This window comes from Lycium barbarum, chromosome 6 (assembly GCF_019175385.1).
Source record: "Lycium barbarum isolate Lr01 chromosome 6, ASM1917538v2, whole genome shotgun sequence".
Lineage (NCBI taxonomy): Eukaryota > Viridiplantae > Streptophyta > Magnoliopsida > Solanales > Solanaceae > Lycium > Lycium barbarum.
In genome coordinates, this window is record NC_083342.1 from 128,310,851 (window position 1) to 128,371,798 (window position 60,948).

Genomic DNA, 60,948 nt, shown 5'->3' on the forward strand with positions numbered 1-60,948 from the left:
CGGCTCACCACTTGGAGCGAAGACTTCTTAGTATGCGGAAGACTTGCGGCTGAGAGCTTCTCTATGTATTTTTCTTCTTCTTTTGGCTTTATGAAGACCCCTATTTATAGTTGTAGGGGAGAGCTAGGGTTTGTAGATGATTGGTTGAACCATGTCATTTGAACACTTGGCGACATTTGATTGGTTCTTCTATTGACTTGACATGCTGTGTCACTTATGCACGTGGCATGATTTTATTGGTCCTTGATTTGACTTGGCGCTCCACGTCATTTGACACGTGGCATGGACCTTGGGCTAATAAAATGGGCTCATCATGTGAAGTCCGACAAGATAGACTAGCCTAATTGAATTGGTGTTTCAACTAAGTCCATACATGTTGGATTTAAACAATAAATCCGATTATGTTAGCCCATAATATTTGTTTGGACCAATACATTTAGAATTTAGAATATGATCCAAATTAATTTGTGGATTTAAGTTCGATTAAATTTCAGTGTCTACAAATGCCCCCTGCTTCAAGGCTTGTCGAGCTTCATAACTTGTCGAACCTTTAAAGACGAGGCTTGAAGTATTCACGAAGCTAACGTTTTTTTTATTATTATTATTTGCCTCCATATAGTTGATTTCCCGCAAAATATTTGAAATCTGACGGGAAATAATTGTGCTCAAGCTCTTCAATCGTGTCGCGAGAGGATTTTTACCACCACCATAAGTAAGCCTAATCTTACTAGGAGAGAACAGTGACTTTACATCCATAAGCACTCTCCATATTAGTAAAAAAATAGTGGCTTTCCATACATAAGTATTTTCCATATGCAAACACTTTCATATTAGGAGAAATCAGTAGCTTTCCATACGTAAGTATTTTCCATGTGCAAACACTTTCATATTAGGAGAAATCAGTAGCTTTCCATACGTTAAGTATTTTCCATGTACCAACGCTTTCCAGACGTACAGACTATGTACTTAGGAAATATACAGCCCTTTGAGAATGATACTATTAAATTTTGTAAGGAGGTGCTAGTACTGCACGAGTTAGCCTCATATTTCATGTTGCAAAGTAGTCACTTTCCAATATATAAGCTTAACCGCCACATATATCCCAAAGTTTCCGTAATTTGCATGGTATTCCTTTCCATATTTTAGGAGAGACTTTCCATAAGCTTAAATTTGCCATATATAAGCCCTTTCCCATATTAGGAGAGAATAGTGACTTTCCATAAGCCTAGATTTTCCATATATAAAGCCTAAACTTTCCATAAGCTTAAGCTTTCCATGATTAGATTCCAACTGGAACAAGGATTTCTTTGTGTAGTCCATGTAGGAACCAGATTTTGACATCTATAAATACACCCCTTCTCTTGGTGTTTGGGTATCAATTTATAGCATTGTCGAGTTGGTTCGAACCCATCGCTCTATCAGGTAATTTTCTTTCAATATGAATTTTCGTCACTTTCTTCACAGCTTACATGTCTGTGGTAGAAAATTCATATCTCAATGTAGGAACGTCGAGATCATGATCCGCTTGATGTTTCGGAAACTGGTCTCGTAGAGCTACGTCATACGCGAAAACCATGACCAAATTGCTTATATATTTTCTCAGATATTGATCGAGAATCAGACCTTCAGTTCTGGTTCACTGGTTCATTAGTTTTGTGCGTCCTGACGAAAAATCTTATATCTTGACTTAGGAACATCGCAATCACGAACGGTTTGCGGCGTCGGAAAGAAGACACATAGAGCTACGTCATATACGAAAACCACAATCAAATTGCTTCTATATTGGCTCAGGTATATTTCTTTTAATCAGCCACAGAATCTGATTTTGCATATGTATTTTCGTCGCTTTCTTCACTGCTCTGCATGTCTATGGTAGAAAATTCATATCTCAATGTAGGAACGTCGAAATAATGATCCGCTTGATGTTTCAAAAACTAGACTCATAGATCTACGTCATACGCGGAAACCATGACCAAATTGCTTATATATTTACTCAGATATTGATCGAGAATCAGACCTTCAGTTCTGGTTCACTGGTTCATTAGTTTTGTGCGTCCTGACGAAAAATCTTATATCTTGACTCAGGAACATCGCAATCATGAACGGTTTGTGGCGTCGGAAAGAAGATTCATAGAGCTACGTCATATACGAAAATCACAATCAAATTGCTTCTATATTGGCTCAGGTATAATGTTTTAATCAGCCACAGAATCTGATTTTGCTTTCTTGGCTTTGGACATGCTCTACGAAACTTACCTGTCCCCTTTTTTTTTATTTCTTTTACAGGTCTTTGGGCGCATCTGTACGGATTTGAATTTAAACAATGATGATGCACTTTCGTGATCGCGATACGCCGCGTCCTCATCCAGAGATAGTGAGCGACAAACGAAATCCGAACGCCAAAGTCCTTGCCTTGGAGGTTCAACCTCCAGTGATCGGTGCCTTCTCACTTGACGGAGAGCTTTCTACGCTTCATCTTGCTGAATGGTCTAAAAAGGAGACCAAAGACGTCATGAGCAACTTCTCAGGCAAGGCCACTGTTATGGACGTCCCTCTGTTGAAGTCCGCAATTCATCGAGAAGTCGCGCCCACCGAATCTTCTCATCCCAATGGATGTTTCAACAACTGGAGTGTCCCGCCTTCTGGTTTCGGAAAATTTTGCTACACACCCGGCTACTGGGAGTGGGTGGAAGATGTGCTTCCTCGCTATAAGGAAGTCTTGGAGCGTGTCAAAGTTTACGATGCCATCTACGCTTCTTTGTTTACATATGATTATGATGACAACGTACTGCATGCTTTTTGTGAGCTTTGGCGTCTGTCTACCAATACGCTTTCCACTTTCGTCGGGGAGATGTCTATCTCGCTTTGGGACTTACGAACAATTGCAGGACTTCCCATTCATGGATCTTTTTATGATGAAGTTGTTCCTTCGGCGAAAGAATTGACGCAAATGGTCAATCAGGGGAAACCATGGCTCCCCAAGAGCTGTCTATACTTGTTTTCAGCCTTTTACAAACTTGTCGAAGGTGGCCGTCATGAGGTGTCCATCCATGATTGGGTGAAATTTTGGTTTAGAGGACCAAACAGGTACGCGGAACCTCCGCAAAAGGCGTCGAAGGGTCGTGCAACGAAGCCAAGATTGAATCACAATCCTTCCGGGCATATTGACATGAATTACTTACCACGAACCGATGAGGAGCGTGCCCCCTTCATCGAGCTAGGAGTGGAAGATTCACTTAGAGATGAGACGAATTTGTCGGCTTTCCTAACATGTTGGCTCTGCAAGTTTGTTCTCCCCCATAAGAAAATTGATTATGTGCGTGCTAGCGTTTTTAAAGTGGCGAGCTTGATGGCTCATGGAGAGAAATTCTCTCTGGCAGTCCTAGTCCTTGCGAGCATATATCGTGGCTTGAGAGAGATCTCTACTTCTCCAGACTTGAAGCAGGGGAATATAATTTTCCCCATACACTATGTATATGGCTGGCTAGGAGAATATTTTAAGACCCATCATCGTGCCAATCACTCACATCGGAGTATACCTTTATGCAAGATTTCTGGCGAGAAGATGGCCAAATACTTCAATTTGTCTGACGCCCGAAAGTTATTTGAACAAGATGACGCCCGCCACCTCCATCATTTAGCATTTCTACAAGGTAGGGAATTGTACTTCACCGATACTGACGATCTCTCAGATTCATGGAACGATACTATCATAAGCCTTCGCTCGAGTTATGTTACACTTAGGCATGATGCGGATCTCATCGTGGAGTCCTATAGTCCTTATAGGTTTAGCAGACAATTTGGTTTTTGTCAAGACATCCCTGGAGACCTCATGGAGCGACCATACGATGGCACATTGCTAACACTAGCACAACTTTGGAATTCTTCAATTCGCCTTGGAACCTCTTCAAAAGTCATAATTCCGGTGCGCCCATCAGAAGGTAGTTCGCCTTTAATGACTCGTGAGTACATGGAATGGTGGCTAGCCAATCGGACAAATCCATCAGAAATGAGTCCTCGAATTATTTCACAAAAATCAAAGCAAGATCATACACCTATGTTGTCTAAAAGAGGTCCGGCTCGAATGAAAGAAAAATCGCATCCTTCTTCCAAGTCCGAGGTGCAACTTAATGATACTCCACAAGCTCATGAAACTTCTTCTAAATCCAAAACCTTGAAGGATGTTGAAATCCCTATGGACCAAGGAGTTAAACGCGTCCGACTAGTCTCCAAGACAAGTGCTACGGCTCCTAAGGTGACCAACAATACTTCCAAAAGAAGGGAGCCTTCGAGTCCATTGGACAAGGGCGCCAAAGAAACATCAAGTCTCGCACCACCTTGCAACAAAAAGTCTCGCCCTTCCTCTCTTCCTATCGATGTTGGAAATACCATCGCATCCTCTAGTTCGACGGAGAGTAACACAAGTGGAGATCGACATTGGAATCGTTTAGAAAGGAAATCGAAGGAGTCCGACGATCACCATAATGAATTCGCTGATTTGGACGCTATTAGCATTGGATCTGATATCCATCTGGATGGGGATCCAAACTCAATGATGGGCTTGGAAGAAGTAGCAGAACAAGTAATATTTCTTCTCTCCATATTTTCTGCATTTACACTTTTTTTTTAAATCTGATTTTTTTGTTTTTTGTTTTGTAGTTGGGTTTCCAGAAACTAGACGCGCTGAATGCGGCTGAAGTTGTCGTTGATCAGATTACACATCCGAAGACCTTCAGACCTTCCTCACAGCCATTGCAATCTAGCGTGTTGAGCTTTGATCCACAAGGGACTATTTTCCGCTTCAAATCAACCTTCGTCTCTGAGATATGGGGTGCATTGTGCGGATGGATTACACAATTTTCTTTAGGTTCCTTAGACAACTTTATGGTGTTGGAGGCAAGTATTGCTTCGACTCTTGAGGAACTTAGGAAAATCAATATTATCGATGTTTCTGCTTTGGAGGGTCTTGTCGAGAACTTCTTCAAGGCGTATGCAGAGTATGACTCTTTGAAATCGTCGAAGATGACTAAATAATTACACCAAGAATCACTTTCAGATGCACAACGACGCCTCGATGATGCTAAACAAGAACATGGAAAGCTAGATGGGTCCATGAAGGAGCTTCAAGCAAATCTTGCGAATGTGGAGAAAGACTTAGCAGCCTTGAACTCTAGGAAGGAGAAAATTATCGCATTCCTTGACAAACACCAAGAGGAGCTGTCCAAAAATCAAGAGAAAATCACCATTACAGAGGGCGAGATTCATACTATTAAAGCTAATCATGTGTTGTCTGATGAAGAAGCAGAGAGACTATCTAAACTTGAAGAGGCGGTTGAGAAGAGTCGTCAACAAATCCTATGCTTCAAGCCTTTTCCGTGACTTAGATTCTTGCTTAGGATTTTTACTTTTTAATTGCTTATTATGATGTAGTGACATTTCCTTCTTGAAGCAATAAAAGTAGTCGTCTTTATTTCAACATGAATCATTTCATCTTGTGATTTGGATCAATTTTCTCTCCCCCTTTTTTTTGAAGATAACTGAAGAATCTTTTTTTTTCTCTCTCGAAATTTAGCTCGAATTCTGCCTTGCTCAACCCTTCAGATTTGTGCTTTGATAGTAGAAAATTCATAACTCGGAGTACGAGCGTTGGAATCACAAGATTCCAATTTCTATGGAAAGAGGACTCATTGATCTGCAATATATATAAAAATCACGGCCAAATTCCTTCTAGATTTGTACAGATAATTCTCCAAATTTAGCTTAGATTCTGCCTTGTTCGACTTTTGCAGCTTCGTGCTTCGGTGGGGGAAAATTCATAACTCGGAGTACGAGCGTTGGAATCACAAGATTAAAATTTCTATGGAACGAGAACTCATTGATATACAATATATATAAAAATCACGGCCAAATTCCTTTTAGATTTGTACAGATAATTCTCCAAATTTCAACTCCGATGCTGCCTTGTTCTATTTTTCAGCTTTGCGCTTCGGTGGGAGAAAATTCATAACTCGGGGTACGAGTGCCGAAATGACGAGATTCCAATTTTGTTGGAAAGACGACTCATCGAACTACAATATTTTTAAAAATGACGCTCAAATGCCTTCTACATATGTACAGATAATTCTCCAAGTTCAGCTTAGAATATCTTGTTCGACTCTTCAGCTTTGCGCATTTGTGGTGAAAAAAATCTCAACTCATCATAGGAGCGACATTCTAGCTTTGGCAAACGACTACTTGAAGCATCCATCAGATTTTTTAGTGGCATCATTATTTGAAGAAGTAATGCCGACTTGATAGAAGCGTTTAAAACAAACTGCAATCATCTTCGGCTTCAACTGCTGTGAATTGTCTTCTTCTTTCCAGTCATGTTTGTCTCCTCACTGAAAGAGGTGAAGCGTCGATCCCATATCGCCGTGCTATATATGTGTACATATATGTTTTTTTTTTCTTTAATTTTTTTTTTTGTTTTTTTTTTTTACTCATGCGACTGAACTTAGAATATGGTAGTTCAGAAAAGAGAAAAAAAAGATTTTTTTTATGCGACTGAACTTAGAATGAAACTCTAAGCGCCTACGTATCTCGGTGAAGAGGATCAAGTCATTTCGTAGTTCCGAACAAAAAGAAGGATTTTTTTATGCGACTGAACTTAGAATGAAACTCTAAGCGCCTACGTATCTCGGTGAAGAGGATCAAGTCATTTCGTAGTTCCGAACAAGAAAGAAGGATTGTTTTTATGCGACTGAACTTAGGATGAAACTCTAAGCGCCTACGTACCTCGGTGAAGAGGATCAAGTCATTTCGTAGTTCCGAAAAAGCAGTGTTTTTTTTTTTTTGTCCTAACTTTTTCCTAGGCCGCCCCTTTCGAGGTTTTCAACCTAGAGGACTTTTTTTGTTTGTCCTAAATTTTGCCTAGGCCGCCTCTTTCGAGGTTTTCAACCTAGCGGACTTTTGTGGGGCCGTACACAGTTTAAACTCATGCGGGCCAGGAGTATCATCTTGCTTCAAGGATAGTACATCTTCAAGAATTTCCCGTTGATGGGACCGATCCGCAAGCCATCTGCATCTATAAGCTTGTAAGCACCACTTGTATAGGCTTCTTGGACAACATATGGCCCATCCCACTTTGAAGTGAACTTGCTTCCAGATTTATGAGATATGATAATAGGTCTTCTTACCGCCAGGACTTGATCACCAACTTGGAAGGACCTCAGGTGAACCTTTTTTTGAAAGCACGGGAAAGACGAGCTTGATAACATTCAAGGCTTTGCTGAGCTTCCAGCCTTTTCTCATCAAGGGCCTCTAACTCTTCAAGGCGTAGACAAGCATTTTCTTCTTCAGTGAGTCCTTCTTGGATAGCGAGCCGCAATGAAGGTATTTGGCGTTCAAGTGGAAGGACCGCTTCAGCTCCATAAACAAGAGAATAAGGAGTTGCTTGAGTCGGTGTGCGATGAGTCGTTCGGCATGCCCAAAGAGCTTCTTCCATTCTATCATGCCAATCTCTTTTAGAATTGGAGACGACCTTCTTTAACAAGTTGCACAAGGTCTTGTTAAATGCTTCAGCTAGTCCATTTGCAGCAGCATAATACATAGACGAGTTTCGTTGCTTGAAGCCAAAAAGCTCGCAAATCTTAGTCATCAATTTGTTGGAGAACGGCTTGCCATTATCTGTTATGATATAACTAGGAATTCCAAAACGATAGATGATGTTTACTCGAATGAAGTTTTCCACATTCTCCTTTTTTACTTCTTTGAGGGCGACAGCCTCAACCCATTTTGAGAAGTAATCCGTTGCAGCTAAGATGTACAAGTGGCCACCAGAAGATTTCGGTAGCGGTCCAACCACGTCTAGCCCCCAAGCATCAAATGGCCAAGATGCAACAGTTGGATGTAACACCTCAGGAGGTTGGTGTATAAAATTTGCATGAAATTGGCATGCTTTGCAACTTCGAGCATAGTCCAAACAATCTTTTACCATTGTTGGCCAATAGTACCCCATCCTTTTTATATGAAAGTGCAGTTTTGGCCCAGATTGATGTGATCCACAAACTCCAGAGTGGGCTTCTTGCATAGCTTGAGTCGCTTCTTCTTCCCCCAGACAACGCAAGAGAACTCCCTCGAACGATCTACGGTACAAAGTATCTTTGTAGTAGAGGAAGCGAGGGGCACGACGACGAATTTCGGTCTTTCTTTTTGGATCTTCTGGAAGAATGCTATAACACAAGTAATCGATCATGGTTTGCCGCCAATCGACTTTCTCAGCTTCAGTAACGGCCACAAGAAGCTCGAGTTTGCTTTCTTCATCCTCATCGTCCTCCGGCGGTACTATCCATTTCTGGCAGATAGTGATTTGCGCTTGGTCAGGCAAAGTCAATGTTGAAGCCAAAGTAGCCAAAGCATCAGCCTTCTTATTTTCCTTTCTTGGCACGTGCTGGAGAGTTACGTTGCCGAGCCACCCAATTAATTTTTGTGCATAGTGATGATAGGGACGCAATTCTGGCTTTTTGACCTCGTAGGTACCCAACAATTGATTGATTACCAATTCAGAATCTCCAAAGACTTGTAAGTGTAACTGCTTCATATCAACAGCCATTTCAAGCCCAAGTATGAGTGCCTGATATTCCGCAACATTGTTGGAGCAACATTGTGCTAAAGTGAAGGAATACGGTAAGACCTCCTCCTGAGAAGTGACAAATATCACACCAGCGCCAGCTCCTTCGCGATGTGCAGCACCATCAAAATACATCTTCCAAGACTGTTGAATCTCAATGACCATCGCATCCTCATCGGGTAGTTCATCAGTTAATTCCCAGTCATCGGGTATCGGATGGTCTGCTAGAAAATCTGCCAATGCTTGCCCTTTCACAGCTTTTTGAGGAACATACACAATCTCAAATTGTTGAAATTGGAGATACCACCTTGCTAGTCGGTCGCTAAGGATAGGTTTCGACATCACAAATTTTATGGGGTTTGCTTTGGAAATAAGACGAACTACATGAGCTTGAAAGTAGTGTTTCATCTTCTGAATCGAGAAGACTAAGGCCAGACACAACTTTTCAATCGGCGAATACTTCAACTCATTTGGCGTCATCATCCTACTCAAGTAGTAAAGGGCATTTTCTTTCCCTTTGCTATTCTCTTGGGCTAAGAGTGCTCCAACTGAACTTTCTTGTGCCGATATGTATAGTATCAATGGCTTTCCAGGCACAGGAGCCGCTAGAACTGGAGGTTTGGTCAAGTAAGTTTTGATGCTCTCAAAGGCGTTGGCACAAGCTTGGTCCCATTCGAAAGGAGCACCTTTCTTCATGAGATGACTGAATGGATGACACTTCCCTGCTAGATTCGAGATGAATCTCCTAAGATACGCCAGCTTCCCTTACAGACTTTTCAACTCATGGATGTTTCTTGGCTCGGCCATCTTCACGATTGAATCTACTTTGGCTTGATCAATTTCTATCCCCCGATGTCGAACGACAAAGCCAAGGAATTTTCCGGAGGTAACCCCAAATACACACTTCAAAGGATTCATTTTGAGTTGGTGCCTTCGTAGTAGGTCAAACACCATTCTCAGGTCTTGCAAGTGATCACTCTTTTTTCTTGATTTTACCACCAGATCGTCAACATAACATTCGACGTTTTTGTGAAGCATGTTGTCGAAGATATTTTGCATAGCTCTTTGGTATGTTGCTCCAGCATTCTTCAAGCTAAAAGGCATTACTTTGTAGCAATAAATACCTTTAGGAGTGCGGAATGCGGTGAGCTCTTCATCCTTAGGTGACATGCGGATATGGTTATAGCCGGATGACCCGTCCATGAAGGACATCGCCTCGTATCCAGTAGTGGCATCAATCATAAGCTTAGCAATGGGAAGTGGAAATTCATCCTTAGGGCATGCATTGTTGAGATCCCTAAAGTCAACACATACTCGAATTTGTCCATTCTTCTTTCTCACAGGGACAATGCTCGAAATCCATGTGGGGAACTTAACTTCGCGAATGAAACCAGCCTCAATAAGCTTGTTAACTTCATTTTCGATCGAGGGAACCAATTCTGGCCTGAAACGTCGCTGTGCTTGTTTGATAGGACGTGTGCCGTTATTGACAGCTAGATGATGGACCGCAACTTTAGGGTCTAAGCCAGGCATCTCTTTGTAACTCCAGGCAAATACATCCTTATACTCTTTAAGTAATTCAACATAAGCACTCTCTTCATAGACTGCAAGTGAAGAATTTACATAAGTGGGCCTTGGATCTTCATCAGTGCCAAGGTTGACTTCTTTCAATGCGTCGACTGTCGTTTTTACCCCTTCTTCAAATTCGGGCGGAGCATCCTTAGCGTCTTCATCTTCTTGAGGTTCGCCATCATCGACAGATATATGGTAACACCAAGAAAAATCCTCCAACTCTTCATCAACCCTTATTGGAGATAAAGTTTCCCTTTCATCTTGTACAGTAACGTGATATGAAGAGCCAACACTTTCTTCATCTTCATCCCGCTCCTTGGTGTAGACCACAACATGCGACTTTGATTTTAGCACTTCTCCACATGAGACCACAAGATCCGTTTGCCGCCTCATCCTAGAAGGGATCAGACTTCGGAAGTCTTTGGAGATATTTTGAGATTTGGGAAAAACTGATGATTTCATACGCTTGTGGTTTCTCCGAATCTTGCTTCCATTCTTCATTGGTCCTAACCTCTCAAATACAGAGACTCTCGTGGTCGACTTTCCCAGTCGGTCAAAGACAGGCGGCCTTTTGTTAGAAGCAAGAGGTTCCTCTTCCGCAGTGATGTAGTTGTTACTTGCCCTTCTTATGGAGATGCGAACTGGTGGGGGTTGTTTATACCCCAAACCTTCACCTTTTTGCCTCGCCGCAGGTTCCATCGGAAGCTTCCCTAATTTTGATGGTTCGCTAGGATTGTATCCAGCCTTTACGAGTAGTTTGTAAGCATTTGGATCGAAACCTTCACCTGTACGCTTCGTAGGGAGTGCTTCATTTTGTGGCGAGCTGCTAGCTACAAATCTTCCAAGTAATTTTGTGGATGACATTATTGTGTCAATCTTCTTGATAGGAAGGGTTAGTCCTCCCAACATGTTTCCCTCGTCCCTTTTGGCCTTTGGAACATAACGAAGAACAGAAGTCACTTTCTTACTCGAAGAAGCGCCATTTGTGTTGGGCAACTTACTGACATCGAAGGACCTTTGATCTTCCTTAACTGCTGCCTTCTCCTTACAAGCAACCACCTTTGCATTTTTGTTCATAAACTCAGCATTATCCTTTATCGCAACTTCATCCACTTTTGCGGCACATTTCTTTAAGTAGAACTTAGCATCGGCGCAGTGCGCTTCAGCTTCAGTGAAGGGATTATCATCGGCCATAATCTTCTTTTCAACTCCATCTTCATGATACTTCAAACACTGGTGGTAGGTAGAGGGGATCACCTTGTTCTCATGTACCCAAGGCCTACCGAGCAAGATGTTATACAAAGTCCTTGCATCGATCACATGTAACCACACGCTAGATTGCAGTTCGCCGATGGTGAGGTCTACTTTGACAGCTCCTATGGCTCTTTGTCCCCCTTGGTTGAATCCTTGAATCATTAAACGACTTGTGGAAAGATCCTCCATTGCGATTCCAAGCTCCTTCATTGTATGAATAGGAAGGATGTTAACTCCAGATCCACCATCGATTAGGATTCTGTTCACCTTTTGCTCACGTGCAAACCCAATCATTAATAAAGGGCGATTATGAGGTGTGTCGCCGAGTAGAAGGTCATCATCGGTGAATGTGATTTTGGCCATGCACGCATCTATGACTTCAGTAGATGACTTCGCAGAGTCTTCTGATGATGGACACGATGAGGTCACATTTTTCGCTTCCTTCTCATCAACAGTACAACATGAAGCTTATACATCATCAATGACGGATTTGGTATGAAACCAACCCGACAAGTATTCTCCTAATGTTATTGGCCGACGTGCTTCTTGGTAGTAGCGCCCCTCTATTTTCTCCTTCTTTGGGTGCTTAACTGGATTTTTTGTTTCGGGTTTACTCACCTTCTTTCCCTTAGTTTGTCGTTTCACTGAATCCTTTCGCGAACCTGTTTTGCGGCACTTGCGACGAGTTACGAGAGTCCAACCCCCATCGTCAAGATGAGCAATTTGGTCTTCGTCTTCTTCAGACGGTCCTCCTTCTTCTGACATAACATCACTCGGTGTAAGAAGAGAAAACATTTCATTCACATTTACTAGTTCGAAGTCTCCAAACTTAATCATTCCTGCCAGACATATGTTTGGGATGTCTTTCTCTCCATATCCTTCAACAAAGTTGCAGGTCATGACTGGATCGAGCGAGCTAATTGTGACACTAACTTGGTTTGCACTTTCTTTCTCATCTTCAAGTGAAATCTTTCCTTCGCGGGCTAGCTCCATAACTTTATCCTTGAAGACAAAGCATTTCTCGATAGGGTGGCCGATCAACCGGTGGTACTTGCAATAATTCGGTTCACCAGTTCTCCCTGCTTCATTCGACCACTTCATCTCGGGTAGCTCAAAAAGTTTCAACCCAAGAAGTTCATCAAAGATTGCAGAAACGTCTAAATCAAGGAATGGATAATCCTTCTCTTGCATCTCCTTCAAAGTTGGTTTTCTGTTCGCTCTATCCTCCAAAGAAGTTGTCTTCAAGCTCTGCTTCTTGCTTAATTTAGTGGTGAACTTCATAGGCGCAACATTAACGTTCATGGATTCTTTGTTTTCGGTCTTGGAAAAATATTTCCCCACTTTCTTTACTTCTTGCTTATCTTTACCTTTGCGGGATTCGTAGACCGGCGACGCTTCACTTCCGACTGACGCCATGCTTAACTCCATGTCATGAGCACGAGTGGCTAATTCTTCGAAAGTCTTAGGTTTTATGCCTTGCAAGATATAGGTGAGACCCCAGTGCATACCTTGAATGCACATCTCTATTCCCGAAGCTTCGTTAAGTCTATCTTTTGCAGTTTAGACTTGCATGCCTCCATCGGTTGATGAAGTCAATAACTGGTTCTTCCTTTCGCTGGCGAGTGTTTGTAAGTTCTACCATGCTTACGGTGCGTCTTGTGCTATAGAAGCGGTTGAGAAACTCCTGCTCCATTTGCTCCCAACTATCAATGGAGCCAGACTCAAGGTCTGTGTACCAATCAAAAGCATAACCTTTAAGGGAACGAACAAACTGTTTGGCAAGGTAATCACAATATGTTCCAGCGTTGTTGCATGTTTCAATGAAGTGTGCCACATGTTGCTTCGGATTTCCCTTGCCATCAAACTGCTGAAATTTTGGGGGTTGATAACCGGCAGGCATCTTCAAGCTGTCAATCCTTGCAGTGTACGGCTTCGCATATGTAAGGGATGATTTTGCGGAAACATCATATTTATCCTTGATGGTCCCCATGATGAACTCCTTTATTTGATTGATTGGAATCATCCCTTCAGAGGAAACTTGGATTTCTGAAGCATGTTCCACTTGTTTTGCGGGAGATTCAATCCTTTCTTGTGCTTGCGGACGTTTTCCAGGGGCATGACTCGAATCCCCCTCCATCACACTATCAAACCTGTCTGTCAACTTGACAATTCGATTATCTTGATCTTGCACATATTTGGTCAAGTCTCCAATTGCCTTTGTCAAGCTCGCGAGTTGTTCTTCAACAGTTGAAGCATTGGTCATCATCGCGTGCATCACCATCATAGATGAAGAAGAATAATACAGATTTTCGCGAACATAGGATGCGGACATGTTTTGCGGAGTAGATCTAGTGCTCAAGACGTCATCGTCAGCTTGCCTGATGGATTTCTTGGGCTTAGATAAACTAAGTTGGGCAAGAACCCTCTCCACCATTTTGGCGACATTCTCCCCTTCTTCTGTGGTGTTTGCGGAAGACGAACCAAAGATGACAGCAGATTCAAGCTGTGCTTCCGAAACTCGTTGCCCTAGCAATTTGGCTTGGTTCCTCGTGACAGGTCCGATGTTCCCCTCAGTAACATCTAGGATGTTTTCAACAGCAACGGAAAATTTGGATCCGGTAGTTTTTGCGGATGCGGATTTCGAGTTAACCTTCTTGGAAGCCATCTTAGTGTTTTTGAAGTTCGACTATTGGAGAGAAGAGATGACAGGTAAAGATGGTCCCACTGGGCGTGCCAAATTTGTAACGACTAATCTTTCGTTCCTGAAAATAATAATCAAGACAAGAAAAATATAGCGACAAAGAATAATATTTGATTTCAAGAATTTGTGCGGGGGTTACAATCTTTATGAAATCTTAAATAAAAAGATGTAATCCTCTGATTCTTCTCCTCACGATACGGCCGTCAATCAAGGGCTTTGCTTGTTCTTGAATGGACGAATCACTTGTTGTTGATATTTCACTACGAATGCAGAGCCGAGCTTTAATCACAAACGTAGAGATATGGAAACTTGCGGCTCACCACTTGGAGCGAAGACTTCTTAGTATGCGGAAGACTTGCGGCTGAGAGCTTCTCTATGTATTTTTCTTCTTCTTTTGGCTTTATGAAGACCCCTATTTATAGTTGTAGGGGAGAGCTAGGGTTTGTAGATGATTGGTTGAACCATGTCATTTGAACACTTGGCGACATTTGATTGGTTCTTCTATTGACTTGACATGCTGTGTCACTTATGCACGTGGCATGATTTTATTGGTCCTTGATTTGACTTGGCGCGCCACGTCATTTGACACATGGCATGGACCTTGGGCTAATAAAGTGGGCTCATCATGTGAAGTCCGACAAGATAGACTAGCCCAATTGAATTGGTGTTTCAACTAAGTCCATACATGTTGGATTTAAACAATAAATCCGATTATGTTAGCCCATAATATTTGTTTGGACCAATACATTTAGAATTTAGAATATGATCCAAATTAATTTGTGGATTTAAGTTCGATTAAATTTCAGTGTCTACAATATGAAACAGATAAGAAAAAAATAATAGATGAAAGATATGAGATGATAAAAGAAAATTTAAAGACGAAGGATATACCATAGGTAAGGATAGGACAATATTTATAAACGGAGAAAAGTAAAAAATTTCGCAAATTAAGTCACGAAATGTAAAATATATTATTTTGACAATCATTCAATGCTCGTCTGAAACTGATTGAACCAACAGAAATGAATAAAAAAATAAAATTAAAACCATAGCAATATGGAGAGCAGAAAAACGGTAAAAAAAGGGGGGGGGGGGGTTCGTTATATACCTGCGAAATGGAACAAAACATTTCGTTGGTATATAAACGAAACAAAAAAAATATTTTCCTATTTCGTTTTTATATAAATGAAATACAATTTTTTTTTATCCTATTTCATTGGTATATATATATATATATATATTTTCCTACTTCGTTTTTATATAAACGAAAAAAAAATATTTTCTTATTTCGTTTTTATATAAACGAAATACAAAAAAAAATTATCTTATTTCGTTCATATACCAACGAAATACAAAAAAAAAAAATTATATTTTCCTATTTCGTTTTTATATAAACGAAATAAAAAAAAATATTTTCATATTTTGTTTTTTTATAAACGAAATACAAAAAAAAAAAAACAATTATCCTATTTCGTTCATTAATAATCGAAACACAAAAAAAATATATATATATTTTCCTATTTCGTTTTTTAATAAACGAAATACAAAAAAAAAATATTTTCATATTTCATTTTTTAATAAACGAAATACAAAAAAAAAATCCTATTTCGTTCATATACCAACGAAATGCAAAAAAAAAAAAAAAAAAAAAAAAATTGTTACATTTCGCTACACTTGTAGCGAATTGCAACAAATAATCCGGATCGGAACAGTGTTTCTCGTGGGTATTTCATTGGATAACCAACGAAATACCCATTTTGGTATAAAAAAAAAAAGGCATCCTATTTTGGGGTATTAGCTTCAAAAACATGCCATTTTGGCTCCGGACTCTGCAACAACACGTCGTCAAACAGAAATTACGAGGGTCTTTTTTTGTTTTTTTTTTAGTTTGCTATGAAAGTTTGCTAGATATTACGAGTGTCAAACAGAAAAACTATACATTTAATTTTTCTTATATCTAGCTAGAGAATTTATCTTGGATTACTTGTTAAAATTGGGCAAAAGAGAGTCAACTCACATCTGGTAAAACATGAATTGAACTTTAACAGGATATAATATGATTGTCGGGTTGCTGGTTCTTTCCTACTCTGCATAGAATTATGGATTTTATATGAAATGTACGAAACTTTTTTTTTTCTTTCAAATGAAATGAACTAATCTACTATAGGAATTTTTAGCCATTCATGGCTAGAGTGATCAATTTTAAAAAAAAAAACTGAGGAAAATAAAATTATATTTGTGTATCTAATTTTTAGCGGTTGTGACCTTTGTTATAAATTAAGATTAAGATTATCGTTGTAAATTCATAACATACATGTCCCTGGTTGCTTATAAATTACATTCCTCAAAATGCTTTTTAAGAAACAATAATAGATTGATAATTTTAGTTTTGATAAAATTAACTGCAATATCTTGATCGGATAAGTGATAACTACCAGACATGCAGTTCCACTAATTCAGAAGTTATGTTCTCTTACATAACTGAAAAATTGGCCGTTAAAAATGAAAGCTTATTCAGAAAAGGTCGATTAATTCTTTAGTTAGCTAGGAGTAATATACACCAAATAAAACGTGTCAAGTGTATTTTCAGAGCAGTCAATGCCACTGGCGCTTAAATTTTCTAGTATGTATATATTTAAGAGACTTAAAAAATGGTAACATTTCGCTGAAACGGAGGTAAAGAATAAACTAATAACATCGACTGAGCAAAATCTGAAACGGCTAATGACAAAACTTATATATATCAAAGTATCTCCCGAATGTCACATTGCTTATAGCTTTAATACACCATATAAGAAATACATAAAAGTAAGACTTAATAACTTGTTAAACAAGGAACATTCGAGACCAAATACTACAAATGAATTATTCTGCCAACAAGTACGTGTGTCAAAGCACACGAAAGACACCGTAGTTACTCAAGGAGTAGCGGGTTTGTGTGGTGGAGAAAGCGTAGGTTTTGGCCAACTTGGAAGCTCGGGCTTTGACGCAGCTGGGACCTCAGGCTTCGGCCAAGATGGAAGCTCGGGCTTTGGCATACTTGGGATTTCAGGCTTTGGCCAACTTGGAAACTCTGGCTTTGGAGCAGCAGGTGTCTTAGGCTTTGGCCAAGATGGAAGCTCAGGCTTTGTAGGCTTCGCCGCAGCTGGTACCTCAGGCTTTGGCCAATATGGAAGCTCAGGCTTTGGCCAACTTGGAAACTCGGGCTTTGGAGTAGCAGGTTTCGCGGGCTTTGGCCAAGATGGAAGCTCAGGCTTTGGCCAACTTGGAAACTCGGGCTTTGGAGCAGCAGGTTTCTCGGGCTTTGGCCAAGATGAAAGCTCAGGCTTCGGTGCACTTAGGACCTCAGGCTTTGGCCAAGATGGAAGCTCGGGCTTCGGCGTAGCTGGGACTTCAGGCTTTGGCCAAGATGGAAGCTGGGGCATCGGTGCAGCTGGGACCTCAGGCTTTGGCCAACTTGGGAACTCCGGCTTTGGAGCAGCAGGTTTCTCGGGCTTTGGTACACTTGGAATTTCAGGCTTCGGCACAGCTGGGTCCTCAGGCTTTGGCCAAGATGGAAGCTCGGGCTTCGGCCAACTTGGAAACTCAGGCTTTGGAGTAGCAGGTTTCTCAGGCTTTGGCCATGATGGAAGCTCTGGCTTTGGCATACTTGGGATTTCAGGCTTCGGCGCAGCTGGGACCTTAGGCTTTGGCCAAGATGGAAGCTTGGGCTTTGGCCAACTTGGAAACTCGGGCTTTGAAGCTGTCGGGCCATCAGGCTTTGGGCCAGCGGGGATCTCCGACTTTGTCCAATTTGGAATTTCGGGCTTTGACACATGCTTTTGCAAGGTTGGAGCTTTCGAGAATTCTGGTTTAGGAATTTCAAGAAGAGGCGTCTCTAGAAGGCGACGTGCAGTTGCAGTAGTTATCATGTGGTCTTGCATAAAGTAGATAAATGTGAGCAGGAAGAGAGAGGTTAGGTTGTAATGCTGAGCCATTTTTTCTCAGATCGAAGAAGCTTAGAGAAAAATGTGTTAAAAGCAAATGAAATTTTGATATTCCATTGGTTTTCCATATGGCTTTATATAAGTTTTACATGCATGCAACAAGGAGGATTTGAAGGGATATGGTTAGTTGAACTTTTCACCTATTTGCCTGCAAATATTTTAGTATCTTGAATTTGTCTTATGGTAGCTATATTGCTCAAATATAGATATTAAAAATATATTTTTGATAAGGTAATAGTCAAAACACGTCTTACTCACATCTCTTCAGCTGGCACTTGGCAGAAAATGCTTGTGACAGTTATACGAAAATAATGGTGGAATTGCATTTTACTTAAAGCAGCTTAATTTTGTTGCGGAGCTTTATTCATAATATGCTAAAAGTAGGAAACGCTAAAGTTGAATTACTACAATATCCATAAAAAATGAACGACCATTTACCCTCTTTTGAATTCAACTTCTGAATTATTTTTATGCCAAAAAGTAAAATTTATCTTCTAATAAATGATAGTAAATTTATAATTGTATACTGCAATTATCCTGGTGAATGGAAAAGCAATTACTGAAAGATACTATAACGAACGAATAAATGATAAAATTAAATCCAATTACAAAGAGAAAAAAAAAAGGGTCAAATGCTCTCTTTACCGCATTGAATATGACCATTCATTTGGATGATGCTAAAGATACCTATATATAATATAAATTTCATAGATTGTGATTGTAAACCAAATGAAAAATATTGCAGGGCTAAATATTGAATTGATTTGTTTCAATTTTCAAGTTGTTAAAGAACTTAAAATTGGCAGAAAATGCTTATATCAAAAATGGAATCTTATCAACGCATATTCTATCGGCCTTGAAGAATGAAAAGAGCTTGGAAGGCTAATAGTGCTAATTAATTATTACGTGTTGCCAAGAAGTGAGATTCAAATTTGGTTCTTGCAAATTCATATGCATTACCTGGTAGGAACATCTATCGTTGGAAAAAAATTTCTTTAGTTGATCTTTAAATGTTCATTTTCTAAAATATTAGAAGATAGGATTCATTTTTTTATTTTAAATAAGATCTTAACATTCTAAATTTAATCTTTAGTGCATATATGTGTTATCAACATCATTTAAGAATGTCGTTAATGATTTAAATATATGATGTCAATGTCTTTTTCCATTTTTCTAAAACATAACATCTCTAAGAAATAGTAGATTTAACTTTGATTTTAATAGCAGATTTATACCTTTCAGAAATGGGAAACAACTTGTGAGGCTTCTTACCAATATGATTATTGCACTATTTGGGGTTCTTCCCAACATCAACCTTGTTTTTCGCAAAGAATACTAGAGGTGAATAGTCAACCAAAAAAATGCATGTCTCCTCCTAGAGCTATCAAATCTCCAATTACACAGCTACACCTTACTTTTAGTGGATGCTAAAACTTTTTTTATGCTCTTTTGGCCTTCTCAACATGCACTTGTACTTTTTTTAAAACATGCTAATTCTTATTCAAGGATATTTCCAAGGGAAAAAGATGCAAGTTTGAAGTTCTTAAAAATATAAATGTATGCTCAAAGTCAAAATTATTTGTTGCTTAGGCTATCCACTAACGAATATTATTGTTTGTTCAAAGTTTGTTGACACGAAACAAAAATTGAAAAGATACTTGCTTTCTGGTACTATTAATTGATTTTGCGTTTTTTATCCTCTTATGGGAATTTGTATCCCAAGGGAAAATGTTGCTCTCTTGAGCAGCTCAAATATAAGAACATTCTATGAAAGATTCCGTGCTTCATATAAGTTAAATCATCAGTTTGGTTCTACAATAAAATGTGAGGTCCACTCTATTCTATGCCACTTAAATATGCTAATTCATCCTTTATTCCATATTCTTGAAATTTGATGGAAGAAATTGGTTATTATAAATTAGGAAAGAAAAGCGGAGAGGGGAAGAGTGGACAAACAACGATTGAGCAAAGACACAGATGGCCAATGATAGGAACTAAACGAAAGTAACACAGATCATAGATGTATAACAGTGTATAGAAAGTACATAAAAACACTTGTATATAAAAAATCAAACATGGTACATCCAATTCAAATACTATAAAAGAATTACAATTTCTACTCCTAGCAGAAAGTAACCAATATGTGTGCCAAACTATCTCCATGTCATGACGGCCCATGCCGGAAACTTCATAGACTTAGATGGTAATCTCAAAGCATCAGTTGGGTACTTTCTAATAGAGTTACAATCGCATATAATTTACTCAAGGAGTAGCAGGTTTGTACGGTGGAGGGAGTGAAGGAAGAGTTGGCTTAGGCAGTTCTGGAATTTCAGGCTTCGGCATAGCTGGGACTTTTATCTTTGGAAGCTCTGGGACTTTTGGCTTTGGTAGTTCCGGGATTTCAGGCTTTGACGTAGCTGGAACTTCTGGCTTTGGAAGCTCTGGCACTTTTGGCTTTGGTAGTTCTGGGATTTCAGGCTTTGGCATAGCTGGGAGCTCAGGCTTTGGCATAGCTGGTACTTTAGGCTTTGGCATAGCTGGAACTTCAGGCTTTGGCATAGCAGGGATCTCAGGCTTTGGCACACCTGGTAGCTCGGGCTTTTTCATAGCGGGAGGAACCTCTGTCTTTGGCACTGCTGGGATTTCTGGCTTTTTCAAGGGAGGAAACTCGAGTTTTGGCATTACTGGAATCTCAGGCTTTGGCATAGCAGGAATCTCGGGTTTTGGCATAGCCGGGATCTCAGGCTTTGGCAAAGTTGGTAATTCAGGCTTTGGCATAGTTGAGATGTCAGGCTTTTTCATAGCTGGAGAAACCTCAGTCTTTGACACTGTTGGGACTTCTGGCTTTTTCAAGGAAGGAAGCTCGGGTTTTGGCATAGCAGGAAGCTCGAGTTTTGGCAATGTCGGTAATTCAGGCTTTGGGGCAACTGGTAGCTCAGGCTTTGGCATTGTTGGCATCTTAGGCTTTGGCAAATTTGGTAAATCAGGCTTCGGGACAATTGGTAGCTCGGGCTTTGGCACAAGTGGTACTTCAGGTTTTGGAATAATAGGAATCTCGGGCTTTGGAATGGCAGGGATCTCAGGCTTTGGTATTGTTGGATTCTCAGGCTTCGGCATAGTTGGGGTTTCAGGCTTTGGCAAGGCTGGGACTTTCGGGAGTTCTAGTTTAGGTGTCTCAGGGAGGGGTGTCTCTAGAAGGTGGCGTGCGGTTGCGCCAGTTATGTTGCCATTAATGAAGAATAAAATGAGAAATGCAAGTAGTAAGAGGGAGGATAGGTGGTAATTCTTAGCCATTTTTCTGTAGATCGCAGAAGCTTGAAGAAGAATGTGTATAGACTTAATGTGATTTGGATGTGGCATTGGCTTTAATTAAGTCATTTGCTTTATATAGATTTTAAAAAGTGCATGCAACAAGGACTTCAGGATTTTGTTTGTTACGGAAGGACCTGTGTAGGCAGGGGCGGACCTATGTGCTTTTTCGTGGTGCTCCAGCACCCGTTAAATCCAACGTAGACTGGGTATAGTTATATAAGAAATATATGAAATTTGGGTATAAATGTTAAAAAAGCACCCTGGAAACGAATAAGACAGTTGGGTGCTTGGATTTCCAAGTGGAACTTAAAGGCTTGGGTGGAAAGGGACCTGTGTTCGAACCTGTTGGTCAACATTTCATTTTTGGTAATAACAATATTAAATGTAGTTATCTTTTAGTTGCACCCACGACCCTTAAATTCTGGGTCCGCCACTGTGTGTAGGTGAACCTCTTATCCACTTAGCTTCTAGTTGGTACCTCAAAAGTCAATCTGGATTACCTAATTTGTTTAAACCTGTCACTTACATATGCTACATATCCGTTTTGCTGGCAACCTTTTATAATGATCCTCTGTTAAGCTGTTTTCATTTCTTTATAAAGAGAAAAGTCCTGGATTTACATTTTACTGCAAATCTTCATTTTGGTCTCCACCTAATGGCTTTATGACTCGAGAATATTGACTGGAATTACAACTATTAAAAAGAGAGGTGATTATAATAAGCTGACACTTAGGGTGTGTTCAGTATGGAGGAAAATGTTTTCCTAGAAAATACGTGAATTTCCACTTATTTTCTCATATTCGTTTGGGTAGTGAAAAATAAGTCAATTTCTTACTTATTTTCTCATGTTCGTTTGGTTGATAGAAAACGTTTTCCGGAAAATACTCATCCAAGCCTCACCAACTCCAACTCCAACCCCATACCCCCACACCCCACTCCTACCCACCCACGTACGCCCTTACCCCCCTCCCCCACCAAAAAAAAATTCTTTTGATTTTTTTTTTTGTTTTTTGCACCCCACCCCCACGCCTCACCAACTCCAATCCAACCCCATACTCCAATCTAACGAAAAATAAATGACAAGTTGCATCATGGAGTCAATGCACAAAAAATAAAAAGCTAAACGAGCTAACCTAAATTTAAAAAAAAAAAAAAAAAAAAAAAAACTGAGTTTGACCCAGAACCTAACTTGAATTTTGGGAAATCCCAGTTTAAAGGCATCACTGTCAGTAATCATGCATAAAACTTCCACTTTGTACAGTTTACATTTAGGTTAAATCTGCACATTCAACTTTATGCATTCTTGAATGAGTATTACCCAATTGAGTTTTCAAGAAAGATGAGACTCTTGATTGATCATAGCACTTGTCAAGTTTAAGTTCCAAAAATAATAAAAAACACTATTGAAAAATCACGTTAGGTGTAATCCTCATTATCAAAGTTCATTTAATTATAAAGGTGCTCCTGATTATGAGAGCAACGTCTGATTATAAATCAATTTGGTTCCGATTTAATTTTGAGGATTATGATATGATAAAGAAACCGAAGAAAGGCTGTGGCCACAGGGAACGAGTCTTTAATTTTGCGAATGCCCCTATTTTGGGTTGGTATTTAATTTTTGTCCCTCGAATGGATGGTCTTTAATTTTTGTCCTTCGACATTTTAAGTAACAAAAACGTGACCGAGAATACCCTTGACATAAAAAAAAACAAGTAAAAATCGGTCTACCCTTATCTAATGACCTAATTTTGCAAGGCATAAGTTTAAAGAAATTTTTGTCTTATCCAGCATAAGTTCTGTAGGAATTAAGGTATCCGGCATAAGTTGTGTAATGTCACGCCCCGAACCTGGGCCTGGACGTAACACGGCACCCGGTGCCTGATTGCATGTGACCGAGCGAACCGACTGGCTGACTGAATCAACATGTGATATCAAAACATAATTGAATGTGGAAACAACTAAACACATGCTGATATACTAAAGGTTTGACTGAAATCATAATGCGGAAATACATAGACAATCTGAAATATATCTAAAAGTAGCCAACATGGCTAAACCAAAACGACTGAACAACTGCTATCAAGGCTAACATAATAAATATCTGACTGTCTGAACTGTGTCTATGAAGCCTCTAAGAGCACTGAATAATAAAGCTATCTATAAACTGAAATGACTGGATAGCTGACAACGCCCCGAAGGAAATTGGGGCTCACCAGTAGCTGATACGTGCTCCTAAATAGCTGAGTCGTCAACCTGTGTATCGTTGCCTGCATCGCGAGATGCATGCCCCCAAGCAATAAAAAGGGACATCAGCACATTTGAATTGTACTGGTATGTAAAGCAACTGAAGCAATAAAATACTGAAACTGAAACTGAAACTGAACTAAATAGGAAAGCAAGAAGCTGAAGTACTCCCTGTTCTGGATGAAGAATCACCTGTAAAACTGTAAATATAACTGTGGCCTAGGGCCCAAATAATGTGCACAAAAACTGTGGCCTCAAGCTCAAGCAATACGTATGCATAAACTGTGGCCTAGGGCCCAAAAATACAGATACAGGTGTTCAACATTAACAATTTACAAGATTGAGACTGGCTATAGCTGATAGCATGATAACTGTTTCTGATTATGGGACTCATGCAAATAACGGGTTATACACTGACTGAGACTCATGTGATAACTGTTGACACCCAATTTTGTCCCTCTTTTATTTAATTTACTCGGGTTTCTAAATTTATTGACGAGCTAAATACTTTATTTTCACTACTATTATTTTCGCTACTTTTATTTTTAACATTACAAGTATTACTTTACCACAAATTTTTAATGATTCGTCATCATTTCATTTTCGGGTTTGGACTCGTTAAATTAATTACAAGACAACGCTTCGCAAAATATTTACTTTTACATTATTAATTATTTATCATCTTTACCAGTTATTAAATTAGAAGCCCAAGAATTATTAAATAGCGGAGGAAGGATCAACAATTTTCAGCCAAATTAATAGCCCAAAATACCAATACAACATTATTTTCCTACTCAAATAAATAACCCACATTTAAATACCCAATCCACATTTTAACCCAACTAAAATACTAAACGGACCAGCCCATTACCCCTAAATAAACGGACCAGCCCACTACCATTTCAGTCCAGCCCAGCACCCGACCCGCTCCACTTCTTTTCCTCTTCTCCTTTACCCTAAACCTAATCCCATTTTCCGCCTCTTTTTTTTCCTCTTCTTTTCTTTCCCCCTTTTCTCTCCTCTCACCATCGCCGCCGCCTCCTCTCCTCTCCTCTCCTCTCTCTTCTTCCACGCTCTCTCCCACTCACCCCTGTCCCCCGCGTTCTCTGTCACCCACTCACCCCTGTTCCCCGCTTCCTCTCTCTCATACGCCCCCTCTAAAACCCTATAAATGGGTGGCAAATTGATTCGGAAAAGGGGGGGGGATTTTTGGCTCTTGAATGGTTTATTTGTTTTAGGAACAAGAAACCCGAATCAATGGAGAAGATTTAGAACCGAAATCCCTACCAAAGCATCAATCTTAATCAACAAAGACGGCGAACGATTACTCTATTAGCCTTTCATTTTCTGTTTAAAACTTTAATTTCTTCAGTTGATTTTGAGTTCGTCTTGTTCGAAACATAGATTCGACGACCTCGACACCCCAGTTCATTGCGCACAAAACAGGTAAACCTCGATACATTTATTACTCCTAGTCTTTAGTCCTTGCTTTAGTTAAATTTTTAGCTGATTCTGCTATTTTAGTTATGTAGTTTCGTTGTCGTCATATCATTTTTTGATGTTTGGGAGCTGTTAGGATAGGTTGATTAATTGCTAATTGAATTTAAAATGTAAACTGTAGTTTGGGTGATTAGGCTGAATTTCCCAGAACTCAGAACCCATTTAGAACTAAATATACATATGGTATACAATGAACTATTAAGATAAGGCGAAGGTATATATTCGCTATACGTCCGATATACACACTGGGTTGTGTATATCTTAAGTATATCATGTATATAATTAAAGCAGTTCAATACTGTCCCTCTTTTGCTCTATTTGTCCTGAGTGATGTATTGTGATATATAATTAGTTTACTCGAATTTGGATATAATGAAATGATTATGTCCTATGTCGATGTGGTTTGTTGATTTGATCTGATCTTTATCTTGTTTTCTGCGTTCAGCTCTGTTCTGGGTAAATTTATGTAGTTAGATTAGTTTAGTTTAGTTTATTTCTAATCTGGTACGTTTAAATCGCTCGTTTATATCCCTTAGCGTAATATCCCTTCTCTCACGTGAAAAACTGAACCTGTGTGTTTGAATCTATACAAGAAATTGCGATCGATGATAAATTTTCCTCAATAACTGAAAATGATCCTAATGCTTTGATGAGTTGTCCTACTTGAACTCTGTTTATGCTGCGAAAGTCTTATATGCTTGTCTTGAATATATATCATCTTGTCATCTCTAAAAGTGATTTTCTTCAAGTAGATAACAGGCACGATATCATGTCTCACTTAGTTAGCTTAAGAACAACCTCTAGTTTGTTTTATGTTTTGAATCAATGAACCTTCATTCCTTAGGGAACACTGCATTCTTTTTCTCTTGACCTGCTGTTGAACCTGAGTTCTGAACTTTCAATTTTTATCTTCAACTAAGAAATCCTTTTCTTGTAAACTGAGTTTTGAATCCAAAATGTCCTTAAGGTGTTTTTTTTGTAGACTGTTATTGCATTAGAAGGATTGTAGCCAAAATTCAGTTAAGGCATCAGAATCTTTTTTTTTGTGTTTTCCGTGTTGTGAAATGAACTACTGTGGTTTGTTATAACAGATAATCTAACACAAGTTCAATACAATTTACTACATACGATGATCCGGTTAGCTCGTATGGATTCAGGTAGTAGAAAATGTCTAGATGCAGTATATGATTGGTTCTGAGTTTTGTTTTAAGTGTATGATAGTTCAGCTCTGTTTGTTTGTGCTTAAATGCCCGAGTGCTGTTTATCAGTTTAAGCATGTCAAAAAAATGTAATGTTTCACTCTTTAGTGAATGTTTTGATCCCATCCTGTCATTTTCAGTTTTGTTCCTGTATTTTTTGATGTCTTAAGTCTTTGGCTTTTGTTCTGTTTCGGTTAAAATGCAGTTCATGTTAGTTGATTGAATTTTTTGAGTGTTTCGCTTTACATGGGTATGAAAATGATTCATTTCCTTTTCAGTTTCCTCTCAATCTGCCCTGTTATCTTTCTTTTTTTCATTCCCCATATCATGTTGTCAAGATAAGGTAAACTTATACTTTGGATAAGGACGTTGTTATGTATTTAGAAAGTAAGTTCTATGTTTATGTGTGAATGGAACTTTGGTAAAAATGCTTTCTATTGATTTTTCAAACGAAGGAATTAGTTTCGGGAAAGATAAAAGGAATAAGTAGGAGCCCAGTATTGTTGAAAGGAAAATGAAGGACAAGGATGTCAGTTGGTGTTTTACAAGATTAGTTGATCACTTGTTTTCAACTCGATAAATCTGTATAGTTTGTCTTTTCCTGCCCTATACTGTTTTTTTTTTTTTTGTGTTAAATCAAATAAACTTATGATAGCTGAAACCTAAATCAAATAGTTTGGGATATGATCGATGCCTGTTTGATGAATACTTTGTGGAAGGTGTGGCAAATCTTCAAATACTTTAAGATGCACCTAGCTGCAGCCTTGTGATGCAATGAACGGCTGTGCATTTTGGTCTTTCTATTGCCATTTATTGCTGTTACTTTGCTGCTGCATTAAAGTTGTCACTACGTTGTATCTTTCTTTATATAGTAACAGTGTGTATCTCTATTTTGCCTACTGTTTGCATACACCTAAATTTGTCTATTTATTAGTATCACATTAGCATCTGTTTAATGTTCTAATCTTTCTTTATTTCTTTGTTTGCATGAACACCGGAGCCGAAGAGTTTCACTTTGAGACTCCACGACATCGCTGCCACCCGAAGTCATACATCATTCTTCTTTCGGTCCCGCTGTTAAATAACGACATTGAAAGGATTTCCTCCTTTCGCAGAAGTCGGACCCGAGTCGATTACCTTATTCCGTCTCCGTCTTGTCTTCTATATGACTTGTTGCTTGTTGTTCGACTGCATAGTGTTCGGTAAAATGGACATAACTTCTTGTACAGAGGTCTATTTGGGCTCCACAATATACCGTTGGAAATATATTTCAAGGGGCTAAAACTTTCATGTTTTAAGTTTCCTCAAATTCCCAAGGGATTTTCACCAAATTTTACTGGAAGGCAGACGTATCGAAAACTTAGCCGATTCTATAGAATTTTAAGTGCCTTACTATTAGCCATATTGTGACGATCATATCTCCTTGCTCCGATCTCTGATTGTCCTGGTCCTTATATCGTTAGAAAGGTATTTCTACATACTACAACTTTCCTTAAGGGTACTTTCCCAAATTCCCAACTAATCAAGGAGTTATTGCTGCCCGAAGTAGGCCTATCAACCATTTTCGCAAAACGTTCAAACCTTCAGTTTTTCCACTAAAGCTCTAATGATATGAGTCTAAACTTAGTTCGAAGATACGGGGTGTTACATGTAATGACTAATTTGCCAGTATAAGTTTATATTTTGCATCATAATACAACACAGGTTACGCCTTACAAGGCATAATTTAGTTCCTACAGAAAAGTTCTCTAAACTTATGCCGAGTTGATTATTACACAACTTATGCCGCATAACTTCATTTCTAAACTTATGCCTTGCGATTTTTTTGGTAAGAAAATAACGAACTCATCGACTCTACTAGGACTCGAACCCAGAATCTCTTGTTTCGTAGACCAGTGCCTTATCATGGATTAGGGTACTTTGTCCACAATTTTTCATTAAATGAGAAGCAGGGCCAAAAATTAAAGACCAGCAATTTGAAGGGAAGTGCGCCTGAAGGGCAATCCGCACAAAAAATGACAGGAACCAGTGATTTTTCTGGCTCGATGTTGTCAAGAAAAAATGTGCGGGTTGAACTGGTCAAAATAGGTTGGGCTGAAATTGATTAGGCTAAAATAGGTTAAAAGCAGGTCATAAACCCAACACGCTCAATTCTTACACAAGTTTAGTTTCTTAGTTTGTTCTTCTATAATCCTTAAAAGTATCTAATAAAACTATTTTTTCCCTTTATTATGACTATTATATGACTTATTAAATACTTAACAATAATGTCTTTTGAAAATCTTTTGACAAGGTTGTTATAAGTTAATTTGGGATGCATATCAGCTTAATTTTTAGATGGGCTGAAATGGGATGAGCTAATTAATGAGTGGGTCAATTACCCGTCCAAAATTGAACGGATTGAGCGGGTTATGTTTTCATGGGCTAATTTTGTCACTCCTAATTACCCTGATCATTGTTTCAACAAAATTTTGATTTTAGTTTAGTAATAATATCAAATAAGTAAGAATTTAGTTTTTTTAAAGGAAATGGAGAGTAAATTACAAGGTGAGAGATGGAACATTCACCAAGCAGGTGAAAATTCACATAATCAATCAATTGGACTGATAAATAGTGTAAATATGTAGTAAAAGAATATTTTGTAAATCTTCTATTTTAGGTTAGTATAGTTTGTATCCTAATAGGACATTGTAACTATGGTATATTTACCAACTCAATTAATGAGAATGATCACGGAATTAATCTCTTTCATGGTATCAGATACTAGGGTTTCTTTTCCTTCTCTTCCGCTGCCCTAATTCTCCGACGTCCTATACCCACTTTTCCGACGTCTTCTTCTTCTTCTTCGATTTCCGTCCATTTTTCTTGCCTTCCATCAATGGCAGACACCAAGTTCCATCCTGCTTTGGTTGTCTCCAACATCAAGAATCACATCCCAATCATTCTTGAGATGGAAACGGATCATTATTCGGCTTGGGCCGAATTATTCAAACTTCATGCCCGGTCTCACCGTGTCCTTTCCCACATTCTGCCAACTGGAAAGGAGAAGGCTCCTACCACCGACGACGAAAAGGAGTTGTGGTCCACTTTGGATGCCACGGTACTTCAATGGGTATATGCAACCATCTCCATGGACTTATTGCATACAATCATTGAAGAAGACCTATCGGCAAAGGAGGCCTGGGATCGCCTCCGTAATCTTTTTCAAGACAACAAAAACTCCCGTGCCGTTGCTTTGGAACATGATTTCTCTCATGTCAAGATGCGGGATTTTCCAAACGCTTCGGCGTATTGCTAACGTCTCAAGACCTTGGGCGATCAACTTAAGAGTGTGGGGGCTCCGGTGACCGACAACCGCCTCGTTCTCCAACTGGTGGCTGGACTCCCAGAGGCATACAAGAATTTGGGTACCTACATCTGCCAAAGTAAGCCTCTTCCACCATTCTCCGAAGCTCGGTCAAGTTTGTGCCTTGAGGAAAAGGCGTTGGCTGAAATGCACGATGACTCGCCCGCGGCTATGGTGGCTAATTCCAAACGTGATTTTGATGACTCTTCTCATCTGGAAAATTCTGGTCGTTTTCACCATCATCGGGGCAAAAATAACAACAAAAACCGTGGCTCTAGCGGCGGGAATAATAACGGCGGTGGCCGTGGTTCGGGCGGCGGCAGTGGCAGCCGACGCCGTGGAGGACGCCCCTCAGGTGACCAGCAGCAGTGGCAACAGCCCTCCTCACCGTGGCAGTGGGGTTGAATGCCTCAGTGGGCTCCCCCTTGCCCGTATCCTACCATGCAGTGGGCTCGGCCACAGCAGCAGTGGCAGCCGCCATCTTCTTCGTCTGGCCCGAGGTCGCTGGCCTAGCCTGGAATTTTGGGCTCGTGACCACAGCAACAGGCATATGCAGCCGCGGGCCCCCCGACGCAATGGACTCCGACGGATATTGAATCGGCCATGCACACGATGACGTTGAACCAACCCGATTCGAATTGGTATATGGATACCGGCGCCACGTCCCATATGACATCCACAAAAGGTACTCTCTCGTCTTATTTTAATTTGAGCAATCATAATACTGGCATTGTTGTTGGTAATGGTAATTCAATTCCAATTCGAGGTTGTGGTTATGCTAAATTGCCTCCCCCCAACCCTCCTTTATTGTTAAACAATGTTCTTCATGCGCCAAAACTCATAAAGAATTTGATATCGGTTCGTAAATTTACTACTGATAACTATGTGAGTGTTGAATTTGATCCTTATGGGTTTTCTGTGAAGGATTTCCGGACGGGGATGGCTCTCATGAGATGCAATAGTAGGGGTGCTCTCTATCCATTGTCCACCTTCAAATTTTCCACCAATTCACCGTCGACTTTTGCTGCCTTGTCTTTTACCCGTTGGCATGATCGTTTGGGCCACCCGGGAGCTTCTATTTTGGATTTTCTTAGGCGTAATAAAAGCATTGAATGTAATAGTTCTAGTTCATCTAGTATTTGTCATTCTTGTGTTCTTGGTAAACATGTTAAGTTGCCATTTGCTAGTTCTATTTCCGAAACTTTGTTTCCATTTGACATTATTCATAGTGATTTATGGACTTCTCCAATTTTGAGTTCTATGGGCCATCGTTATTATGTTCTGTTTTTGGATGATTTACCAACTATTTGTGGACTTTCCCTTTGGCTAGAAAATCTGATGTTTACTCAAAATTCATGGATTTTAAGACCCATATTCTTACTCAATTTGAACGTCCTATCAAGAATGTCCAATGTGATAATGGGAGGGAATATACTAATAGCCAATTCGGAAAGTTTTGTGCGTCCAATGGGATGTCTTTCCGTCTTTCGTGTCCTTATACATCCTCTCAAAATGTGAAAGCAGAAAGAAAAATTCGTTCACTAAATAATGTCATCCGGACTCTTCTTGCTCATGCTTCCATTCCTCCGTCTTTTTGGCATCATGCATTGCAAATGGCGACGTATCTCCTTAATATTTTACCAAGTAAGCTATTGGGTCACAAATCACCTTTAGAGGTCCTTTACCAACGGAAACCATCTTACTCTCATCTCCGAGTCTTTGGGTGTTTATGTTATCCCCTTTTTCGGTCTACTACTATTCACAAGTTGCACCCTCGGTCAACTCCATGTGTTTTTTTGGGATATCCACCAAACCATCGTGGCTACAAATGTTTTGATTTATCTTCAAATAAAATCATTATCTGTCGTCACGTTTTATTTGATGAGACTCAATTTTCGTTTTCCAAATTCCATACTCCGGCTCCCACCACTTATGACTTCTTTGATGATGGCCTCTCTCCTTACTTGATCCATCATATAGCCGCCAGGCCTCCATCGCTGCCCTGTCCCACTCCGTCGCTGCCCGCGACACAGCACCACGCCGTCCCCTCCCAACTTGGGCAGCAGCCTCCATCGTCCTCTACGCAGACCACTCCGCCCCTCTCCCCCACCAGCTTGCCACCAGCCCGCCAAATTCGACCATTCCTACACCTGTCCAGCCCAATACCCGCACTCACATGGTCACTCGTAGTCAGCGCGGGATTTTCAAACCCAAGCACCCATTTAATCTACATGCGACTGTTACCAAGTCCCCCATACCTCGTAAACCGTTGGATGCACTACGTGACCCGAATTGGAAATTGGCCATGGATGGTGAATATGATGCTCTTATTAAAAATAAGACGTGGGATTTGGTACCCCGTCCACCTAAGGTGAATGTTATTCGGTCTATGTGGATTTTCACTCATAAAGAAAAGTCTAATGGTGATTTTGAGAGGCATAAAGCCCGTCTTGTAGGTGATGGCAAAACACAGCAGGTTGGCATTGATTGTGGTGAGACTTTCAGTCCGGTCGTAAAGCCAGCAACGATCCGCATTGTCTTAAGCCTAGCTCTATCTAAGCATTGTCCCATTCATCAGTTGGATGTCAAAAATGCATTTCTTCATGGCGAGCTCAAGGAGACGGTTTATATGCATCAGCCTATGGGTTTTAGAGACCCATCTCGTCCCGATTATGTGTGTTTGTTGCGCAAGTCCTTATATGGGCTTAAACAGGTACCGAGAGCTTGGTATAAAAGATTTGCTGACTTTGTTTCTTCCATTGGTTTTGCTAATAGCAGGTCTGACCACTCCTTGTTCATCTATCGCAAAGGCCACCACTTGGCTTACATTTTACTATATGTGGATGATATTATTCTTACTGCTTCGTCAGATGCTCTCCGATGTTCTATTATGGACCTTCTTGGCTCAGAATTTGCTATGAAGGACTTAGGTCCTTTGAACTATTTTCTTGGCATTGCGGTGACCCGTCACAAGGGGGGTATGTTTCTATCACAACGAAGTTATGCGGCGGACATTATTGAACGTGCAGGAATGTCCTCGTGTAAGCCTTCTTCCACTCCAGTTGACACTAAACCGAAGGTCAGTGCCTCTTCTGGCGATCTGTGTGAAGATCCCACTCATTTCCGGAGCCTTGCAGGTGCTCTTCAGTATCTTACCTTCACCAGACCGGATATTTCTTATGCTGTCCAGCAGATTTGTCTTCATATGCATGCTCCACGAGATACGCATATGGTTGCTCTTAAGCGGATTATTCGGTATATTCAGGGTACACTTGATCATGGTTTGCATCTCTCCTCATCGTCAGTTACTGATTTGGTTTCATACACTGATGCTGATTGGGGGGGGGGGGGGGGATGTCTAGACACCAGACGCTCGACCTCGGGTTATTGCGTGTTTTTGGGAGATAATTTGATATCCTGGTCATCTAAGCGCCAACTTACTCTTTCCCGCTCTAGTGCGGAAGCAGAATATAGGGGGGTCGCTAATGTTGTTTCTGAATCATGCTGGATACGTAATCTTCTCTTGGAACTACATTGTCCGATCCCTAAGGCTACTTTAGTTTATTGTGATAACGTCAGTGCCATTTACCTGTCAGGAAATCCAGTCCAACATCAGCGCACCAAGCACATTGAGATGGATATACATTTTGTTCGTGAAAAGGTGGCGCGCGGCCACGTCCGTGTCCTTCATGTTCCGTCCCGATATCAGCTCGCCGATATTTTCACTAAGGGACTGCCACAGGTCTTATTTGAGGATTTTCGGGACAGTCTCAGCGTTCGTAAACCTCCCGTTTCGACTGCGGGGGTGTGATAAATAGTGTAAATATGTAGTAAAAGAATATTTTGTAAATCTTCTATTTTAGGTTAGTATAGTTTGTATCCTAATAGGACATTGTAACTATGGTATATTTACCAACTCAATCAATGAGAATGATCACGGAATTAATCTCTTTCATGGACGACTAAAGTTCTTTAAATTGTTTAGTTTTATTTAATTTGTTTAGTATAGATTAGATTTTCTTCAATTGCCAACTACTAATCTTAAGACGTAATGTGACTGGCTAAATTGCATTTGTTAACTTTCTCACCATGTGTGGTGCGAGTAAAGGGAAAAAAAGAAAAGAAAAAGAAATCCTGTTCCTTTATCGAATTCAAATTTTATACATTGGCAAATGAAAGTTTGTTTAGAGTATTGGTTGTATAGTTTAACATATTATCTATGAATTGACGTGTGTTGACACTTCAATACGAGACCAAATTTATCTTAGTTGACAAAGACAATTGCAGTTAGTGGGATCAAGTAATATGCTTACATCCATTTTTAATCTGTACGACTTTCCCAAGTGGACGATGACTATACATTAGTAATATCATACGTAATATTCTTACAGCTAGTGTCAGCACTGGTGCAATAACACGTCGTCAAACAAAAATTACGAGTGTCTTTTTTTTTTTTTTTTTTAGTTTGCTATGAAAGTTTGCTAGATATTACGAGTGTCAAACAAAAAAACCATACGTTTAATTTTCTTATATCTAGCTAGAGAATTTATCTTGGATTACTTGTTAATAAAACTATAAAGAAGCAGAGTGATTTAAAGAAATACCCACCTTATACATCAGATAATTCTCCTACAAGTCTTGTACACCTCTAGTAAAACATGAATTGAACTTTAACAGGATATATATATCACAATATTAATATGATCGTCGGGTTGTTGGTTCTTTCCTACTCTACATAGAATTATGGATTTTATATGAAATGTACAAAACATTTTTTTTTTCAAATGAAATGTACTAATCTACTATGGCAATTTTTAGCCATTCGTGGCTAGAGTGATCAAAAAAAAAAAAAAAAGCTGAGGTAAATAAAATTATATTTGTGTATCTAATTTTTCACCGTTGTGGCCTTTGTTATAAATTAAGATTATGGTTGTAAATTCATAATAGACATGTCCCTGGTTGCTTATAAATTACATGCCTCAAAATTCTTTTTAAGAAACAATAATAGATTGATAATTTTAATTTTGATAAAATTAACTACAATATCTTGATCTGATAAGTGATAACTACCAGACATGCAGTTCCACTAATTAAGAAGTTATTTTCTATTACATAACTGAAAAATTGGCTGTTGAAATTGAAAGCTTATTCAGAAAAAGTCGACTAATTCTTTAGTTAGCTAGGAGTAATATACACCAAATTAAAACGCGTGAAGTGCATTTTCAGAGCAATCAATCCCACTGGCGCTTAAATTTTATAGTATGTCTATATTTATGAGACTTAAAAAATGGTAACATATCGCTGAAAGAAGAGGTAAAGAATCAACAAATAAAATTGACTGAGCAAAATCTGAAACAGCTAACGACAAAACTTATATATATATCAAAGTAACTCCCGAATGTCACATTGCTTATAGCTTTAATACACCATATAAGAAATACATACAAGTAAGACTTAATAACTCGTTAACCAAGGTACATTCGAGACCAAATACTACAAATTAATTATTCTGCCAACAAAGCACACGAACGACAACGTAGTTACTCAAGGAGTAGCGGGTTGGTGTGTTGGAGAAAGCGTAGGTTTTGGCCAACTTGGAAGCTTGAGATTTGACACAGCTGGGACCTCAGGCTTCGGCCAAGATGGAAGCTTGGGCTTTGACACAGCTGGGACCTCAGGCTTCGGCCAAGATGGAAGCTCGGGCTTTGGCACACTTGGGATTTCAGGCTTTGGCCAACTTGGAAACTCTAGCTTTGGAGCAGCAGGTGTCTCAGGCTTTGGCCAAGATGGAAGCTCAGGCTTTGCACGCTTCGGCGCAGCTGGTACCTCAGGCTTTGTCCAAGATGGAAGCTCGGGCTTTGGCCAACTTGAAAACTCGGGCTTTGGAGCAGCAGGTTTCTCGGGCTTTGGCCAAGATGGAAGCTCGGGCTTCGGCCAACTTGGAAACTCAGGCTTTGGAGCAGCAGGTTTCTCGGGCTTTGGCCAAGATGGAAGCTCGGGCTTCGGCGCAGCTGGGACCTCAGGCTTTGGCCAAGATGGAAGATGGGGCTTTGGTGCAGCTGGGACCTCAGGCTTTGGCCAACTTGGGAATTCTGGCTTTGGAGCAGCAGGTTTCTCAGGCTTTGGCCAAGATGGAAGATCGGGCTTTGGCAGACTTGGAATTTCAGGCTTTGGCGCAGCTGGGACCTCAGGTTTTGGCCAAGATGGAAGCTCGGGCTTTGGCCAACTTGGAAATTCGGGCTTTGGAAAAGCAGGTTTCTCGGGCTTTGTCCATAATGGAAGCTCGAGCTTTGACACAGTTGGGATTTCAGGCTTTGGCGCAGCTGGAACCTCAGGCTTTGGCCAAGATGGAAGTTTGGACTTTGGCCAACTTGAAAACTCGGGCTTCGAAGCTGATGGGCCCTCAGGCTTTGGACCAGCGGGTATCTCTGGCTTTGTCCAAGTTAGAATTTCGGGCTTTGACACATGTTTTTGCAAGGTTGAATCTTTCAAAAATTCCGATTTAAGAATTTTAGGGAGAGGCGTCTCTAGAAGGCGGCGTGCAGTTGCAGTAGTTATCATGTGGTCTTGCATAAAATAGATAAATGTGAGCAGGAAGAGGGAGGTTAGGTTGTAATGCTGAGCCATTTTTTTTCTCAGATCCAAGAAGCTTAGAGAAAAATGTGTTAAAAGCAAATGAAAATTTGATATTCCGTTGTTTTTCCATATGGCCTTATATAAGTTTTACATGCATGCAACAAGGAGGATTTGAAGGGATATGTTAGTTGAACTTTTCACCTATTTGCCTGCCAATATTATGGTATCTTGAATTTGTCTTATGGTACCTATATTGCTCAAATATAGATATTAAAAATATATCTAATAAGGTAATAGTCAAAACTCGTCTTACTGATCACATCTATTCAGTTGGCACTGGGTAGAAAATGCTTGTGACAGTTATACGAAAATAATGGTGGCATTGCATTTTACTTAGAGCAGCTTAATAAGTCAAAGAAAATAGCATTTTTTTTTATAAAATCCTATACGATTGTAAAATAAACTCCTCTATAATTGTAAAATAAAATATTGTTAATTTAGCCTTCTACTCTATATTCTAGGTTTTCGATGGTAAGGAAATAAAATATAATTATAGAGGACATATACATGGTCTTATGCTTTTTTGAGAAGCAATGCCAGCAGCGCTTTATTCATAAGATACTAAAAGTAGGAACTATCTAAAGCTAAATTGAATTACAAAATATTCATAAAAAAATGAACGACCATTTACCCTTTTTCTGAATTCTACTTCTGAATTATTGTTATGCCAAAAAGTAAATTCATCTCCTAATAAATGATAGTAAATTTATAATTTCATACTGTAATTATCCTGGTGAATGAAAAGGCCATTACTGAAAGATACTGTAACGAACTAAGTAAATGATAAAATTAAATCCAATTACACAGAAAAAAATGGTGTCAAATGCTCTCTTTACCGCATTGAATACGACCATTCATTTGGATGATGCTAAAGATACCTATATATAACATAAATTTCAAAAATATTGCAGGGCTTTAATTAAATACGGAAATATTGAATTGATTTGTTTCAATTTTCATGTTGTTAAAGAACTTAAAATTGGCAGAAAATGCTTATATCAAAAATGGAATCTTATCAACGCATATTCTATCGGCCTTGAAGAATGAAAAGAGCTCGGAAGGCTAATGGTGCTAATTATTATTACGTGCTGCCAGGAAGTGAGATTCAAATTTGATTCTTTCAAATTCATATGCATTAGTTGGTACGTATATCTATTGTTGGAAGAAATTTTCTTTAAATGTTCATTTTCTAAAATATTAGAAGATAGGATTCATTTTATTATTTTAAATAAGATCTTAACATTCTAAAGTTTAATCTTTAGTGCATATATGTGTTATCAATATCAATGTCGTAAATGATTTAACTATCTGATGCCAATGTCTTTTTGCATTTTTCTAAAACATGACATCTCTAAGAAATAGTAGATTTTACTTTGACTTTAATAGCAGATTTATGCCTTTCAAAAATGGGAAACAGCTTGTGAGGCTTCTTACCAAATATGATTATCGCACTATTTGGGGTTCTTCCAAACATCAAACTTGTTTTTTGCAAAGAATACTAGAGGTGAATAGTCAATCAAAAATGCATGTCACCTCCTAAAGCTATCAAATCTCCAATTACAGCTACACCTTACTTTTAGTGGATGCTAAAACTTTTTCTTTGCTCTTTTGGCCTTCTCAACATGTACTTGTACTTTTAAAACATGCTAATGCTTATTCAAGGATATTTCTAAGGAAAAAAAAATATGCAAGTTTGAAGTTCTTAAAAATATAAATGTATGCTCAAAGTCAAATTATTTGTTGCTTAGGCTATCCACTAACGAATATTATTGTTTGTTCAAACTTTGTTGACACTAAACAAAAGTTGAATAGATACTTGCTTTCTAGTACTATTTGTTATACCCATTTTAACCGGGTTAAAGCACAGTATAACATATTGGAGATTCCTAAATTGCTTTATTTTAAGGAGTCGCCACCTAATTGATTTTAAGGTGAATTAGGGCACCTAATTATTAACTAAGGTAAAGCTAACTAAACCTCTGTTAATAGTCTGCTTAATCAGTGTGATTCTAGGTAAGGGTTCTATATTATCCTAAAGGGAAGGGATTAGGCATCCTTTAGTATCCGTTAACTACGGTTATCCGGCCAAACTTAGGTTAATTAATTAAGATTAAATATAATGCTTAAATCTTAAGAAAATAGGTTGTAAATGTTATTAAGGTTTTAAAGGAAAATATAATGCTATTTAAAATAAGATTTAAAAGTATGCTAAGGCTTTTAAAAAAAATACTATTTTAGAAACAAGACTTGTAGGATAATTTGCACAAAAGAAACTTCAAATGCTATCTAAAATAAGCTATAAATACTTTTAAGGCTTTAAATAATGATGTTATTTAAAAAATGAAACTTGCAAAATATGATGATTTTCACATAATTAGAAGCTTTTAAAAGAGGACTAACCAATTTAAACTTGAAATAAATTATATTATACGAGTATATTGGTGTAGAAAATCTAGACTTATTTTTAAATGAAATGCAAAAGGTAATGAATTTTCTTTCTCTAACTTTATTTAGTTGTATTCGGCTAAAATATGTATAATTTGATAAATCTTGAAGGAATTGTTTATAAAAAGTTCTTGAATTTATATTTGTGTATTAGTAACGTTTTGAAATTTTAAGATAGTAAGAATAAGATATGGATTCCGTTAACTCAAAATGTATAGTTACGCTATTTGCAAATTATTCTAATAAAATTAATATTAGATGCTATGAATAGTTTTGACATAAAAAATGAAGCTTATGGAATTAAGCGTTAGTTTCTCTTAAATTAACTACCCATGACTAAAACTAAACCCCACTAAATTCATCTAAGTTAAGAAAACAAAAACAAACAAAGAGTTAGTTGCATAATACGAATTAAATGCAAAAAATAAAAGAGCAGATAATGTCAAATGGGTCCAGCCCGTTTTGGGACTGCTGGAAACTGTTTACTGTTGGGCTTCGGCCCAGCAAATTTCTTTTATATATTGCTGCGGATCCATTGCTGTTGTTGGGCTTCGGCCCAGAGATTTTATTCTTTTTTTTTTTCGCTGTGGATTGGACCGGCTTGAGAATGACTAGATAATATTATGTTGACGAATGCGGAAGACGAGTCCCTCGGACTCGTATGCGAGGTTCATGCAAAAAAAAAAAAAGATATGAGAGAAAAAGATTAGTATACGATCAATAAGGCTTAAACATGTAAACGTTTTAGTTTGCTATGAAAGTTTGCTAGATATTACGAGTGTCAAACAGAAAAACTATACATTTAATTTTTCTTATATCTAGCTAGAGAATTTATCTTGGATTACTTGTTAATAAAACTATAAAGAAGCAGAGTGATTTAAAGAACTACCTACCTTATACATCAGATAATTCTCCTACAAATCTTGTACACCGCTAAATTGATAAATCACAAAATAGTTACGTCTTTTCTTATATTTTGTTCCCTTTCTTTATGAATCAATAAATTAAAATTGGGCAAAGAGAGTCAACTCACATCTAGTAAAACATGAATTGAACTTTAACAGGATATATCACAATATTAATATGATTGTCGGGTTGCTGGTTCTTTCCTACTCTGCATAGAATTATGGATTTTATATGAAATGTACGAAACTTTTTTTCTTTCAAATGAAATGTACTAATCTACTATAGGAATTTTTAGCCATTCATGGCTACAGTGGTCAATTTAAAAAAAAATGAGAAAAATAAAATTATATTTGTGTATCTAATTTTTAGCGGTTGTGACCTTTGTTATAAATTAAGATTAAGATTATCGTTGTAAATTCATAACATACATGTCCCTGGTTGCTTATAAATTACATGCCTCAAAATTCTTTTTAAGAAACAATAAGAGATTGATAATTTTAGTTTTGATAAAATTAACTGCAATATCTTGATCTGATAAGTGATAACTACCGGACATGCAGTTCCACTAATTTAGAAGTTATTTTCTCTTGCATAACTGAAAAATTGGCCGTTAAAAATGAAAGCTTATTCAGAAAAGGTCGATTAATTCTTTAGTTAGCTAGGAGTAATATACACCAAATAAAACGTGTGAAGTGTATTTTCAGAGCAGTCAATGCCACTGGCGCTTAAATTTTCTAGTATGTATATATTTATGAGACTTAAAAAATGGTAACATTTCGCTGAAACGGAGGTAAAGAATAAACTAATAACATCGATTGAGCAAAATCTGAAACGGCTAATGACAAAACTTATATATATCAAAGTATCTCCCGAATGTCACATTGCTTATAGCTTTAATACATCATATAAGAAATACATAAAAGTAAGACTTAATAACTTGTTAAACAAGGAACATTCGAGACCAAATACTACAAATGAATTATTCTGCCAACAAGTACGTGTGTCAAAGCACACGAAAGACACCGTAGTTACTCAAGGAGTAGCGGGTTTGTGTGGTGGAGAAAGCGTAGGTTTTGGCCAACTTGGTAGCTCGGGCTTTGACGCAGCTGGGACCTCAGGCTTCGGCCAAGATGGAAGTTCGGGCTTTGGCATACTTGGGATTTCAGGCTTTGGCCAACTTGGAAACTCTGGCTTTGGAGCAGCAGGTGTCTTAGGCTTTGGCCAAGATGGAAGCTCAGGCTTTGTAGGCTTCGCCGCAGTTGGTACCCCAGGCTTTGGCCAAGATGGAAGCTGAGGCTTTGGCCAACTTGGAAACTCGGTCTTTGGAGTAGCAGGTTTCTCGGGCTTTGGAGCAGCAGGTTTCTCGGGCTTTGGCCAAGATGGAAGCTCAGGCTTCGGTGCACTTGGGACCTCAGGCTTTGGCCAAGATGGAAGCTCGGGCTTCGGCGTAGCTGGGACTTCAGGCTTTGGCCAAGATGGAAGCTGGGGCTTCGGTGCAGCTGGGACCTCAGGCTTTGGCCAACTTGGGAACTCCGGCTTTGGAGCAGCAGGTTTCTCGGGCTTTGGCACACTTGGAATTTCAGGCTTCGGCGCAGTTGGGTCCTCAGGCTTTGGCCAAGATGGAAGCTCGGGCTTCGGCCAACTTGGAAACTCAGGCTTTGGAGTAGCAGGTTTCTCAGGCTTTGGCCATGATGGAAGCTCTGGCTTTGGCATACTTGGGATTTCAGGCTTCGGCGCAGCTGGGACCTTAGGCTTTGGCCAAGATGGAAGCTTGGGCTTTGGCCAACTTGGAAACTCGGGCTTTGAAGTTGTCGGGCCATCAGGCTTTGGGCCAGCGGGGATTTCCAGCTTTGTCCAATTTGGAATTTCGGGCTTTGACACATGCTTTTGCAAGGTTGGAGCTTTCGAGAATTCTGGTTTAGGAATTTCAAGAAGAGGCATCTCTAGAAGGCGACGTGCAGTTGCAGTAGTTATCATGTGGTCTTGCATAAAGTAGATAAATGTGAGCATGAAGAGAGAGGTTAGGTTGTAATGCTGAGCCATTTTTTCTCAGATCGAAGAAGCTTAGAGAAAAATGTGTTAAAAGCAAATGAAATTTTGATATTCCATTGGTTTTCCATATGGCTTTATATAAGTTTTACATGCATGCAACAAGGAGGATTTGAAGGGATATGGTTAGTTGAACTTTTCACCTATTTGCCTGCCAATATTTTAGTATCTTGAATTTGTCTTATGGTAGCTATATTGCTCAAATATAGATATTAAAAAAAAATCTGATAAGGTAATAGTCAAAACACGTCTTACTCACATCTATTCAGCTGGCACTTGGCAGAAAATGCTTGTGACAGTTATATGAAAATAATGGTGGCATTGCATTTTACTTAAAGCAGCTTAATTTTGTTGCGGAGCTTTATTCATAATATACTAAAAGTAGGAACTATCTAATGCTAAAGTTGAATTACTAAAATATCCATAAAAAATGAACGACCATTTACCCTCTTTTGAATTCAACTTCTGAATTATTTTTATGCCAAAAAGTAAAATTTATCTTCTAATAAATGATAGTAAATTTATAATTGTATACTGCAATTATCCTGGTGAATGGAAAGGCAATTACTGAAAGATACTATAACGAACTATGTAAATGATAAAATTAAATCCAATTACAAAGAGAAAAAAAAAAGGTCAAATGCTCTCTTTACCGCATTGAATACGACCATTCATTTGGATGATGCTAAAGATACCTATTTATAATATAAATTTCATAGATTGTGATTGTAAACCAAATGAAAAATATTGCAGGGCTTTAATTAAATACGGAAACATTAAATTGATTTGTTTCAATTTCAAGTTTTTAAAGAACTTAAAATTGGCAGAAAATGCTTATATCAAAAATGGAATCTTATAAACGCATATTCTATCGGCCTTGAAGAATGAAAAGAGCTTGGAAGGCTAATGGTGCTAATTAATTATTACGTGCTGCCAGGAAGTGAGATTCAAATTTGGTTCTTGCAAATTCATATGCATTAGCTGGCAGGTACATCTATCGTTGGAACAAATTTTCTTTAGTTGATCTTTAAATGTTCATTTTCTAAAATATTAGAAGATAGGATTCATTTTTTTATTTTAAATAAGATCTTAACATTCTAAATTTAATCTTTAGTGCATATATGTGTTATCAATATCATTTAAGAATGTCGTTAATGATTTAAATATATGATGTCAATGTCTTTTTCCATTTTTCTAAAACATAACATCTCTAAGAAATAGTAGATTTTACTTTGATTTTAATAGCAGATTTATACCTTTCAGAAATGGGAAACAGCTTGTGAGGCTTCTTACCAATATGATTATTGCACTATTTGGGGTTCTTCCCAACATCAACCTTGTTTTTCGCAAAGAATACTAGAGGTGAATAGTCAACCAAAAAAATGTATGTCTCCTCCTAGAGCTATCAAATCTCCAATTACACAGCTACACCTTACTTTTAGTGGATGCTAAAACTTTTTTTATGCTCTTTTGGCTTTCTCAACATGCACTTGTACTTTTTTTAAAACATGCTAATTCTTATTCAAGGATATTTCCAAGGGAAAAAGATGCAAGTTTGAAGTTCTTAAAAATATAAATGTATGCTCAAAGTCAAAATTATTTGTTGCTTAGGCTATCCACTAACGAATATTATTGTTTGTTCAAAGTTTGTTGACACGAAACAAAAATTGAAAAGATACTTGCTTTCTAGTACTATTAATTGATTTTGCGTTTTTTATCCTCTATGGGAATTTGTATCCCAAGGGAAAATGTTGCTCTCTTGAGCAGCTCAAATATAAGAACATTCTATGAAAGATTCCATGCTTCATATAAGTTAAATCATCAGTTTGGTTCTACAATAAAATGTGAGGTCCACTCTATTCTATGCCACTTAAATATGCTAATTCATCCTTTATTCCATATTCTTGAAATTTGATGGAAGAAATTGGTTATTATAAATTAGGAAAGAAAAGCGGAGAGGGGAAGAGTGGACAAACAACGATTGAGCAAAGACACAGATGGCCAATGATAGGAACTAAACGAAAGTAACACTGATCATAGATGTATAACAGTGTATAGAAAGTACATAAAAACACTTGTATATAAAAAATCAAACATGGTACATCCAATTCAAATACTATAAAAGAATTACAATTTCTACTCCTAGCAGAAAGTAACCAATATGTGTGCCAAACTATCTCCATGTCATGACGGCCCATGCCGGAAACTTCATAGACTTAGATGGTAATCTCAAAGCATCAGTTGGGTACTTTCTAATAGAGTTACAATCGCATATAATTTACTCAAGGAGTAGCAGGTTTGTACGGTGGAGAGAGTGAAGGAAGAGTTGGCTTAGGCAGTTCTGGAATTTCAGGCTTCGGCATAGCTGGGACTTTTATCTTTGGAAGCTCTGGGACTTTTGGCTTTGGTAGTTCCGGGATTTCAGGCTTTGACGTAGCTGGGACTTCTGGCTTTGGAAGCTCTGGGACTTTTGGCTTTGGTAGTTCTGGGATTTCAGGCTTTGGCATAGCTGGGAGCTCAGGCTTTGGCATAGCTGGTACTTTAGGCTTTGGCATAGCTGGAACTTCAGGCTTTGGCACACCTGGTAGCTCGGGCTTTTTCATAGCGGGAGGAACCTCTGTCTTTGGCACTACTGGGATTTCTAGCTTTTTCAAGGGAGGAAACTCGAGTTTTGGCATTGCTGGAATCTCAGGCTTTGGCATAGCAAGAATCTCGGGTTTTGGCATAGCTGGGATCTCAGGCTTTGGCAAAGTTGGTAATTCAAGCTTTGGCATAGTTGAGATGTCAGGCTTTTTCATAGCTGGAGAAACCTCAGTCTTTGACACTGTTGGGAATTCTGGCTTTTTCAAGGAAGGAAACTCGGGTTTTGGCATAGCAGGAAGCTCGAGTTTCGGCATAGCAGGAAGCTCGGGTTTTGGCAATGTCGGTAATTCAGGCTTTGGGGCAACTGGTAGCTCAGGCTTTGGCATTGTTGGCATCTTAGGCTTTGGCAAATTTGGTAACTCAGGCTTCGGGACAATTGGTAGCTCGGGCTTTGGCACAAGTGGTACTTCAAGTTTTGGAATAATAGGAATCTCGGGCTTTGGAATGGCAGGGATCTCAGGCTTTGGTATTGTTGGAATCTCAGGTTTCGGCATCGTTGGGATTTCAGGCTTTGGCAAGGCTGGGACTTTCGGGAGTTCTAGTTTAGGTGTCTCAGGGAGGGGTGTCTCTAGAAGGTGGCGTGCGGTTGCGCCAGTTATGTTGCCATTAATGAAGAATAAAATGAGAAATGCAAGTAGTAAGAGGGAGGATAGGTGGTAATGCTTAGCCATTTTTCTGTAGATCGCAGAAGCTTGAAGAAGAATGTGTATAGACTTAATGTGATTTGGATGTGGCATTGGCTTTAATTAAGTCATTTGCTTTGCTTTATATAGATTTTAAAAAGTGCATGCAACAAGGACTTCACGATTTTGTTTGTTACGGAAGGACCTGTGTAGGTGAACCTCTTATCCACTTAGCTTCTAGTTGGTACCTCAAAAGTCAATCTGGATTACCTAATTTGTTTAAACCTGTCACATACATATGCTACATATCCGTTTTGCTGGCAACCTTTTATAATGATCCTCTGTTAAGCTGTTTTCATTTCTTTATAAAGAGAAAAGTCCTGGATTTACATTTTACTGCAAATCTTCATTTTGGTCTCCACCTAATGGCTTTATGACTCGAGAATATTGACTGGAATTACAACTATTAAAAAGAGAGGTGATTATAATAAGCTGACACTTAGGGTGTGTTCGGTATGGAGGAAAATGTTTTCCTAGAAAATAAGTGAATTTCTTACTTATTTTCTCATGTTCGTTTGGGTAGTGGAAAATAAGTGAATTTCTTACTTATTTTCTCATGTTCGTTTGGTTGATAGAAAGCGTTTTCCGGAAAATACTCATCCAAGCCTCACCAACTTCAATCCAACCCCATACCCCCCCACACACACTCCCACCCACCCACCTACGCCCTTACCCCCCTTCCCCCACCCAAAAAAAAATTCTTTTGATTTTTTTTTTTTTGTTTTTTGCACCCCAACCCCATACCCCCACCCACACCCTACCCCCCACCCCCTCTATTTTTTTATTTTTTATTTTTTTTTATTTTTTTATTTTTTTGTTTTTTTTTTGTTTTTTGCACCCCCAACCCCAACCACTCCCATAACCCATACACCACCCCTCCCCCACACCTTATCCCCCACCCAGCCCCTACCTCCCCACAACATTTTTTTTGAAGTTTTTAATTATTTTTTTTTCTGAATTTTCTACACGACCACATCCCTTATCACCCCCTTCCCCCCCTGCATGGAACCCATACCACACCAACACTCCCCCTCAACACCAATATTTATTTATTTTTTGAAGTTTTTTATTGTCTTTTGCGAGTTTCTACACCCCCTACCCCCCAAAAAAAATCTTTTCACCACCCACCCCCATGCCCCCCCCCCACCAATACCTCATCACCCCCTCCAAAAGTTTTAATTTTTAACCACGCAAACAGTTAATTTTTATAATTATCAACTTTTTTTCAATATAAGAGGCCATTGACTTGACTTGACTTGTTCAAACTCAAATAAGTAACTACTCATTCAGTCATTCTTATATTCATTCCCAGAAGTTACATCATAGGTCATCTTTTGCTTATTATCTTTCTAAACAAGGAAATAACTTCCACAGAAATGACTTCTAATTTACATTCTCTCCGGCTGGCCAACTGCAGTTATTTAAAAGTATCGTCAAATGTAAAGTCTGTTGTGGCTGACAACCCGAAAGAAAGATATTGTCCAATGTAGGTCACGAGTGCACAGTTTTACGCAAAAGGCTTCACACTATGAACAACATGTGGAACTTTGTTCACACACATCCAAAAAAGTGTAAAATAATTCAGCTTGAGTTGTTCTTGATTTCAATAAGGTTGAATTTCAATCCTATCTGTAGATATTTTGTACTGTACTTAGACTTTGTAGGTTGAGTAAGATTCCAATGAAACCAAGTACCATTAAAAGTAACAAAGATGCTACCAAAATACCAAGTGATTCCCAAGAACATGCTATTTTTTTGAATTAAGAAAAGGCGTGATTTTTCTTTTAACGAAAAATAAATGACAAGTTGCATCATGGAGTCAATGCACAAAAAATAAAAAGCTAAACGAGCTAACCTAAATTTAAAAAAAAAAAAAAAAAAAAAAAAAAAACTGAGTTTGACCCAGAACCTAACTTGAATTTTGGGAAATCCCAGTTTAAAGGCACTGTCAGTAATCATGCATAAAACTTCCACTTTGTACAGTTTACATTTAGGTTAAATCTACACATTCAACTTTACTGCATTCTTGAATGAGTATTACCCAATTGAGTTTTCAAGAAAGATGAGACTTTGATTGATCATAGCACTTGTCAAGTTTAAGTTCGAAAAATAATAAAAAACACTATTGAAAAATTACGTTAGGTGTAATCCTCATTATCAAAGTTCATTTAATTATAAAGGTGCTCCTGATTATGAGAGCAACATCTGATTATAAATCAATTTGGTTCCGATTTAATTTTGAGGATTATGATATGATAAAGAAACCGAAGAAAGGCTGTGGCCACAGGGAACGAGTCTTTAATTTTGCGAATGCTCCTATTTTGGGTTGGTATTTAATTTTTGTCCCTCGAATGGATGGTCTTTAATTTTTGTCCTTCGACATTTGAAGTAACAAAAACGTGACCGAGAATACCCTTGACATAAAAAAAAACAAGTAAAAATCGGTCTACCCTTATCTAATGACCTAATTTTGCAAGGCATAAGTTTAAAGAAATTTTTGTCTTATCCAGCATAAGTTCTATAGGAATTAAGGTATCCGGCATAAGTTGTGTAATGACTAATTTGCCAGTATAAGTTTATATTTTGCATCATAATACAACACAGGTTACGCCTTACAAGGCATAACTTAGTTCCTACAGAAAAGTTCTCTAAACTTATGCCGAGCTGATTAATTATTACACAACTTATGCCGCATAACTTCATTTCTAAACTCATGCCTTGCGATTTTTTTGGTAAGAAAACAACGAACTCATCGACTCTACTATGACTCAAACCCAGAATCTCTTGTTTCGTAGACCAGTGCCTTATCATGGATTAGGGTACTTTGTCCACAATTTTTTATTAAATGAGAAGCAGGGCCAAAAATTAAAGACCAGCAATTTGAAGGGAAGTGCGCCTGAAGGGCAATCCGCACAAAAAATGACAGGAACCAGTGATTTTTCTAGCTCGATGTTGTCAAGAAAAAATGTGCGGGTTGAACTGGTCAAAATAGGTTGGGCTGAAATTGATTAGGCTAAAATAGGTTAAAAGCGGGTCATAAACCCAACACGCTCAATTCTTACATAAGTTTAGTTTCTTAGTTTGTTCTTCTATAATCCTTAAAAGTATCTAATAAAACTGTTTTTTTTCCTTTATTATGACTATTATATGACTTATTAAATACTTAACAATAATGTCTTTTGAAAATCTTTTGACAAGGTTGTTATAAGTTAATTTGGGCTGCATATCAGCTTAATTTTTAGATGGGCTGAAATGGGATGAGCTAATTAATGAGCGGTCAATTACCCGTCCAAAATTGAACGGATTGAGCGGGTTATGTTTTCATGGGCTAATTTTGTCACTCCTAATTACCCCGATCATTGTTTAGTAATAATATCAAATAAGTAAGAATTTAGTTTTTTAAAAGGAAATGGAGAGTAAATTACAAGTGAGAGATGGAACATTCACCAAGCAGGTGAAAATTCGCATAATCTACAAGGTGAGAGATGGAACATTTACCAAGCAGGTGAAAATTCGCATAATCAATCAATTGGACGACTAAAGTTCTTTAAATTGTTTAGTTTTATTTAATTTGTTTAGTATAGATTAGATTTTCTTCAATTGCCAACTACTAATCTTAAGATGTTATAAATATCCAACTAGTGGATATCCATTAATTTGGAAATATCCCAAAATATCCCAAATATCCCAAAATATCTCCTTTGTATGTTGCTCTTATAAATAGGATGCACAGATGCAATGTTGAAAGAGCAGAAGTAAGATAATCTGATATCTCTCTACATATTCTCTCTACATATTTCTTCTGTGTATTTACTTCATAGTTTTATTTTATAACACGTTATCAGCACGAGCCTCAGCCATCTTGAGCAAATACTTTGAAAGTCTCGAAGGTGCAATTCTTGGAATTACACCGAGTACAAGTCGTTGCCTCCTGGAGATAAAGTAAAGGACTTGCAGTACTTATTTAGTCTAAACAGTTCAGGTAACATGTTCCAAGTATTTTTCTATCTTTGTTTTGATGGTTGATTGTTGTTGACTTTAACAACTATGAAAATTTTAAACTGATTTTTGGGAGAAGCTCACCATCAACGTAGTAAGAAACATGGCCTTTCTTTTTTTAAATATTACTATGGAATATAGCACTTCGGCCTCTTTTTGCCAAAATATCTTGAAACCAAAGTTGCTGAAGGCCTTATGCCAATATTCTACTGGAAGGTTAGTTCGCAAATATGAATTGATTAAATGAGTTTATATCCGTGAACACCAGAAGTGGTAATATTTTTACGGGCTTATTGTGTTTATGATTGAAGATGTGTTAGAGAAAAATTCTCCACATTATATGTATGCCTCGATTTGCTCCTGAAGTAGCAATATCATAAAAGAGGCTATAAGCTATCACGATTTGATATGCTTAAGGCGCGTTCAGATAATTATGTTTTATTCCTGAAGAATTAAAACTTTTGATAAATGTTATAAATATAGATCCATTCCCTGAAGTGAATGTGATAATATGTAGTAAAGCCTATAAATATAAACATGCATTTGATTATGAAAATATCATGATCCATCTCCAGAAGAGGTAGAATAATTGAGAAGAAATATTCTGAATATTATATGTTTTATTCCCGAAGTGGTAAAACTTGAAACTTTATTCCCGAAGTGGTAAACTTGAAACTTTACTCCCGAAGCAGTAAAACTGTGAAACTTTACTCCCGAAGCAGAAAGAATTACCAAAATATCTGAGAAATACTCTGAAGCAATGTTTTCTTGTGTTTGAGCAAAATAACGAGCTATTGATGAGCGTCGTATTTCAAGCACATTTAAATAATCAGGTTTCATTCCCCGAAGTGAATGAACAAATACCACAACTTATCTCCTGGAGGGATAAAATACAAGGAATGTAGATGTTATATTCTGGTGGTATGAAATTCAGACATTGCTACATGTACCTGTCGTACGTCGAAACATATTTCTAAGGCAAAAGGAAGTAGAGTAGAATGCTTTCTCCTATAACCACATTAATACATTATGGTTAGTTGTTATTGATTTCCTTGAAGGAAATAACAATTAATATATTTCTTTATGAAGGATTTGATTATTATGTGTTTGAGCTTAGATACAAAATACTCAGTTAATCATGAATCTCCCTGAAGGAGATGTTTGAAATATTGAAGTTTAGAATTCAATGTTTATTTCGTGACACCAGTAGTGTCGAAATTTGCTTTAATGGTACCAGAAGTATTTAAGAAATATTTGGTAATAGAAATTAATGATCAAAGGCTCCAGAAGAGCTAATTATTTATTTACAAGTATCATGACACTAGCAGTGTCCAAATAATATATGATTATGGTGAACAAATTGATGTCTCTCGAAGAGCTTATATATGATAGTACCATTCATCTCAAATCATAATTATTTCGATCGAAAAATAAATTATAGTAAACCTGAAGTTTACTAGCGAGAAAAATGGTCATCATATTGAGACTACAGATGATTGGAAGATTGAATATCTCCAACTTATTACGGGTAGGGTCATGTGTGTAAAGCGTTACCCGAGCATGATGAGATCGCATGTCACAATAAACCAGAAGTTTTGACATAAAATTTCATGCAATAGTAAACCAGAAGTTTATTAAAAGAAATAGTACTCGTCATAGTAACTTGAAGTTTACGGGTACAGATAATTTTATCAGTTGACAAGACCATTTTGATCGTCCTGATTTAAATCTGATGTGCTAATTGAGTATTAAAAAACATATTGAAGAACTAGAAGATTCTTCAAGAATTTGTTTGTGTTGCTTGTTCTCATGATAAGTTGATTACACCAGCTAATGTTGGGACTGAATCCCCAAAATTCTAAAAAATATAAAAGGTGAATGTGGGCCCCTTCACCTGCAATGTGATGTCTTAAATAGATGCATCTATTTAAGACAGTCACATGTATGTTTATTGTCAACTGGCAGTTTGACATTTACAAAGTTGCTTGCTCAAAATAATTGAGTTGGAAGCACAATTTTCAGAATATGTAATCAAGACAATCATCTTGATAATGCCGGTTTATATCTAAGTTGGTTTGGCATTGGATGCCTCTATAATACAGCTAAACCATTGCTTATGAGAACAGAGTTTCAGATGTTGGTCTGAGATATGATATATTGCATACAACAACACTTGTATGCTTCAGATCAATAAATTTTGATAAATTCTCCCCTCATATTTGGTTCAGGGTCAGGAACTAGATATTTCCATCTTTTAGCATTTGATGTGCGGTACATGATTAATGGATATACCATGATGCACATAGATGGATTTTTCCAAAGAAAATGGGGACATATGTCACTAAAATAAGGGGGAGAGAATAAGCAGCTAAGAAATATGTTGTGAATTATCATCAGTATGATCCTCAGATAATTCAAGTCAAATGCTGGAAGCATTTGCTGACCCAACTATTTCATATTTCATCTGCAAAATGATCTTAATGTCCCTGAAGGACAAAGTCTACAGCGTGCATGGAGCATGGTAGAACAATCGGTTCCAAATATAATAATCCTTGAAAAAGGGAGGAGCAAATGATCATAATAAGGAGGCAATGTGCTCTTGAAGAGCTACGACATAACACTTCATAAACCTTATAGGAGGTTCAGGTACCTGAAAATAATGAAGTGATGAGATCTCAGTAAGTTATGTCGAATTGCGAACCGATACAACATGATATCTTGTCGACAATATACAATATAGCGCGCAATATTGTATAAGGTTGTGAGGATTTGATTTCTACGTCTCTTAAAGCATGTTGACGTAGAATAATTACCAAGTAAAATGATCCATCTTGGTAAACGTAATGTTTTTTGGGCCAGCAGTCCAAACAACAGAAGATGTCACATTATTTATACTGATGGATGCTGTCACGGCCTATGTGGCTTACTTGATGAAATTTATATGAAAATTCCTGAAGGATGTAAAATGCCTGAAGCATTTGGTTTAAAGTCTCGGGAAATGTATTCAATCAGATTACAAAGATCATTATATGGTTTAAAACAATCAGGGTGTATGTGGTATAATCGCCTAAGTGAGTACTTGATAAATGAAGGATATATAAATGATGCCATTTGTCCATGTGTTTTTATTAAGAAAACAAAATCAGGGTTCATTATACTTGTTGTTTATGTTGATGACATAAACCTCATTGGAACTCCAGAAGAGCTCCAAAAGGCGATTGAATATTTGAAGAAAGAATTTGAGATGAAAGATCTCGGAAAGACAAAACTCTGTCTTGGTCTGCAAATTGAACATTTCGCAAAAGGGATCTTTATACATCAATCTACCTATATTGAGAAAGTTTTAAATCGGTTTTACATGGACAATGCGCATCCTTTAAGTACTCCTATGGTTGTTCGCTCACTTGAAGTGAGCAAAGATCCGTTCCGACCTCAGGAAGAAAACGAAGAGCTACTTGGTCCTGAAGTACCATATCTTAGTGCAATAGGTGCACTTATGTATCTTGCTAATGCTACAAGACCTGACATAGCATTTTCTGATAATTTGCTAGCAAGATATAGCTCTTCTCCTACACGGAGGCATTGGAACGGGATTAAGCATATATTGCGATATCTGAAGGGAACTAGCGATATGGGTCTGTTTTATACTAACAAAGGTAGTACAGATCTTGTTGGTTATGCAGATGCAGGTTATTTATCTGATCCACATAAAGCTCGATCTCAAACGGGCTATCTGTTTACATGCGGAGGTACTGCTATATCATGGCGATCGACCAAGCAGTCCATTGTTGCTACTTCTTCAAATCATGCTGAGATAATCACTATTCATGAAGCAAGTAGAGAATGTGTGTGGTTGAGATCAGTGATACATTTCATCAGAGAAAGATGTGGCTTGAAGTGTGATACAAAAATACCCACAGTATTATATGAAGATAATGCTGCATGCATAGCTCAATTAAAAGGAGGTTTCATAAAAGGAGATAGAACAAAGCACATTTCACCAAAGTTATTTTTCACACATGATCTCCAGAAGAATGGTGATATTGATGTGCAACAAATCCGTTCAAGTGACAATCCTGCAGATTTGTTCACTAAATCTTTGCCAACTTCAACTCTTGAGAAGATGATATTCAAGATTGGAATGCGAAGACTCCGACATCTGAATCTTGGTCTTCGTCAGGGGGAGTGAAATACGCGTTGTACTCTTTTTTCCTTAACCAAGTTTTGTCCCATTGGGTTTTCTTGGTAAGGTTTTTAATGAGACAGCTCTCAAAGCGTAGTTCTAGATATGTGCACTCTTTTTCCTTCATTAGGACTTTTTCCCACAGGTTTTTTTTTATAAGGTTTTAACGAGGTACATCATCTATTAATGGACATCCAAGGGGGAGTGTTATAAATATCCAACTAGTGGATATCCATTAATTTGGAAATATCCCAAAATATCCCAAATATCCCAAATATCCCAAAATATCTCCTTTGTATGTTGCTCTTATAAATAGGATGCACAGATGCAATGTTGAAAGAGCAGAAGTAAGATAATCTGATATCTCTCTACATATTCTCTCTACATATTTCTTCTGTGTATTTACTTCATAGTTTTATTTTATAGATATTGTCCGCTTTGGCGCACCTCACGGCTTTAAAACGCGTATACGAAGGGAGGAGGGCCACCAGGCACCATAGCTCTACTTGTATAAACTGTCCGCTTTGGAGACTTCAGGCTCCGCACGGTTTTCAAACGCGTATTATTAGATATGCGCACTCTTTTTCCTTCATTAGGACTTTTTCCCACAGGGTTTTTCCTAATAAGGTTTTAACGAGACACATCATCTATTAATGGATATCCAAGGGGGAGTGTCAAAAATATCCCAAATAGTGGATATCCAAAATATCCCAAAATATCCCAAAATATCTCAAAATATCTCATGTCCTGTTTCTCTATAAATAGGATGCACAGATGCAATGTTGAAAGAACAGAAGTAATATAAACTGATATCTCTCTACATATTCTCTCTACATATTTCTCCTGTGTATTTACTTCATAGTTTTATTTCATAATATGTCAAAAATATCCCAAATAGTGGATATCCAAAATATCCCAAAATATCCCAAAATATCTCAAAATATCTCATGTCCTGTTTCTCTATAAATAGGATGCACAGATGCAATGTTGAAAGAACAGAAGTAATATAAACTGATATCTCTCTACATATTCTCTCTACATATTTCTCCTGTGTATTTACTTCATAGTTTTATTTCATAATACGTTATCAGCACGAGCCTCAGCCATCTTGAGCAAATACTTTGAAAGTCTCGAAGGTGCAATTCTTGGAATTACACCGAGTACAAGTCGTTGCCTCCTGGAGATAAAGTAAAGGACTTGCAGTACTTATTTAGTCTAAACAGTTCAGGTAACATGTTCCAAGTATTTTTCTATCTTTGTTTTGATGGTTGATTGTTGTTGACTTTAACAACTATGAAAATTTTAAACTGATTTTTGGGAGAAGCTCACCATCAACGTAGTAAGAAACATGGCCTTTCTTTTTTTAAATATTACTATGGAATATAGCACTTCGGCCTCTTTTTGCCAAAATATCTTGAAACCAAAGTTGCTGAAGGCCTTATGCCAATATTCTACTGGAAGGTTAGTTCGCAAATATGAATTGATTAAATGAGTTTATATCCGTGAACACCAGAAGTGGTAATATTTTTACGGGCTTATTGTGTTTATGATTGAAGATGTGTTAGAGAAAAATTCTCCACATTATATGTATGCCTCGATTTGCTCCTGAAGTAGCAATATCTTAAAAGAGGCTATGAGCTATCACGATTTGATATGCTTAAGGCGCGTTCAGATAATTATGTTTTATTCCTGAAGAATTAAAACTTTTGATAAATGTTATAAATATAGATCCATTCCCTGAAGTGAATGTGATAATATGTAGTAAAGCCTATAAATATAAACATGCATTTGATTGTGAAAATATCATGATCCATCTCCAGAAGAGGTAGAATAATTGAAAAGAAATATTCTGAATATTATATGCTTTTCTCCCGAAGTACTAAACTCATAATTTTGCTCCACGAGTAGCAAACTTTCAATTCTACTCTAGAAGTAGTAAGCCTATGTATTTTACTCCTGAAGTAGTAAGGTTTTTAATTCTACTCCTGAAACAACTCTGAAATCTACTCCCGAAGTAGTAGAATTCAGAAATTTACTCCTGAATTAGTCAACCTTTAAACTTTACTCCCGAAGTGGTAAAACTTGAAACTTTACTCCCGAAGCAGTAAAACTCTGAAACTTTACTCCTGAAGCAGAAAGAATTACCAAAATATCTGAGAAATACTTTGAAGCAATATTTTCTTGTGTTTGAGCAAAATAACGAGCTATTGATGAGCGTCGTATTTCAAGCACATTTAAATAATCAGGTTTCATTCCCCGAAGTGAATGAATAAATACCACAACTTATCTCCTGGAGGGATAAAATACAAGGAATGTAGATATTATATTCTGGTGGTATGAAAGTCAGACATTGCTATATGTACCTGTCGTACGTCGAAACATATTTCTAAGGCAAAAGGAAGAAGAGTAGAATGCTTTCTCCTATAACCACATTAATACATTATGGTTAGTTGTTATTGATTTCCTTGAAGGAAATAACAATTAATGTATTTCTTTATGAAGGATTTGATTATTATGTGTTTGAGCTTAGATACAAAATTCTCAGTTAATGATGAATCTCCCTGAAGGAGATGTTTGAAATATTGAAGTTTAGAATTCAATGTTTATTTCGTGACACCAGTAGTGTCGAAATTTGCTTTAATGGTACCAGAAGTATTTAAGAAATATTTGGTAATAGAAATTAATGATCAAAGGCTCCAGAAGAGCTAATTATTTATTTACAAGTATCATGACACTAGCAGTGTCCAAATAATATATGATTATGGTGAACAAATTGATGTCTCTCGAAGAGCTTATATATGATAGTACCATTCATCTCAGATCATAATTATTTCGATCGGAAAATAAATTATAGTAAACCTGAAGTTTACTAGCGAGAAAAATGGTCATCATATTGAGACTACAGATGATTGGAAGATTGAATATCTCCAACTTATTACGGGTAGGGTCACGTGTGTAAAGCGTTACCCGAGCATGATGAGATCGCATGTCACAATAAACCAGAAGTTTTGACATAAAATTTTATGCAATAGTAAACCAGAAGTTTATTAAAAGAAAAAGCACTCGTCATAGTAAACTTGAAGTTTACGGGTACAAATAATTTTATCAGTTGACAAGACCATTTTGATCGTCCTGATTTAAATCTGATGTGCTAATTGAGTATTAAAAAACATATTGAAGAACTAGAAGATTCTTCAAGAATTTGTTTGTGTTGCTTGTTCTCATGATAAGTTGATTACACCAGCTAATGTTGGGACTGAATCCCCAAAATTCTAAAAAATATAAAAGGTGAATGTGGGCCCCTTCACCTGCAATGTGATGTCTTAAATAGATGCATCTATTTAAGACAGTCACATGTATGTTTATTGTCAACTGGCAGTTTGACATTTACAAAGTTGCTTGCTCAAAATAATTGAGTTGGAAGCACAATTTTCAGAATATGTAATCAAGACAATCATCTTGATAATGCCGGTTTATATCTAAGTTGGTTTGGCATTGGATGCCTCTATAATACAGCTAAACCATTGCTTATGAGAACAGAGTTTCAGATGTTGGTCTGAGATATGATATATTGCATACAACAACACTTGTATGCTTCAGATCAATAAATTTTGATAAATTCTCCCCTCATATTTGGTTCAGGGTCAGGAACTAGATATTTCCATCTTTTAGCATTTGATGTGCGGTACATGATTAATGGATATACCATGATGCACATAGATGGATTTTTCCAAAGAAAATGGGGACATATGTCACTAAAATAAGGGGGAGAGAATAAGCAGTTAAGAAATATGTTGTGAATTATCATCAGTATGATCCTCAGATAATTCAAGTCAAATGCTGGAAGCATTTGCTGACCCAACTATTTCATATTTCATCTGCAAAATGATCTTAATGTCCCTGAAGGACAAAGTCTACAGCGTGCATGGAGCATGGTAGAACAATCGGTTCCAAATATAATAATCCTTGAAAAAGGGAGGAGCAAATGATCATAATAAGGAGGCAATGTGCTCTTGAAGAGCTACGACATAACACTTCATAAACCTTATAGGAGGTTCAGGTACCTGAAAATAATGAAGTGATGAGATCTCAGTAAGTTATGTCGAATTGCGAACCGATACAACATGATATCTTGTCGACAATATACAATATAGCGCGCAATATTGTATAAGGTTGTGAGGATTTGATTTCTACGTCTCTTAAAGCATGTTGACGTAGAATAATTACCAAGTAAAATGATCCATCTTGGTAAACGTAATGTTTTTTGGGCCAGCAGTCCAAACAACAGAAGATGTCACATTATTTATACTGATGGATGCTGTCACGGCCTATGTGGCTTACTTGATGAAATTTATATGAAAATTCCTGAAGGATGTAAAATGCCTGAAGCATTTGGTTTAAAGTCTCGGGAAATGTATTCAATCAGATTACAAAGATCATTATATGGTTTAAAACAATCAGGGTGTATGTGGTATAATCGCCTAAGTGAGTACTTGATAAATGAAGGATATATAAATGATGCCATTTGTCCATGTGTTTTTATTAAGAAAACAAAATCAGGGTTCATTATACTTGTTGTTTATGTTGATGACATAAACCTCATTGGAACTCCAGAAGAGCTCCAAAAGGCGATTGAATATTTGAAGAAAGAATTTGAGATGAAAGATCTCGGAAAGACAAAACTCTGTCTTGGTCTGCAAATTGAACATTTCGCAAAAGGGATCTTTATACATCAATCTACCTATACTGAGAAAGTTTTAAATCGGTTTTACATGGACAATGCGCATCCTTTAAGTACTCCTATGGTTGTTCGCTCACTTGAAGTGAGCAAAGATCCGTTCCGACCTCAGGAAGAAAACGAAGAGCTACTTGGTCCTGAAGTACCATATCTTAGTGCAATAGGTGCACTTATGTATCTTGCTAATGCTACAAGACCTGACATAGCATTTTCTGATAATTTGCTAGCAAGATATAGCTCTTCTCCTACACGGAGGCATTGGAACGGGATTAAGCATATATTGCGATATCTGAAGGGAACTAGCGATATGGGTCTGTTTTATACTAACAAAGGTAGTACAGATCTTGTTGGTTATGCAGATGCAGGTTATTTATCTGATCCACATAAAGCTCGATCTCAAACGGGCTATCTGTTTACATGCGGAGGTACTGCTATATCATGGCGATCGACCAAGCAGTCCATTGTTGCTACTTCTTCAAATCATGCTGAGATAATCACTATTCATGAAGCAAGTAGAGAATGTGTGTGGTTGAGATCAGTGATACATTTCATCAGAGAAAGATGTGGCTTGAAGTGTGATACAAAAATACCCACAGTATTATATGAAGATAATGCTGCATGCATAGCTCAATTAAAAGGAGGTTTCATAAAAGGAGATAGAACAAAGCACATTTCACCAAAGTTATTTTTCACACATGATCTCCAGAAGAATGGTGATATTGATGTGCAACAAATCCGTTCAAGTGACAATCCTGCAGATTTGTTCACTAAATTTTTGCCAACTTCAACTCTTGAAAAGATGATATTCAAGATTGGAATGCGAAGACTCCGACATCTGAATCTTGGTCTTCGTCAGGGGGAGTGAAATACGTGTTGTACTCTTTTTCCCTTAACCAAGTTTTGTCCCATTAGGAGATATTTTGGGATATTTGGGATATTTGGGATATTTTGGGATATTTCCAAATTAATGGATATCCACTAGTTGGATATTTATAACACTCCCCCTTGGATGTCCATTAATAGATGATGTACCTCGTTAAAACCTTATAAAAAAACCTGTGGGAAAAAGTCCTAATGAAGGAAAAAGAGTGCACATATCTAGAACTACGCTTTGAGAGCTGTCTCATTAAAAACCTTACCAAGAAAACCCAATGGGACAAAACTTGGTTAAGGAAAAAAGAGTACAACGCGTATTTCACTCCCCCTGACGAAGACCAAGATTCAGATGTCGGAGTCTTCGCATTCCAATCTTGAATATCATCTTCTCAAGAGTTGAAGTTGGCAAAGATTTAGTGAACAAATCTGCAGGATTGTCACTTGAACGGATTTGTTGCACATCAATATCACCATTCTTCTGGAGATCATGTGTGAAAAATAACTTTGGTGAAATGTGCTTTGTTCTATCTCCTTTTATGAAACCTCCTTTTAATTGAGCTATGCATGCAGCATTATCTTCATATAATACTGTGGGTATTTTTGTATCACACTTCAAGCCACATCTTTCTCTGATGAAATGTATCACTGATCTCAACCACACACATTCTCTACTTGCTTCATGAATAGTGATTATCTCAGCATGATTTGAAGAAGTAGCAACAATGGACTGCTTGGTCGATCGCCATGATATAGCAGTACATCCGCATGTAAACAGATAGCCCGTTTGAGATCGAGCTTTATGTGGATCAGATAAATAACCTGCATCTGCATAACCAACAAGATCTGTACTACCTTTGTTAGTATAAAACAGACCCATATCGCTAGTTCCCTTCAGATATCGCAATATATGCTTAATCCCGTTCCAATGCCTCCGTGTAGGAGAAGAGCTATATCTTGCTAGCAAATTATCAGAAAATGCTATGTCAGGTCTTGTAGCATTAGCAAGATACATAAGTGCACCTATTGCACTAAGATATGGTACTTCAGGACCAAGTAGCTCTTCGTTTTCTTCCTGAGGTCGGAACGGATCTTTGCTCACTTCAAGTGAGCGAACAACCATAGGAGTACTTAAAGGATGCGCATTGTCCATGTAAAACCGATTTAAAACTTTCTCAGTATAGGTAGATTGATGTATAAAGATCCCTTTTGCGAAATGTTCAATTTGCAGACCAAGACAGAGTTTTGTCTTTCCGAGATCTTTCATCTCAAATTCTTTCTTCAAATATTCAATCGCCTTTTGGAGCTCTTCTGGAGTTCCAATGAGGTTTATGTCATCAACATAAACAACAAGTATAATGAACCCTGATTTTGTTTTCTTAATAAAAACACATGGACAAATGGCATCATTTATATATCCTTCATTTATCAAGTACTCACTTAGGCGATTATACCACATACACCCTGATTGTTTTAAACCATATAATGATCTTTGTAATCTGATTGAATACATTTCCCGAGACTTTAAACCAAATGCTTCAGGCATTTTACATCCTTCAGGAATTTTCATATAAATTTCATCAAGTAAGCCACATAGGCCGTGACAGCATCCATCAGTATAAATAATGTGACATCTTCTGTTGTTTGGACTGCTGGCCCAAAAAACATTACGTTTACCAAGATGGATCATTTTACTTGGTAATTATTCTACGTCAACATGCTTTAAGAGACGTAGAAATCAAATCCTCACAACCTTATACAATATTGCGCGCTATATTGTATATTGTCGACAAGATATCATGTTGTATCGGTTCGCAATTCGACATAACTTACTGAGATCTCATCACTTCATTATTTTCAGGTACCTGAACCTCCTATAAGGTTTATGAAGTGTTATGTCGTAGCTCTTCAAGAGCACATTGCCTCCTTATTATGATCATTTGCTCCTCCCTTTTTCAAGGATTATTATATTTGGAACCGATTGTTCTACCATGCTCCATGCACGCTGTAGACTTTGTCCTTCAGGGACATTAAGATCATTTTGCAGATGAAATATGAAATAGTTGGGTCA

The 60,948-nt window shown here is 37.9% G+C and overlaps 6 protein-coding genes across 6 annotated transcripts; 1 reads left to right on the plus strand and 5 right to left on the minus strand.

The window, feature by feature from the left end:
- The first annotated feature begins 3,695 nt into the window (after positions 1-3,695).
- LOC132600190 (uncharacterized) lies at positions 3,696-5,456 on the plus strand. Its single transcript, XM_060313284.1, has 2 exons — positions 3,696-4,582; positions 4,660-5,456. Exons 1-2 carry the CDS (start codon positions 3,833-3,835, stop codon positions 5,032-5,034), a joined length of 1,125 nt encoding a protein of 374 aa, XP_060169267.1. The 5' UTR covers positions 3,696-3,832; the 3' UTR covers positions 5,035-5,456.
- Positions 5,457-17,053: 11,597 nt separating this feature from the next.
- Positions 17,054-18,112, minus strand: LOC132644647 (protein PELPK1-like). The gene has a single exon (XM_060361245.1). The coding sequence runs from the start codon at positions 18,110-18,112 to the stop codon at positions 17,054-17,056; it is 1,059 nt and encodes a 352-aa protein (XP_060217228.1).
- A 2,271-nt stretch (positions 18,113-20,383) lies between these two features.
- LOC132644648 (protein PELPK1-like) lies at positions 20,384-21,415 on the minus strand. Its single transcript, XM_060361246.1, has one exon. The coding sequence runs from the start codon at positions 21,413-21,415 to the stop codon at positions 20,384-20,386; it is 1,032 nt and encodes a 343-aa protein (XP_060217229.1).
- A 13,851-nt stretch (positions 21,416-35,266) lies between these two features.
- LOC132644649 (protein PELPK1-like) lies at positions 35,267-36,349 on the minus strand. The gene has a single exon (XM_060361247.1). The coding sequence runs from the start codon at positions 36,347-36,349 to the stop codon at positions 35,267-35,269; it is 1,083 nt and encodes a 360-aa protein (XP_060217230.1).
- A 4,392-nt stretch (positions 36,350-40,741) lies between these two features.
- LOC132644651 (protein PELPK1-like) lies at positions 40,742-41,752 on the minus strand. The gene has a single exon (XM_060361249.1). It carries the CDS (start codon positions 41,750-41,752, stop codon positions 40,742-40,744), a length of 1,011 nt encoding a protein of 336 aa, XP_060217232.1.
- A 2,288-nt stretch (positions 41,753-44,040) lies between these two features.
- Positions 44,041-45,072, minus strand: LOC132644652 (protein PELPK1-like). The gene has a single exon (XM_060361250.1). The coding sequence runs from the start codon at positions 45,070-45,072 to the stop codon at positions 44,041-44,043; it is 1,032 nt and encodes a 343-aa protein (XP_060217233.1).
- Positions 45,073-60,948: the final 15,876 nt, after the last annotated feature.

Excerpts from the sequence above, each read along its gene's own strand:
- LOC132600190 (XM_060313284.1), top strand. The coding sequence starts at position 3,833 with ATGGAGCGACCATACGATGGCACATTGCTAACACTAGCACAACTTTGG. Across the intron at positions 4,583-4,659 it reads TGGAAGAAGTAGCAGAACAA|TTGGGTTTCCAGAAACTAGA; the intron begins GTAATATTTCTT and ends TTTGTTTTGTAG.
- LOC132644647 (XM_060361245.1), bottom strand. The coding sequence starts at position 18,112 with ATGGCTCAGCATTACAACCTAACCTCTCTCTTCCTGCTCACATTTATC.
- LOC132644648 (XM_060361246.1), bottom strand. The coding sequence starts at position 21,415 with ATGGCTAAGAATTACCACCTATCCTCCCTCTTACTACTTGCATTTCTC.
- LOC132644649 (XM_060361247.1), bottom strand. The coding sequence starts at position 36,349 with ATGGCTCAGCATTACAACCTAACCTCCCTCTTCCTGCTCACATTTATC.
- LOC132644651 (XM_060361249.1), bottom strand. The coding sequence starts at position 41,752 with ATGGCTCAGCATTACAACCTAACCTCTCTCTTCATGCTCACATTTATC.
- LOC132644652 (XM_060361250.1), bottom strand. The coding sequence starts at position 45,072 with ATGGCTAAGCATTACCACCTATCCTCCCTCTTACTACTTGCATTTCTC.